The 72089-nt window shown below is 35.3% G+C and overlaps 1 protein-coding gene across 1 annotated transcript; it reads right to left on the minus strand.

Annotated features, from left to right (window-relative positions):
• Nucleotides 1–8863: 8863 nt before the first annotated feature.
• On the minus strand, nucleotides 8864–49761 carry PCDH10 (protocadherin 10). The gene is made up of 5 exons (XM_035023219.1): nucleotides 47056–49761; nucleotides 45427–45485; nucleotides 44779–44885; nucleotides 36535–36840; nucleotides 8864–9482 (listed from the first exon to the last, which is right to left on the minus strand). The coding sequence occupies exons 1-5, from the start codon at nucleotides 49684–49686 to the stop codon at nucleotides 9463–9465; spliced, it is 3123 nt and encodes a 1040-aa protein (XP_034879110.1). The 5' UTR covers nucleotides 49687–49761; the 3' UTR covers nucleotides 8864–9462.
• Nucleotides 49762–72089: the final 22328 nt, after the last annotated feature.

Below are 72089 nucleotides of genomic sequence, written 5' to 3' on the forward strand. Positions count from 1 at the left end.
TCTTGTAACATAGCAATTGCCTGCTCCTGAATCAGAAGAAAATAAGATGGTCAAATAATGGCTGTAAATTAAATAAACAGTTGGTGCTATGGAAAACCCAAGAGAATGTTTTTTCCTGGCTCTCTAGTAAACGTCAATGCTCAGTTTTTGCATTCCTTTATCCACCATGGTGCCTTTAAGGTGACTCAAATTATGAATAGACATTGGTGTAGCAACTTCTATAAAATTGTGCAGTTTACTACCAACATGGAACCTGTCAGGTCTATAATCCTGCAGAAACTAGTTTTGTCCCAAGGGACCTCAGACTTACTCCTTCTCGTTCTTTTGAGCACCTGGAGCTGGACTTCATTTAGTTGCCACTTAGTGGGGGTTATCGATATGTACTTACTACTTTCTGTATGTTTTCTGGATGGTTTGAAGCTTTCCCCTGGCACAAAGCTGACGCTCTCACAGTGACAAAGAAATTATTAGAGAATGTGTTTCCCACTTGAGGATGACCTTCTGCAATCTCCAGTGATCAAGGCACCCACTTCACTGGACAAATCATATGAGCCTTAATGAAAACCTTGTAAACTTCTTGGAATGATTACTTGGCCCCATCATTCTCAATCATCAGGAAAGGTCGAGAAAACTAATGGGATCGTCAAACTCAAAATCTCTACACTTGTTGAAACTACTGGACTCCCTTGACCTATAGTATTGCCTCTGGCCTCGCTGACTGTTCTCAGACCCCCTTTGGGAAACATAGACTAGGTCTACATGAGCTAGTCACTGTACACCAATTTCTGTTGGTATACATCTTTCTGCCGCTCCCTTGTTGTCATGCTAGTATGGCTAGCTACTGTAAGTATTTAATGTCTTATGCTAAAGAGTATCAATAGGTTAAAGAAGCCTTCCCAGATCCCAATTTAAAGGATCCCTGTTTGTTGGCCATTGTCTGAAGACTGGTGACTGGATATTCTGGAAACATCATCATCAGAGGACTCCTCTTGAGTGCCAGTGGAAGGGACATTACCAGCATTCTCAAGCACCAACACTGCTGCAAAACTGGAAGACATTGAGCCTGTAGTACACAGCTCACAAGAAGGCTGTACCTGGCATCTGTAGACTACTTCCACCCAAGACACCAGATCAAAACTGCATCCTTTAACAGAACATGAAAGTTTTTCGCCTTCTCTTTCTTTTCTTTATTCCAGCATTGGCCTGGAAAGCTAATACCCTCATCCATATTTCCTAGACCATTGCTAATGGGGGTGACCTTCAGTCAGTCCCTCTTAGAAGTCTTTTACTACGTTCAACTTTTGTGACAGAACATCAAGTGCCTTGTTTTTTCCCTTCTCCAATTATAACTGTACTTATGCAATTAAACTCGTATGCCTATGTAAATCTTTGTACAATCACACTCTCACATTCCCATGAATATCTAGATCATATCTGCTGCCCGATCACTAAGAGATCTCTCCAGCATCAGCCATCTTTGCAAGGTACTCAGAACAACTCTTTATTTTAGGCTATGAGATCTACTTTCTGAATGTGCTGAAAACCTAATTGATCCCTGGGTTGTAGGGGCAAATGCATTAATCTCTATGAATGAATCCATTAATAGCACCTCCTTAATGAGAATGGTTTGTGCCCTAGCTGGGTTTGTCTTTGTCTATGGTATTTATCATTCTCTTTGGACCTGAATACCTAGATGACTGGTGCATAACTGAGCAATGCCTCTTAGGTTATCCAACTGTGCCCCAAATTTTTCACAAACTAACTAAGACATCTCATTAGTCGGCTCCCCTGAATTTACACCATCTAGTTAGAAAAGACCTCCCAGGAGGCATTCATGACTCAGGATTTCCTTCCTTTGGCAGGGCCATACTTCCCTGGTTAGGGATAAAATGTAAATGAGAATATGATCAGAAACCTCTCCTAATTTTTGAAGGTAGCATAGAATCTATTGCTAAGACAATAGCTACCCAACAATGATCCTTAGACTTTCTGACCAAGGTTGTTCTTGACAACAAGATGGCCCTCGATTTTCTTTTAGCTGAGTGAGATGTCTGTGCTGTGGCCAACACCACCTGCTGCACTTGAATTAACACTTCTGTGGAAGTTGAAACTCAGGCATATAAGATCACTGAGCAAACCACTTGGCTTAAAAAGGTTACTCCTTTAGTGGGGTCTTTCTTTGACTTATTTGATTTTGATTGGTTTGGGTTTTGGGGGACCATGGCTCCAAAGTGCACTCCAAACATTAAAAATACCCTGCCTATTATAATCGTAATAATCTCCCTAGTGCATTGTATTCTCTCAAAAGCCTTAAATGTATGTTCACAGCTGCTAACCACCAAGAAAATGATCTCCCTAAGACTAGAATTCCAGAAAAGAAGCAAAGAGAATGACAAATTTAAGGACTATGACCCTGGAACTGTGACCTATGGATACCACAAAAAGAAACAACGGAAGCTGCCAAGTGGTAGCTGAGAGTGGTGCTAATGCCTTAAATTTTGATCACATCTCTCAGTCAAGCTGACAGTCTGATCAAAAGGAAGGAATTGTTAAAAAAGGAAACCACAGGTCCAAAATGGAGTCACTTCTGCTAAGCCCACATCACCAAATGGGGGCTTTATTCCTAACCTAATTGCAGTTTCAACCTTCCCCAGGAATGCAATCTTAATCAGTCAGTCTGGAATTTTCTGCTCAGTGCCAGTGAAGTAACCCACATAATAAGACCCTTTTATTCCCCAAAGGGAAGTGACCTTGCCTGAAATAATCCTTTATTTTGTTTATGACTCCCTTGTCTGGCTTTAAAAACCTTTCCCTTTCGGTAGCCCTTTGGAGCTCTCTTCTACTTGCTAGGTGGGATGTTGCCTGATTTATGAATTGTTCAGTGAAGCCAGTTAGATCTTTAAAATTTACTCTGTTGAATTTTTGTTATTTCACACTGCCCAAATTCATTTTATAAGTCACATGCAAAAAATATCATTCTGTCAATTATTCAGTTACTCCAACAAACATTTATTTGCATGGAAATAGAAAGTTATTCAAAAAGCACATTGGGGGTTGGGGGAAAAAACAGGTAAATATATCCTAGTGCAATCATACATATATATTTTTCAATAGTAGGGATAGAGGGCTATTTGAGAGTTGCAAAGGGAAATGACTGGAACTCAGCAGCTGTGAGTTTTATTTCCTGGACTCCAAACCACCAATAAATAGAGAGGCAAAGGTGAACTGAGCTGATGAGTGGAAACCAAAGGCAAGTCAACTTGCATCTTGAGATTGTGCAATAAGCCCTGTTTAAATACAACTCGAAAGCAGTCTGGAGTGTTGAGAAAGGAATGATTTCCATTTGGATACTGTATTCCATACTTTTGGTAATCAAGAATAGGGGTAAAGAGTTGAAAGTGATATTAATAATAAAATACACCACCTAATGTGCATTAGCATTGTTGCTACGCATTTCACATTTGTCAGTTTACTGAATTCTCATAAGACTTTTTACAGCTAAGTGTACTTCATATTTTACAAAGGTAAAGATCAAGACTCAGATGCGAAAGAACTTTTTGAAAAGATCTTCCCTGACTTTCTACAGCATTAAATAAATTTAAATTTGAAATAGTGATCATATGGTGCAGTGCTTTTCAAACACTTGGGCAATGATTCACAGCAAGAAATATATTTCACATTGGGACCTATATCACACATGTATTGGAAGAAATGTTTCACAAAGAACTGTTTGTTTTTATCATGAGTGATGTGTTTTCATATTCTTCTACTCTACATTTTTTCTATTCTATTTACTTATAGTTTTGTTTTTATGTTCTCATCTTAATACATTGACTTACTCTCGTGACCCACAGTTGGGTTTTGACCACAAATTTGATTATTTCATTATCTGACCATTTAATTATTTAGTATTTTCCTATAATTTCTTTGGTTCTCAAGGCAAACTAGAATTTTCATGAAGGCAGATATTACTACCATGCATCCTTACCTCCCCTCATTGTTGGACCTTACTATAAGTGTGTAATTCAATAAAATTTAATTTTTATGTCTGAAAATTGATAATCTTGGTTAAATGGAAGAGTCTGTGATATGATTCCCAGAAAGGGTAAAAGTAAGGGATAGGAGGCACAGGTCTAGGGGAACAAAGTAACTTGTAGTTATAGCTGTCAACATTTCATTGAGAATCATCATTCCTGGGTATTCAATGTCCAAATAGAGGAAATACCTAGTCCCATCCCTTGTTGCTTCATAAAATGAATTTCTGTCCAGATATGCGTAGTCTGAACTCAAGAAAATCAGTTACATAAACCACACATGAGATTACAAAGCACATTTCTTCTATATTACCTTTTAGCTGTTTCAGACTGTAATTTCTGAAAGATTCATTCAGATTATTTTTACATTATAAAAAAATCTATACCTTAATTTATATTTTCTTCTTGAATAATGATACCCATCTGTATTTTATTTTTTCTTATGATTCCATTGACTTTAAATATGAAATAATTTCTTTCTAAAATTTTAGATAAAATGTTTTCCTCTTATTGCTTGAAGGCATTCATATCCTGTGTACAACTTCTCAATATCATTCCTTGTGGACCCTTGGTATTACTACAAATCAAAAAAATTAAAAAGAAAATATAACATTATGTGGAAAAATATATATATTTAAAATATTCATTGTGGGTACCATGAGAATCATATGGAACTAAATGCCTACTTTCAAAAGTATAAATATCGTGAAATCCTTTAAACCTAGCATATGTTTCTTCGAATGAGACTCAGTTTTGAACAGATGTCCCCTTAGACCTGTTATATTAAGACTAAAATTACTAAATCAGCATTAGTTGTTTTTAAATTTAGGGCCATATTTTGCCACTGATTTTTATTCAAAGCTCCCACGGGCGTCAGTGGAAGATCCATGCATGGAGAAATGGCATAATATGTATCCTAGTTTTATTCATTTCATATGTATACAGCAGTATAAAATAATATATTACATTTACACTCATTTTACTTATGTATTATTATAGCATTCACAGTAACAAACACTATAGTTAAGATTTAAACTCATCTTTTGTTATAATACCCTGTTTTCACTCACAGATAACTGTCTCAAAAATGTGTTTAGAAGTGAAATTCCCTGCTTACTTTCAGCTCTATGATGTACGGCTATATTGGAAGTCTGAGTTCTGTCATTCAGATATTTTTGAGTCTCATGTGAAATTTTAATATTTGCATTGTTAATGCAAAATTTTCATGCAACTCAAAAACATCTGGAGTGTAAAACTTCAAACTAAGCATGTGACAGATTTTCAAGAAATAAAAGTCATTTTTCTAATTTTACAAATACTTAAAAAATAACAGTGTTTAGAAATACATGCATGCACACTAAAGGTATTAGAATTTTAGTCATATTATTGCCTGCAATACTCTGGCGGCACCCATCTACCAGCATCCTCATAGAATGCTATAATCTAAAACCTATGCCAAGTTTTAGAAGAAAAAAAATACTCTATTGAACAGTAGTTTCACAAATTACTGTATAAGGATTTTGTTCGACCTAGCAGAGGGAAATTCCTGGAAGAGCTAACAATATATAAAATAATTTTACTACTCCATGGCATAAAAAATATGGAATTTTGTCATTTTCTGTTTTTCCTTGTTAAAAAGGAACATAAAAAGGATGTTAAGTGCAAAGCCTTTACCACTACAAAATTGGAGTTGAAAAAGATAAAGAACCCAAGAAACTGTAATATGAAAAATACAGGATTTTCAGAAAAAGTATCAAGTATACCAATGTTTTAAATATTTTTGACTTCCTCGGGTATTAAAAGCACACATAGAAATATGACGGTGGAGAAAGAAAACCACATGAAATGACAATTAACAGTGCTCTTATCAGTCAGTACCGTAATTTTCTTTATCCTGCCTAACATTTGCAACATTCTGAGTAATTGTATTAAATATTACATTTACTCCAGCAAATAATTTTTGTAAGGTGAAATGGTACAATGCCTATACAATTATTAAAGTTTTTGTTGAGAATTGTGAGGATTTTTGTTCCTCCTCTTGTTGGAGAAGTAGGAGAGTTTCTACATTACAAATCTGATGGCAAATGATAACACTATTAAGAAATGAAGCAAGAGGATGAGTAATTAAAATATTTAAATCTTCTACTGTAGTACTTAATTTGCAATGTTTGATAAAGGCATTGCATTTAATATCTTCAAAAAACAGAGTATACATGTTTCCTTTATATTTCCCAAGAAAGATGATACACTTATAGTGACACCATTATATCTGTTAAGTAATTCTGATGTGATATTTAAATATTAGATTTAAAATGATTTCACAGAATTATGTTCACAAGGTAAAAATTAGAATTTTACATGTGGATAAAATATCTCTAAAAATTGTCTTTTGACATACCTTTGAAACATTAAGACACTGTTTCCACAGGAAATTATTTTGACATTTTTACTACTCTAAAACTAACCATATTATCAAGGAGTAAATATCATGATTATTCATTTTGGAAATAATTAATTGATGAAATATTGTCTAATAATTTAGATATTATTTTCCTCTGATAAGTATAAATGATGTAAGATTGGATATTAGGATGACTAGATTAGACAAAAAATTAATCTAAAATTCCTTTCCGTGCTAATCTAATAAATGCTTACTTGGAAACCTTTGTTATTAGTGGATTGCATTTTTCTGTTTCATAGTCCCCCCATCGGGGGTAGAGCTCAGTGGTAGAGCATTTGACTGCATAGTCCCCCCATCAATTGGTAGATAACATTTTAGCCAATTTGCTAAAATTATATCCTTACTCTATTGTAACTTCTGATTTATTCTGGATGCAATAGATAATTGATTAATAACTAAACATTTAGTATTTTGTTTTGAATATTTTTCTCACAAATTAGGTAAAATTTCCTTGTTTTTTCTTGTTGTTTGTTTTTATAGATTAATGATATAATTTAAAAACTTAAATGCAAATTAGAAGAACTCTTACTATGACATAAAAAAACTAATGCATAAATATATGGCATAAGAAGTTTGTTCAAGGGAGATTATATACAATGACATAAAGGGCTAAATAAATAAAAAAAACTTTCTTAAGGTTGAATGAATGAATATAACCGTAATATATGAAGTGAGTATATCCTCATTTTTAATGCATGTGATAAGGGCAGATGGATGTGTGTTTTCCCCCCTAATTGTAAAAGAATGAAAGGTTTTAATTAAAGCAGAGTGATTCAACAAGAAAATCATTTTCTTGTTCAAAAAGCAATTACAACAAATAGACGCTTTTCCAGCTAAATTATATAGAAACATATCCTTACTAAAATAGTCTATCATTCAAAATATTAATGTAGTAGTGCCCAAAGTTTGAGAAAATGTTACTGCTGCACTGACGTGAATGCGTGTGCTTTTTGTGTCATATGTGATGGATTAGGTTTATATATTTTTCAAGGGTCCCCAAAAGGCTGGAACATTATACATATTATTTCAATAGATAAAATGATTGGGATTATGACATATTAATATCTATAATTTGATAACAGTCAAATGAGTGATGCCGGAAGCCACTCAAATATATACATATCAAGGACATATAAATATGTGTATGCATTTTAATGTTAAATCGAAGGAAAATAATTCCTATTTAAATGACCATAAAATTGGATGGGGAACATTTGTTATGTGTTAAATTTTAGTCTGTTCTTTAATAATACAGCACAGCTCAAACTATTGCTGAATTCATAAGATCAGTTGACAATTAAGGTAAATATTGCCAAATTGATCTGTAATTTGGATTGGGCAAACATTCAGATATGTTGAAGGCTTTTTTAGAGGGGAGCTATGAGAATTCTGTTTTTTGCTAAGAAGATTATCTCACATTCTCCAATTTGTCTCTCTTAATTTCTCTCTTAGTTAAGCAATAAACAACAGCAGGAAAAAAAAGAAAAACATGTACAAGAAAGGAAAATACACCTTAATGAATTTAATAATTAACTTCATTGACCTGAAAATAAGAGTCAAGCTTAATCTTTCAAGGCTGACTCAGGAAGAATTTTTCTCATTAATAAAACACTGACTATATTTAAGCTATAAAACTCTCGCATGTGAGATAATACTAAAACAATAACATACCATGTTTCTATCTCCAAATTTATTTAATTTATTTTAAATTTAGAGATCCCTTATATCTTACAGTTACTCTTTACCAGTTCAGATATTGATATATCTCTATATATTCATATAGAGTTATAAATAGATTTTATATTCATGTGTTATTAGGAGTCACAAAACTATGTAAAACTATGTAAAATAAAATTCTGTGTGAGTTCTATGGTTGAGGACTTCTTAAAATAGTATTCTCAATGACGTATTTTACATCACAAAATGTACAGACACCCAGTGTTTTTGTTTTTTTCTAACAACAAATACAGGTGAATTTATAGATTCCTTATAAAAGCTTTAAATGATTCTAAATTCAAAGCCATAGAAATAGAATCGAAAGAATGTAGATTGTTAGAGATTTTGATATTACATGTTCAGTGCTCTTCTGATAAAATCGACAGCTATATCTTTGGCATTGAAAATTCAGTACGAGTTCTTGACAAAATTTTGTAGCTTAGAGCTTCGTTTTCTTTTCAACAAGGAAAAACAGGGTTGAATAAGATATGAAAATTGGGAGGAAGTTATTAATGATTTTTTTTTTCTTAGTAAGTTTATCTTTGGGACCCTGAATTACCTTTTACTTTACTGTATAATGTGGACTGTATGAATCCATTTAAAAACCAACTGAGTTGTACCACATTTTAGGAAAATTATATAATATAATATATATATTTTATATTTATTTAGAAGCTTTGAAATAGTACAGTAAACACTTTGCAACACGGTGTATAAACTACAGAATGTCTTTGATATTTTGTGGGTCTTCAGAATACAACATTTTTTAGAACCCACAGGTGAAAAGAACATAATCACAATCTCTCTTGTAAAGTTGGAATAGTTTGGGGAACACTTGATCACACAAAAATAATATAAAACAGTCAAGTTTAAAACAGTGATATTGCATTTATAATGCACAAATTTCCTTTATCTTTATGACTGGCTTCTCGTGGTGAATATAAACATCTAAAGGGCTCAGTGACATTTGGAGAGAGAAAGATATATAGTGCTGTAAACAGGCACACACTGATCGGAGAGGCAAAATCAGTTGCCTCTAAAGTTTCTACAGTTCTGCACATTTCAACTCATTTCTCAGGCCTGCTGAGAGCAATTAGGTCCTATAATTGGCCACGACGACTCCGCCGGCAATCTAAAACTCAGTTACACACAACTAACTGGATGGCCAAGATAATGAAGTTGAAAAGTTGATGCTTTTGTTGGTCGACTTTGTGCAAATCATGCTGCTTCAGGTAAATCCTGTAGAATTGACTAGCATATCCTTTTCCGTGCTGTGAAAAAGAAAGAAAAATACTCTAAGAAAAGGAGCCTGGGTTTTGGAGTTTAGAATTGCATGTCATTTTAAAAAGAAACAAATACAGTTGGAAATAAGTTGTGTCCCTATACCAGACCCATGTAGTGTCAAAATATTTCAGTGATGACCTTGGTTTCTGATAGTTATAGAGAAAAGTTGCTCTGGTGCTTGGCTTCCTAAAAATTACAATTTTGATATTTTGAAAAATCAGTTTCACGTGGGAGATGTATACATATGTACCAACCACGAGTAATGTGGAGACTAACCTTTTAAAGGGACATAGAAAACAATCCCTACTTCACTACTTATGCAGGATCAGAGTATAGGAAAAAATGTGTGGTCCTTAAACATTCTAGAACAATCCTTTATAATATCTATGAGCAACTGGTTATACGTCTAGTTTAATAAATTCTAAATTATATATATATATATATATATAAAATCAATATATAATACAGAAAACTGTACCAGAAAATATTTATGTAATTAAAAAGTTAAAGGGTGCTTCACATTTTCTAGGTTTACTTTATCTCATCTTTGAAATTACGCAAAAACCAAATCTTTTTATGTCTACAAAATAAAAAAAAAATCTAAATGTATCCCCTAAAAGGAATCAGTTTTCTTATAAGGAAGGTAAAGGTGAAAAGAGAAAAAGATATTGAATTTGGCCCAGTGTTATACAATGTATTGAATTATGAAGTAGAATTTCTAAATTCAATCATTTAGGTTTTATGATTTTAAGTATTTTATTTATTTATAATGATAATGGTTATTTCTTCCCACCTATCGATAATCTTTATATTTGGCAATGAGCACAATCAGAACAGAAACTGTACCCCTAGGTCAGTATCTGACACATAATAGATATATGATAAAAAGGTACTGAAAATTGTGCACAATTGTGATAAAAGGCAATTTGGTTGTGTAAAATCAACTATAACAAAATTAGAGAGAGAGAGAGAGAGAGAGAGAATTAAAAATTAAGAACTACTCTAAATAGCATAACTGAATTGTTTCAATCTGTGAATAGTTGGATTTTTTTTGTTTGTTTTCGGGCTTTCTTTACACAAATAGAACATACTGGTCAGTTCAATTCCTCGTCTATGGTATTTTTCCATTAATTTCAAGTAGATTATCTGGTTATATATTTTTCTTAATTTATTTCCCTGATTCTCTCATTTATTTCTACTCACAAGCTCAGTTTGTGACCAACCAACCTAAGATTTCTTCCTTAGGCCACGGTTTAACAGACACATCAATTAAGATTGTAAAAGTCAGGCACCGCCATTGACAGAAATAAAGTTGAAAAGGAATATATACATGTACTGTGTAGTAACTAGTATTGAAAACAATCAAAACATATTTTGTTTTGTAATAATATATAACAACATGAATTATAAAATGAGTTAACTCTAACGCAGGACTACATGGTAGTTATTATAACTTACCTGGTCATAATGCTACAGAGAATATTCTATAAAAGCAAATAGAAATTTGGTCTTTTTAAATAATCAAATCCTATTTTCCTATATTGTTGAATTCAAATTCCCTGTTTCATGAGAAACTTCAGTATATCTGATTTAAATATATTTGGTTTATACCAATCGGAATTTAAAATTCTTCAGTAAATTCAAATAATTAAGCACCGTAGTAATTCAGGTTCATAAAATGAATTGGACAAATAATTACAGTGACCAAATAATTTATTGTTCAACCTGAAAAATTGTATGAGTAAGAGGGAACACTATCAGTAATTACATAAGACGTAATCTTGTGCTTTCTTGGACAGGAAATATGAACACCCCATAAACAATACCACTTTTCTCAAATTAAGTTAGAGATATTACTTACAGGATGAAGTTTCTTTCTTAAAATACTCATTTAGAGGAAACTAATTTATAGGAAACATCTCGAACACTTATAGTTCGAGGACAAAAGAAACTCAAGAGTGACCTATCCTCAACCTATAATTTATTATGTGCAAAAATTAATATGCTGAAAAGCTACATCTTAGTATAATGCAGAAATAAGTCAACCTGATACATATTTAAATCAGTAAAATATTGCTAATTAGGTTAAAAGATTACTTATGGGAAAAGCTATTAGCATGGATAGGATATGTTCCTTTGATTCAGTCAAAATACAAAAAGAAATTGTATTATTAAAATAGTTCAGAGTTTTAAGAACACAGAAGTTTAGCACACCTTATACTTGATATCTTAAAATCTAAACACAAGCTTAAATGCATATTTTAATTACCGCCTAGAGTTACGGGTGTGCTGCTTTTATTTAAAGTGCACCTCTTCCAGCAGTTGTATGAATAAAATAATCGCCTTTTATTAAATTATCTTTGCAAATCTGAATGGGACAGGTGTTAAGGGCTCAGGTTGAAGGTCAGAACAAAGTAGGACGAGGAGGAAAGATTTCCTCCATTTCCAAAGCAAATTCACAAATGTGAAGTACGACCAGATAAACTAGAGGAAATGAAATATTACTACTAAGTCAGAGTCACAAACATTTTGTTTCAAGGCTTTTTAGAGATAGTTTGAATACTGAATACTCATTATCTTTGGGGGCTGTTTGGGTTAATGTTGGACAAGTAGCACACAAATATATATATATATATAGATAGATATATATGAAAAAGCAATGTTACTACATTTTAGAGTCAGTGCCAAGGTGCACAGTGTTAACTGTTAAGTCTATGCATTTGCTGAAGCATTTCAGGCTCGAGAGAATGGGTCAAATACATTGAATCTCTATGCTTTACGATGTATTCTACATATGTTTCAGAATTATGAAAGCATACTTGAAAATTTTCTGCTTTTTCTTTTCAATTCACAAATGCATTTTTCCCCCTAGCTATTCATCAGCATAGGTAGGGAATTGGTCACTTGATAGAGATGAAAGATTTTCTTTTCAGTCAAATCTAAATAATAGGAAAAGGACTGTTAGTATTTCTTTTTACTTCTACTTATTCATTCACTGCCTTTATTCTTCATAGTGAATCACAGAAATCTCACATTTAAGACTTTCATCTCATTGTCTGAACTATGGATGAAAAAATCACTCTTAAGGGAAAAGAGATATTCAAATATTTACTTTTTATAGTTTAACACATATATGTGTGTATATATTTAACACATATGTATGCATACATTTAACATATTTTTTGATGGAAGTTCCAGGATGCGTATTTTTCCTCATATTGTGGAATCATGTAATTGCCTTTGATAATTTGTAAAGTATGATATTAAACTTTGGGACATTTACAAATTCTGTTTGATGACTATAAGCATGTATGTTGCAAAAATAATTGTATAAATATCAGTACTGATATCCTATTTATACCATGTATAATAGTATAATTAGCTTGGTGAAAAATAATTTGGTATAATATATTAAAATGACATTGTAATAATTTGACTATTCACATTTCTATACTTGCATTACAGGAAGCAAAATACCCTTCATACTTTATGACAGTATGAACCACAGGAGCTAAAGAAATATATAAACATATGAAGTGACCTAACCTTATTTCTGTGACTGAAAGAAAGTACAGCCTTCAAATATCCCAGATGACTGAGACTCCATAGCAGTGAAACACTTCCAGAGGCTGAGATCAGTAACCTACTCCAGAGCACACTCAAATGTTTAAGGAGCCTCCCAATCAGGACACTTCTTTATATGTAAAGTGAATTTAGCAGACAAGAGTTAAAGCCCATTACCCTTTACAGAAGTCAGAAACACCTGCCCTCTGTTCCCTGAGTAAAAACGTATCAGAAACTGAAAGATCGTTTAAAAGCAAGCCTCCATTAGAGATCTGTCCAGTTGAATAATCAATTCTTTTAACTTTCCTCTATCTTATTCTTCAGCCATTTTTGAGGATTCTCTTTCAAAATCTTGCTATTTTTTTTTCTGTTTAACTGTAAAGTCCAGCAATGAGTATAGTAGTGGTAACTATTAAATATGGGTTGCTGCTTGATTTGTCTTTTATCTTCCCCCCCCTTGAACAGTATTAGATTTGTTTTTATATTTTAAAATATAATTGTACATGGTTCATATTGTAAATGTTTTCCTTTTCACAAAAAAATGACAGGTTTTAAATTTTAAGTTATATATAATGAAAAAACCGATTGAGCACTGTAATTTATTATGAATTATAAAAAGACTGAAAGCCTATTAATATATATTGTCTTTTGTCCAATAATACTAGCTTAGTACAGCATGAACTTGAATTCTTACATTTATTTCATAATATGCACAGCATCCTCATGCTAAATTTTGTTTTTTCCTCTCATCAAACAAAATGTTTTTTATCCTATCTTGACAGAGTTAAGGGATTATAGAATATATCTAGAAAACAAGAGTTCATCTGGAGAAAGTGGCTCTCATATATAAACTTGATTAGTCTTTTAGAAAGAAAACTTTGTGAAATAAATGACTCAAACAATCCTTTAGAACATTCATGCCAGAAATATATAATAAAGCCAAGGGTTCAGTTTATATGTGTATGTAATGATTACAATGTAATTTGCAATTAATAAATATTTGTAAAAAAAGATAAATTCATGTGCTCGCTTCGGCAGCACATATACTAAAAAAAGATAAATTCATGGGTATTTGAAGAGGTAAGAAATTGGTGAGCGTAGTTTTGTGGTAGAGAAATTGACATCAATGAATGAGTAAAATGGATCTTTTCTAAGAGAGGAATATGTTGAACATATTCTTTTCATAGACATTCAAGCTCTTGCAATTCCAGCACCCTTAACTACTATTAAGAAGAAAACCACTGCCTGTCATTTCCATCGTTTAAATTGACATCACTTAGACCAAATTCCTAAACTGGAGCCTCATACCTAATCTAAATGCAGTTTCAACCTCCCCCAGAGATGTAGTGTTAACCTGTCAGTCAGAAGAAACTTTTCGATTAGCGATTAGCACCAGTGAGTCAGACACAAGTGCCCTCTCCCTTCCCCAAAGGATGAGGTAATCTGCATGTTAAGACCCCTTTCTTATCCTCCTAAGGGAAAGCAGCCTTGCCTGGAACAATCCTTTCCTTTTGCTAATAACTCTTGCCCCACCTTCCGTCTATAAAAACCTTCCATTTTATAAACTTCCTCAGAGGGCCCCTGTATTTGCTAGATGGGATGCCGCCCAACTGGTGAATCATGTAATAAAGCCAATTAGATCTTTAAAATGTACTCGGTTGCAAATGGCAAGATTTCGTTTTTTTTTGATGGCTGCATAATATAATGTATGGTGATTAACATAACATAATAAAATAAAATTTTTAAAAAATGTACTCTGTTGAATTTTTGTTACTTAACAATAGTGACCGTCTCCCCTAAGAATCCAGTGTAACCAATACCACTCTATTTTAGTTGTGATAAAGACCGTATACTAATTTGAGGCTATGGATTAAAAATAAATTAGGACTCATTTTCTCACTAAGAATGGTATGTGCAAAGAAGGAATTTATTTTGTAAGCTGGAATATGCCCCCCAAGATCAAGTAGAGTTGACGCACTGTGCAAAGCCCTGAATTTACTATCATCGAAAATTTCAGAACTTATTGCTCAAAGTTTGTTTTCAAGCTAAACTTCATTCTTAATTAAAAGACTTAACAACCTTCAAAAGAGGAGCTTCTATTTGTCCAGAAGCACATTCCACAACCGTGACACTGTTCCATGGCTCTCACATAGCTTTGTATGAGCAAACGAATCCCCTGAAACATCCCGGGCTCCTTCTAGATAGAGGATCCATACGTTTCTAGAGATTTCTATATACTTGCATGTGTTTGTGTGTATGTGGGATGTGCAATTTAAAATCACCTTCACACAAAGGTGATGGTACATTTACAACTGGTTCACTGGGAAGTTTCTAGTCTGTGGGCTACTGCAACCATGTCAATTACCACTAATATCACTTAGATATTACTTAGACCAAATTGACATCACTTAGACCAAATTGACAGGGTAGATGTACAATAATAGTAACTCAATTTTGTTTGGTGTAAAAATCTTTACCTCTAATTAAGTAGATTGATTAAGAGTGCTTTCAACTCTACAGCAAAAACCATTGACAGTGTATCAGCTACTTTAATTAGACAATGCACTTTGATTATTATCATTATCTAAATTGATTTAAGCAAGATAGCTAAAAACACAGTAATCATGCATAATTTTTCCATCTAAACACAAGAATTGTCAATATTCTAAATATCTGTTTTTAAATGCTAAAAACATTACACTTTTAAGTTAAAGTATTTGGGAAAAAGTAAAAACCTACTATGACAAGGTATTGCATAAAATTTTATAGATTGAAGGGATCTATTCCAAACTCATCTAGAAATGCGGAAAATTATGCCTCAGAAGCTTTACGAATTTTCCCTGAAGGGGGAAAATAATAGGACATGACCCAACTCAGCACACTCTGGCCACTCTTATCAGGCTCTCTTTGATGAACGAAACCACCTTGCCTCACTGGTGTCTTAAAATCAAGTTTGGAGACGGAATTAGTTTTTAAATGCTTCCACCCGACATCGGTATATAGTTAGGCAACGGAACTCTAACATACGTGGTCCTCTATGTTTATGATACCATTGAAAATTTTCCTGGAATCCTTTACATTAATCCACTAAAATATGAACACTGATTTGTTCCAGAACTATTTGAAAATCACATTTTTTACACTGGCAATAAAGAAATACCATTGAAATTTCTTTTGAAGACAATCCACTCAATTATCTGACTTTAATAATGACAAAGAAACTTTCATTCAAATTAGACAAATACTATCATTTTGTGTATCTAAAATTCTAACATGATATCCATATGTTCCTTTAAAGAATAAATGGTTCTCCTTTTTTCTTTGAGAATTATGAATGATAACATTTACTGACATTTAGACACTTGTATTTCAACTAGTTTCCTTCAAAACAACATTATAAGGAGATCAAATTAGTTATTTCCCTGTAAGGTTGAAATTAGCATTAATTTTCAAAGCAGAAGACATGAAAAAATGCCTGAACGGGATTGGTCATTCCTACAGGTATAGGGGTCTTATGCGTATAGATCTATCTGCAACACACATCATTGTACCGTGATATTAGATCAACTATTAGTGATGTGCTCAACTTTGTCTTTTATATGAAAACCAAGCATAATATCCAGCAAAGATAGGAAAAACTTAAAAAATAAATACATAAGAACTTCATTTAAAAAATACATAGCCATGTATCTATTTATTAACCACTAATAACCTACTAAACAGGGATACAGTTTCAAAATAACTTAAACAAAGCCTTAGATAATTAAGCCATGAAAATAAGTGGAAAATCTTCTGGGTTGGTAAATAAAATACTTATAACACAATTTATACAAGTTTATTTTCAAGAAAGACACACACAATACACATGACTTAGAAACTGTGTGTAAAAATATGGCTGTTTATTTAATATTCTTAACGATCTGATTTCCCCTAATATAATTCAGTTGCTTCTATGTCAAAACAAATAGCATATTAAAAACAGGAATTGCAGCCTCAGAGAGGGGTTGGAAGGCTGACACACTGAAAAGGGAAACCTGACCACTCACACTAAAACAGGTTAGGAACCCCAAGACTATGTATATAGACTTCCAAAACCCCTTGAGCGAGATTGGCAGAGGAAATACACAGTGCCCAGTTACATTTGAATTTCAAATCAGTAATGAATAATTGGCTAGGATACATATGCCCCACGCAGTATTTAGGTGTCATGACTTTTATTTGCTAAAATTGGCAACCCTATCTTAAGGCATCTGCTTCATGACACTGGTTACCACTGAGACAAATATTAACCGTATTCCCTAGAAAAATGTTGCATTCTATTTTCTAATTATTTTATAACACTGTAATTCATATATTTTCTATGTATTTCCATCTAAAATCATTTAAAATTAAGATATTGATTTTTTAATTTAAATTAAAATTTAAAATTCAAAAGAAGAAAATATATAAATATATAAATAAAATTCAAAAGATAGAGAAATGAAGCTCAATTATCTACAATATAATTTCATATTTAATGAATTAAATATCATACATGGATGCAATCTTAATTGTCATTTATTTCTTTGTATCAGGATTAAATTTTAACCTTGTTTTGAATGAAATTTTTGTTTTTGTGAAATAGATATAGCATATTAGATAAAATGTTCTTTCTTCTTTTGCATAGTAAACATAATTTTAAATCATTCACTCTAAATTCTAAGCCTATGTATACATTTTCATTTTAGTTATCCCCTAGAAACTCATTAAACCACCTCCCCCTTGCCCTTTCAATTTAACCTATCATCAGATAATTAAAGATTTGAAAACTGATATGCAGGGCACCTGGGTGGCTCAGTCAGTTAAGCATCTGCCTTGGGCTCAGGTCAGGATCTCATCCTATGCATTGGGCTCCCCGTTCAGCCGGCAGCCTGCTTCTCCCTCTCCCTCTCTTCCTCGCTTCCCCGCCCCCCGCTCCTGCTCTCTTGCTCTTTCTCTCAAATAAATAAATACAGTCTTTGAAAACTGATAGGCAGTGAGCTGAACTCATCTTAAAAAAATCACAAAAATGCTAAATTGTTGAAATAAGATTATATCATGCTTGTTAAAGTTTAGTTACGTACTAATTAAATGACAAGATTTGGATCCTTAAATAGTTATATTACATCTCATGACTTTACACTTTGTGTTTACATAGGGTTCATCTTAATTACTGTAAATATTTAACCATGTAATAAATAAAAGTCATGCTATACACTTACAATTTATGAAAAATATCACAATAAATCTAGGAAAAAAATCAAATTTTAAATAGTCAACCTTTGCTGAGGCCAGTAACAGATTCTGGTTAAATAGTATTGACAATGTATGTATATATATAAGATACCTATAACATTATTAAAACATGATAAATGTACAAACCTACCTGCATATTTAATAAAGTTCTCACACACAAAAAATCAAAATTTGGTCTTATTAAAAAAAAAGTATTTGAGATATTCAGTTGCCAAAGGCCATAGAAAAATAACTAAGAAAACAATCTGAAAATAACTTAAGCAATAATGATGATGAGTAAAAATACCAAACACTTAAAAATTGTTACACTGGAACCCCCAAAACCTAAAGGAAAGTCAGATAAATTGCCTATAGCCATAGTTATCCTGTACTATGAATAATCTCCTGTCCCTGCCTATAAGCGTGTGTTACAATGGATCTCCATTTATGCTCATGTTTAATTACCTTATATTTACTTAATTTTTTACATATATGTTTGTAAATGACACGCAACAGACCATTAAAAAAAGATAGACCCTGATATTATGACCTGAGCCAAAATCAAGAGTTGGATGCTTAACCAACTGAGCCACCCAGGCACCCTGAGGCTTAAGTAGTTTTTAAAGAAAAAGTGATCAGTCAGAAAAAAAAAGAATAAAAGGACTAATATAGTTAAGGCTAGAATAAAAAGGACATGGAAATTATGGAATGTTGAAAGATGATGAAATCAGGGAAGAGTATGTTAGGAGCGGAAATGGTTAGGTTTGGAGGGTTTTTTATTTGTTTTGGCATTAAGAAATTATTATAATTATATTAATTTGTGTGAGTTGGGAAGATGCCTACCTAGATAACTAAAGAGAAAAGAAATAGCACTTGCTTTCTTATCTTTAAGATGTTTCATTTGTTGATTCATTGATGTAGTCTACAAGCATTTATGCCTGTTTACTTTGCTTGAGACTCTAAAATGAATACACATGGATTCTGCTTTAAAAGATTTAACAATCCAATGGTAAAAACAATTGTTTTACAAGATATTTTAAAAATAGCAATCATGTATAAAAATCTAGAAGTTACAAGAAGAATGTGTATCTGTCTTTGTCTGGAAAGGCTTCTTATTAAAGGTAAAATGAGTTGAATCTTGATTGATGAGTAAGAGATGGCCACACTGATGTGGTGAGGAGTGGTTTTGGAGATGAGAGAGACGCCAGAGGGAGAAGAGAATGTGTCAAAGCACAAGGACCTGGGGAAAATGGTGTATTGAGAAGCTGACAATCACTGAATGACATGAAGCAAAAAGTGTAGACAGGGTTTAAACAAAATAAACTTCTAAAGCTAGCGAACATTATTGTGGCCACAACAGGGAACCTCTCAAATTTTTTAAAGGAGACTATTGGAGTCAAATGCCTATAAATATAATTAATACTCTACTTGACAGTAGAAGCCAGATGGAAAAACAGAGGGGTCTTCATTAATTTTGGTGAGTTGGGCAGAAAGGACTGGAATTGGGGAATGCAAAAGAAAGTACACCTGTGTCTCTTCACAGAGCCCAGCAAAGACTCCAGGGTTTATACTTTACATATCTAGAAATAGTTTGCATTCCATCACCCTAAATCTCCCAAATGTAACAAAATATTTTGCAATCAAATGATTACCTGGGTGTTTTGGAGCTGATAGCTCAATACTAAGGATAACTGTGAAAGAAAAAGTGGTAAAAGGAGCTGTTCAAAGAAGAGATTCTGTCCCAAATCTCAAGCCTCGAGTAGTATCAGCAGCATTATGAACTAGGTACCTATAGAAAAGCATGGAACATTTTTTCCCACACGTTTTAACAAAGGAAAAAACAAGGCAGATAATGATCATAGACTAACATTACATTTACTTTATAACTGTGAAACTATTTTTTTTATTAAAATATAGCTTCTGGTTTATTCTTTCATAGAGAGACACAAGTAAATCTCATCCTGGGAACATCTGGTCGGCAATTCACAGAAATAGTGAAGACACAGGGACAATTTTAATTATGGCATTTAAAATAACATATTTTAAGTGATTAAAGGTCACATGCATTTGATCAGATCTTTCCTATCTAAAAATAACCCCAGCCTACAAGTACTTTCAGTTATCACCGTTCCTTGTATCTACTTTTCACTTCCAAAAATATTAAATGTTAATTTAATAAAGTACACATATTTCATCTTTCTCCATTTTACTGAAATGTACTTTCAAGGGTGTTCCTAGTTAGTTATTAGTTTTCCAATCAAAATGCATTCCCCTCTGGGGCGCCTGTGTGGCTCAGTCAGTTGAGCTACCCACTCTTGGTTTTGGCTCAGGTCATGATCTCAGGGTTGTGAGATGGAGCCCTGTGTAGGGCTCAGCGCTCAGCACGGAGTTTGATTGTCCCTCCCTCTCTGCTCCTCCCCTTGCTCACGCTCTCTCTCTCTCTCTCAAATAAATAAAATCTTAAAAACAAAAACAAAAACAAAAACACATATTCCCTTTCAACACAAGAACTGCAGTAGTACTATAGTGGTGGAGCAACCATTTCCCAATCATTTAGTCTGAAGATTTCAGAACCATCCTGGATGACTACTTTATCTTTTATTGCTACATCGAGAATTCTAATACTTTCCATTTGTTTTTTTTTCAAAATTTCTCTAATAGTAATCTTTTCATTGTCATTCTCCACCAGGCTCTTATTGCCACAAAGCCTGAAAACTGCAATAACATTCTGCTGATAAAAAAAAAAAAAACAAAAAAAACACAAAAAAAAAAACACCACACAACACATCCTTTCTGACTCCCCTCAGAATAGTGTCTAGTTTCTTAAGCCTGGGATTCAGATAGGGAATGGGTTACAAATAAATGCTCCCTCTAGAATCAGGTAATCTCAAATAAAAAGTCTAGCTCCCCCTCACTAGCCATCAGACCACAGACAAGTTACTGGACATCTTTTTTTCTTAATTTTATAATCTGTAATTCGGCCAGAATAATTATTTCATTTGGTTATTGTAGGGCTTATATGTATTAATATCTGAAAAGTTCTTAGAATCACTAGTGCTAGGCTGATAATAAATTCTTAACAATTGTTAGCTACTATTACTATTGGTATTATTGTTTAAAATGAGTCTTGATCTATCCAAAACATAACTTTCAAACTTTAACTTCCACTATTCCCCCTGGATTTATGTTATAGATTTGGCAACCTTTATTATTCACTTCGTATGCATTTGCTCCCTAGTTCCACACTCTTGTTCATTCAATTCTGTACTCCTAGAACGCCTTTTTTTTCTCTATCAGTTAAAATCATTCAGATAGTGCTCCAATATTGGCCCCAAAGTAGAGTTCTATAAATCCTTCCTTGGTTACACTCTAAGAGATCTTTTGCAAACATAGCCAAAGCCATTTATTATAAAAAGTAAATATCTTCTGTATCTGTTAATGAGATGAGAAGCTTAAAGTGGAATCATTGAAAAACAGTGCATTTTGAGAAGAGAGAAAATGCTTAATTGAAGTTGACATTGCGATTTCATTCACAGATATGTAAGTGAAAAAACAATTAAATCTGTTTTAAAATCTCATTTTTTTCCCCCTAGTTGGGCAACAGTACCCTTTAGCGCAGGAATTCTCACCATTTTATAAAAAAAAAATGAGAGATTTTTGTTTTCATATGAGACATGCACATAAAAAGAAGAATATATAATGCTGAGTTATAATCGGACACTAAAACGTAGTTGTTAGGGCTATTATTATTCGGGCAAAATAGTGATATACATGCAAAACGGACCTGGCACGCGGGAGATAAAAAACACACGGACTCATAAAATCATGAGCAGTACACAGAAAGCCCAATGAATAAATCATAAACAGAAAGTAAAGTTTGGATAGTTTTAGGCATTTCTCCAATAAACTTGTGACACCATTTGCTAGTTCTACGTGACTTTTAAAGACAAAGTTACAAAAACATAAATATACAATGCTGAGAGAATTAGATTTATCAGATAGTAGGATTTTAGTGAAGAAAAAGAGGCAACAAAATTTTTCAGCTTCTGCATGTTCAAATACTGATTTATGGCAGACAGATATCTTTCATATATCTTATAGAAAGACTCAATTTTCACATAGTAACAGACTTTTTTTATTACTCTATGTGATGATCTTTGGGTATCTGTGTCTCCCACACAAGGATGTCAGAACTGTTTGGAGTAACAATGTCCTGTCTAAGGCCAGAATTTACTCTAATGTGCTTGTACAATCGACGAAATGCAGCCTATGTCAAACTAGATATGGGCATCTATTTGTATCACTTAAAAATTCTTTGGCCTGAAGAAATTTAAATAAAATAAAGAAAATTCTTTATTTTCAAATATAATATGCTGCTTCTTTTACTGAAATAAGAATCTGTCAACTCAAAAGTTTATTCTTTGTCAGATTATTTTTACTGTTTGTTGTACATGATCAAGTATCTTTACCCATTGTAAATACACAAGTTAAGTAAAATAATGAGAACATGACATTTTAAAAATTATAATTGTGCTTTGTGACTAACATCACCATAAAATGAATACAACCCAGTCTTTGCTGGGAATCATACCTTTGGTTCTATTCAATTGGTTTCATTGGTTTCACAGATGAAAAAGGGATACTGTACTTTTAAAACATATGTATTATGTGAAAGAATATATACTGCAGATGTAAAATAGTGATATATCGTGAAAAGAACATTTGGAGTCTGATTTTTCTCTGGGAGTAAAAGAAAGCATAATTAGTTCTATTTAAGCCAGGATTTTAATTTTCTCTATACTCAGGCTGATGTCATTGTTCCAATTTTAACTGAATGTATGGTTGCCTTGAACACTTAATGAGTGCTTCCTTTGGGCCCAGGCACTCATTGCTTCAGATATGTTAAATAATTTAATCTCTACAATGAGCTTTTGAGGATCTACGTCACAGATGAGGTAAATGAGTTACAGGAAGGTTAAAGAAATTACAGAGGTCACAAGCTAGTAACTGGCTGGGTCAGTATCGGAACCCTGGCAGATCGGCCCTGTGAAAGGACATCACATCTCTGATATGAGGACAGATATAAAGTCCCACTCTTGTAATTATGTAGTGGGCTACAAGTCCAAAGGAAGTACACACATACCGTAAGAACAAAATCAGAAAGTGATATTTGCTGAAATTGAAAATTTCAAGTTATCATAAGGTCAAAATGGATAAAATTAGTGATGCTTAGAAAAACTTACCCTGAAAATAAGACTAGAGTATTTTTCAAGTATTTGCCAAGACCACAGTCCAACTAGGTTAAGTAGGTTGTGCTTCATGTACATCTTAAAAAGGGAGTTGAGAACTTTTCACTAGTGTGGTAATATGCCTACGGTCAGTTTACTTTTTTTTTTTTTTTTCAAAATTATCTCAAAAGAGGGCTGGTAGTTAGCATGACATATAGGGTGGGAAGATATCAATAATTAAAAATCCTTTTGCATATTTCTAGAATGGCACAGAGCAGGTGACACTGAGATGACCTGATTTGAGTATGTTGATCTATGCAGAAGATACTGTATCCTTCTACTGCATGAGGATGCATGAAGCTATGTATGCTCACTAATAATGAACCTGATCTGATGCCCTTTACGTTTTCAACCAAAGTTCTCATAATATTTCTATTTTCCCCCTGGATATCTCTCAAGAGTATTTCAATTCATTCCATTATTACATACGTATTTAAATTAAGATATGATCTTATTTTCACATCTATCTGTGATGAGTTCATGAGCCATAATCATTTTCCTATATAGTTGGCTTAGAGAACATTTATATAATCTAGCTTTAGGGTGAACAAAGCCGAAAGTCACCACGGCTGGACTATAGTAGGTGCTCAACAGTAAGTGGGTCACCCTGTTTTTGTCAGTAGCTTGGGAAGAGTTTTTCTTATAGTTCTAAACTGCCAGGGCACTATTTTCTAATAAATAATAGTATTACAAATAATAGGACCTATCGACAGCCTTCTGAAATTAGAAATTAATTGAAATATGAAAACCTTTAAAAGATTAATAAAGGGCATAGAATTAAAATTAAGCTCAAAGCAATATAATGTATCTTTTATAAACTACATTCAATGTTTTAAGGGGAAGATAATATTTCCCCATATTAGATATATTAGCACACCCTCTCTATAACCATTATGAAAACATAATTTCTATGAAGAATTCCTACAAAGCAGGCAATTTAAGTTCTCAAGGATTATGTCCCTAGATCCCAAGCTCAATATTAAATGCGAGAGATGAAAATTAAATTATTTAATGTCAAGTATTTCCCAAAAATAATTCTAAGTAAGCCTGCATTAAAAAAAAATACCTTTCTCAGTAATTTCAATGAGTTAATATTTTGTTCTTATAATTTGAGAAATAATTATCTTCACACCATCCCATATATAATTAAAAAATATTGATTTCCGGGAGCCTGGGTGGCTCAGTTGGTTAAGCGACTGCCTTCGGCTCAGGTCATGATCCTGGAGTCCCGGCATCGAGTCCCGCATTGGGCTCCCTGCTCAGCAGGGAGTCTGCTTCTCCCTCTGACCCTCCCCTCTCTCATGCTCTCTCTATCTCATTCTCTCTCTCAAATAAATAAATAAAATCTTAAAAAATATATATTGATTTCCCAAATCCTTAGCTTAATTCAAGTTCAAGGGAGTTAGAATTCATTCCAATCTATCAATAAAAGGCATTTCTACATGGTCTAACACCAAAAAACCCCTTTGCCTCTATATAATTAAGTATATTTAAATAATCACAAAATACTCCTGTATCTAATTCAAAGATTATTTCATCACCATTGATTGATAAAAATAACTATCACCTTATAACATTGGTTGTGTATTTATGAAATCAGTGCCTTGACTGTGTCTTATTTCATCTTTTCATGACTATAAAATGGGCACTCAGTAGTAGCTACTAAAGTTATTAAATTTAGACTTAATGCTTAGCTAATACAATTTCCCATTTATTTTTCTTTTCATTTTATTTTTCTTAAGTGTGTAATTAATTCATGCTTTCATGTTATCAAGCTAATGCTACATTTTAACTTACTCTCCAAAGTAACAAACCGAAATGTAATGATCATGTACAGTGTGCTTGCTATATCTTCCAAAATAATTAAGAAAGCACCTATTACTATGAGGTTTAAGGAGTAGCCAACTTGGGGCGCCTGGGTGGCTCAGTCAGTTAAGGATCTGCCTTCAACTCAGGTCATGATCTCAGGGTCCTGGAACTGTGCTTCCTGCTTGCAGAGAGCCTGCTTCTCCCTCTCCTCCCTCCTTGTGCTCTCTCTCTCTCTCTCTCTCGCTATCTCTCTCTTTCTAAAATAAATAAATAAAATATTTTAAAAATAAAAGGAGTAGGCAACCTGACCTTGAATCATTATTAATCTTGGTTTCATTTTTTATTTAATTGTGAGCCATTTCACAGTAACTGACACCAAGGATTTTCCTTAAAATTCAGCAGAAGATAAAATGATACCACAAGTGGAAAATTCTTATTAAAAGAGAAATAAGCCAGCTCAATGAAGATTCAATATTTGACAAAGTCAGATATTTAAAATCTATAGTCATCTCTCTTCCTTTTATAAATTATTATTATATATAATATGGAGCCTTACACTTTTAAGTTGTAATGCATACTTTTAATAGACATGATCTATGTTATATATTGCATATCTATATCTCTATGTATATTTATAAATTTAATAGACAAATTTTATACTCAGCTTTTGCCCTCTACACATGTCCCCACATTTCCTTCTAAAACTATGATTTCTTAATTTCTGGTACTGGATATTTAATCATCCGTTGCAATTCAATGTGTGAGGGGGACAAAAAAGGCTTTACAAAACCAATTTTTTTCCTTTAAAAATCCCTAAGAAATATAAGAAGTCATCTACCACAGAAACAGGAAGGGAATGAAATTGATAAAAACCTAGGCTTTCTCACTTCCCTTTCCTTCGTCCTCCAGTAAAACTGAGCCTCATCCCCTTCACTCCTTCAGCAGCCCCAGTGCTGGGAAACGCATTCTGCAGGAAATACATCTCAGGGCTAGAAAGTGCCATTCCACCAAATCACAGCTGACATCTGCCTATGTTTGTAGTTTGTAAAGCTCTCTAGGTAAAGCGTTTCCATATCTCTTGGGAGCAAATACCAGTGTCAGGGTCAGGATATTTCCCATAATGTGTAATTTACATCTCTCATGATGCAATATAGATCCATTTTCTCTTTTCTGCTCTCAATAAAGACAGGTTAACTGATCCCTATCTTATCTGTGCAGTATTTGTTTAAACACTTAACATTTGTTAATATTCATATATATATAATATATAAATATACATTTATTTTATTTATATTAATATATATATATATATACACACTCCCCTTTTCTTCTCAATTCACAGTCCCTCAATCCTTTTAAACTCTCTTCAGATATGCCATTTTCCAAAATGTTATTCTCTTTATTTTAGTTAAGTCTCCCCTTAGCATCATGAATGCCAATTTGCCACAGTCCTCTAACTTAGACTCAAAGAAATGTGAAATACAGATATTTCAATTTTTCTACTCTCTCATTATAATCTGGAATTCAAATGAACATATTTAAATATTTGCTTCTATAAAACACCACTAAGTTAACAGATAATGTTTCCATCAATAAGAAAGATATAAAGACAGGCATTTATGAAAGGCAAGACATAAGAATTCCAAAAATAGTAAGAACAATCATGTTCAAGGAGAATACATGCTAACTAACTAGTTTTTTTAGTTCACACATTGGTGTATTTTAGGCTCTGCTGATTGCTTTCCCTATATTCTCAGAGAGAATATCTGGCTATTACATTTTAGTGAAACAAATACATTATCCCATTTCACTTATTCAAATTGTATAAAATTTAAAACCCAGAAAAATTCATTTTTGGTTAGAGGCCGGGACAGTGGCACCTCATGGGTTGGTAGTAGTTGGAAGAGGACAGAATACAGGACTTTTTGAGGTACTTTTTGAAGTACTAGGACTTTTTTACTACTGGACATGGTACCCAGTTAATGTTGTGGTCACTGATTGCACAAGTGAGCTCACTTTGTGAAAACTTGGGTTATACTTTTGTGATTTTTGTACCTTTCTACATGTATTTTATACTTTAATAAAACATTTAAAAATAAAAAAACTAAATATGGGTTGCTATGTATGGAGCTTATTTTAATCATGAATCAAATTAATTAAATATAAATAATATTAATAATATTTATGAGAAAATTATAAATAATAAATGTAAAAGTAAATAATATTTATGAGAAAATTATGGAATTTGAACAACAACTAGACAACCAATGATAGTAAGAACTTTCTTTAAAGAGGAATACTATTCTTGTGATAATGTTAAAAATAAACTTTATCTTTAATAAACATATGCTGAAATTTTAATGGATTAAGCAGTAGGATCTCTGGAATTGCTTTAAAAATCTGAGTGAAAACACAGTGTTTTAATGTTGGATGAAACAAGTATGGCTAAGAATTGATCATTGTTTAGGCTGGAGAACATGGAGAGTTTAGAACTACTCACTGTATTTTTGTATATGCTTGAAATTATCCACCATTTTTATGTTTAAAATTATAATTTAGTAGAACTCTGTAAGCTCTATGTAATATTGTTTTCTAGTACCATTGTTCTTATCAAAAAGATTGAGATGACTCAAGAATCAAGATATATCTACCAAAACATACCTTGATTTCATGACCTTCAGTGTAATCATCTGATGAGTATTTTTCTGGCAAATAAACCTTAAACCCACACCATCGGTGACTAGCAAGGGGACTAGTTCTGGCATCGGATTTATTAACAGTGGGGCAGAAAGCGCACAATAAATTTATATTAATTTTTTTACAGGTCAGCCTCCAGATTTTCTATACATTTTCTAAGAATGCATCAATAACAACAGTTAAACTGTAACATTCACCTTCATACCTATGGACCTATTCCTAACACTATTTTGATTAAAACTACATGGGAAATATTGTATCTTATATACACCAGGAAGTACATCCCATCAAGATAACTTATTATGTACACTTCATATACTGATGCCGTTGTTGACTCAGAACTTTCTACCATGTGTTGCACTTTGAGACAAAACCAATGATGTTTAGTGAGATCGAAAAGAATCCCTTCACCATGGCTATTTCTTTATCCAGGGTGATTCAAAATTTAACTCAAGAAATATACATTTGATACTGATTTTATTTATGTATTTCTCCTGGGCTTGGGTCTTTTTTCCTTCCTAAGAAACTTTTTTTGAAAATTAAAAAAAAAAATATTTACAACTATGCTTTTTATGAATAATGCAGTCTTTATCCAACTTTCAGTTGAAATATCGTTATTGGTATAAATATGAACCTTAGACCACTTGATGACAAACTAACTCACTTTTCTAGTACGTGTAAAATATACCATTAAATATCCAAAACAGGTAATACTGGAAAATCTAGGGTAGGATTCTGTCTAATAGCAACATGAAAAGAGGAAAAAAGTCTTACTTAACTACATTTTTACAAACAGTAACAATAATGTTTTCCTCAGAATACAGACATCTATTTCCTCTACAGTGTCACGATTAATTTTGCTATAATACGCAGTGTGAACTGGTCCTAAAAAAGTACAATCAGTACCTTAAAAAATAAAGAAACAGACCAAAATTGATTACGTCACTTATCTGTTTCTCAAAAAACACTATATTCTCAGGTTTAATAGCTTCTGATGATGAAGTAGCCATTAGTTAAATAATCACGCTGTTTCTCCTCTGGTAATTGACAGATATAATTAAAAATTAAATTAAATTAAAAATATAATGCTTCTATATGGGATATGTATATGCACAAATGTATCCATACAACAGAATCATGAAATAGAACACAGAAAATATGTTTACAATCACTTGTTGAATTCAATGACTTAAAAGCTGTCATTGATATTTTTTTTTGTCCCTGATAATTTAATAACACTCGACTGTACAGATTATGGAAATTTTGTTGAAATTAAGTTCACATATAGTCTTTTCAATCTTCACAGTTTAAAGAAAGGTGTCTCTAAGAGAAGAAAAATTGTATGTGCCTAAGTAGTACAAACATATTGTCATAAATGTATCGATGAAAGATTCAGAAATAAAACCCTGATTTTCATCTGTGAAAATTTCTAGCTTATAATTTGTCCTTATCCATATCCTTTTGTGTGTAATTACATTTGGGATTCAATGTTTTTTTTTTTTAAGATTTATTTATTTATTTGAGAGAGCGAGAATGAGAAAGAGAGTACATGAAGGGGGGGGGGTCAGAGGGAGAAGCAGACCCCCTGCTGAGCAGGGAGCCCGATGCGGGACTCGATCCCGGGACTCCAGGATCATGACCTGAGCCGAAGGCAGTCGCTCAACCGACTGAGCCACCCAGGCGCCCCTGGGACTCAATGTTTTCAAATCCTCCATACTCTCCTCATTTAAATTGATGGAGGTGATTAGGGGCCACTAATGCAGTAATTAGGAAGTCTTATTGGATCTTGATATAGAACTTCCAAGATTTTTATTATACTTTGGGAAACATTAAATTGACTCCCATTATGCTGAGCTTAGTCCTAATTTGATAGTATTTCTTAATCTTGAACAATGAACTTCATAGTCCAAAACAGTTTCCAAGCTATAGTGTCTAAATGTTGCTATCTAATTCCTATTAAAAGGACTTTAAAAGACGCAGACTCACCCAAAAAACGTCTGGCACATTGAGTATTGGATAATGTTTAATGATATTTATAAGCAATTGAATTTGTATGTTCCAGACTTCTTTACAATATCTTTATAACTTAATGCATTTAAATTTTGACCCACGCATCTTCAGTATGATGAGGCAGGAAAAAAATCCCAAGTAGATAATCCTTTTCATTGAATAATCCTATTATATTTTAATAGATAATCTTCCTTTGTCAGGCTCACATGACGGACAAGTGTTTATATGGATTTACTTTCAATGTACAAAATAAGAAAGAGGATGGAAATGATCTGTAATATAAAATGAGGTATATAAATAATATTAATATGCTAAATGATAGCTCAATAAAATGCAAAGTAAGCACAAAATAAACAGCTTTTATAGGGTAGATGGAGACTCATATACTAAGGAGTGCAAAATATTGAATAAAGATATAAATTACTTTTATCAATTAAGTCTTCTCTATATACCCTTAAATATATATTTTTATTTAGCTATGTATCTGCCAGTTCAAAAATATAATTAGTAACATGCAAATAAATAATTCCTACATGGGAATTATATAAGAAAAATAAGTGACTATACTAGGTGAATATTTATACCTATTAGCTTTACAAAGAAGTGAAAGATAAGACCTAAACTATGAAAGCTGCTAGTAAATAAAATATGTCAAGCAAAGATTATCTCAAAGATCTGGTAAGAAAGAGGAGTATTTAAAATTCTAGGAGAGTTAACAAGTATGAAACAAATTTAACACCTTTTTAGAATATAATTTCTTAGAATGAATCAAAAGGCGTTTAAAGTCTCAAAGTATTGAAAAATGCCATCATATTTTACAAAGCACCTTGTTTATGGGCATATCAATATTTTGAATGAGTTCACAATCTCCTTCCCCTTATAAAAACTTTGTAGGTAATAGCACGAGAGAAGTATAACTAATTTAAAATATATTTTTAAAATTATGAAGAAAAGAAAGTTTGCCTAGGGATTAAAAAAAAAAAAACTGTGTGCAGACGCGTGTGTAAATGAAAGAATAATGACTGCACTAAAGATTATTTGGGTACTTTAAAAACACTCATTCAGCCATTCATTCATTTTTTATCATATAATTTTTTAGCATTTATAATATGCATAGCTGGGTAATGAGTCTAAATACGCCAAGAGAGTACTGTATACAAACCAGTTCCAATGCACCCAAGGGCACAAATTTTAAATGACATGTCATAAGTCACTGAGAAGCACTGATGTCTGAATAAGTGAAAAACAAATTGCCTACAGAAATTGCCAGATGTATAGATGTAAAATGAATGTCCACCTCGGAAGGATTTTTATAGCTTTCACTTGAAGTCATTAATTGAGGTAGACCATTACTGAATAACTAGAGAAGAAATAAGATAATATGATTATATCTCAGTTATCTGGAGTTACGGAAGTTTCCAGGCAGCTGCTGCATCAGCTAACTGGAGTAATGATACAAATTGTGAATAGATTATCATTTTTCAAAGAAGTAAAATATCATAAAATTCAGTGAACATTAAATCAAACAGTAGATATACAGAGAATATGACCTGGGATTGGTTGGGGTTTTTTCTGGCCCTGAGTTATCATTTATTTCCTGCTCACAGAGCTGAGGTGAGTAAACTATTTTGATTATGAGAGATCAATTCTTAATTACTAAACAAAGGAATTTAATGAAAAACAGAAGGACTGGTGTTATTCAAAGACCAGAGATTTGTCACAAAAGTTTAAACTAAAAAAGTGAGAAAGTTAGGTTCACAAATCTAGAGCTATTCTTATAAAGAAGAGGGAGAGAAGCAAAAGTCTCAGAAATAGGATATTATAAAAAAGTAACACAACTTGGAGAAAAAGGGAACAGAAATTAACATATGTACTTGGAAGAAAATATCCTGAAAAAAAATGTCCATTCATTTAGTGGTGTATGGACCTTTGAGAGAAATGTTTAAAAGGCCATGTATAATAATGCTTATTTATGGACTTTATTATTTGATAAATGGATGTTATGTTTATGACATTACAGGAATATAGAAATCCCAGAGAAATCATATACAAGGATTCATAAATATGAGAGTAATGTGTACCAATAGGAAAAGTGGTTTTATTTTGAATCTTATGTATGTTCTTACCACACTACTGAGTTCAACAAATTACGAAAACTCACAGAAGGCAGATTGAGATAATGAAGGGATGGAGAGATGTGTCTAAACAAAACATGCTCTACAATTTTAATCAACTGAAAACTTGAAGTGCACCATAGAAATAACATAGATGCCCAAAAGAATTTTCTCAAAATGAGGTTTACTGAAAAAAGTCTAGGTAAAGTGTCAGCAACTTTTCAAATGGAATGTTTCAAAGTTCTGACATCTTTTCTTGTGTTAAGATTGAGTTAAATTGAAGTTTCAAAATGACTCAAAAAGTAGGCAAAATAAAATTAGTTAAGGAGAAAACTAGCAATTTTTGCACACATGGACTAGTCTAAATGTTGTGTAATGTGAAAGAAGGATAGACTGTGACACTTCAATAAATGGTTCCCTACAGTCCTATGAGTCTAGAAAATTTCATGGATTTAGGGTTTAAAAAATTCTAATGTCAATGTATTTTTTTCATTTCATTCAATATAATTTATTATTGTATGACCCTTTAAATAAATGAAAGAAAGATTTTCACAAATATATTTTAGATGAAATTTCATTGGTTATTTGTTTTTTGACTATTATCAGTTTTTAGGCACTGATTATGTTTATTGACAAGAAAGCAGTGATGGGGGTGGGAGGGATGGGGTGGCTGGGTGATAGACGTTGGGGAAGGTATATGCTACGGTTAGCACTGTGAGTTGTGTAAGACTGATGAATCACAGGCCTGTACCTCTGAAACAAATAATACATTATATGTTAAAAAAAAAAAATAGTAGGAAGGGAAAAATGAAGGGGGGAGGAATCGGAGGGGGAGATGAACCATGAGAGACTATGGACTCTGAGAAACAAACTGAGGGTTCTAGAGGGGAGGGGCGTGGGAGGATGGGTTAGCCTGGTGATGGGTATTAAAGAGGGCACGTATTGAATGGAGCACTGGGTGCTATATGCAAACAATGAATCATGGAACACTACATCAAAAACTAATGACGTAATGTATGGTGATTAACATAACATAATAAAATAAAGTTTTAAAAAAAAGAAAAAAAAAAGAAATCAATGAGTTTCCAAAGAATGAATCCTTACATCTTTACTACTGTACTGCTTATGCTGATTCGAACCAAAAAATATGCTTATTTGCTGACAAAAGTCACAAGCGATGATACTTAAAATGTGAAGCCGAAATCATAAGTAAGTATGACTGCAAAAGTAATATTTAAGATATTGTTTTAAATATTGGGTTTTTCTAAATTATCTTAATAATATAGCTTTTATCAATTATATTCTTAAACATAAATTATTTTTATGCTACTTAGTTGCTGAGACTATCCAGATTGTTTTCTGTAAAACGTTTTGTCATTTGAAAGACTATTATTTTAAATAAGAGGTCTATAATACTAAAGAAATTCTTGAATTCTTCACGATAAAATGTGGTATTATTTTTAAACTCCAGGTAATAATTTTTTCAGGTTTCATTTTAATAAGTGTCAAAAACAGTGATTAATTTTTATTAAAAGTTAAGGTGATATTTTCTTTATTTCTCTGAAAAAGGTAAATTTATTTATGCTAAAAATTCATTAGTATTTTAAGATAAATCTAAACATTGAGTTTTGAACACGACCACATTCTGCATGTTTACATTTATTTCTTCAATCTTTCAGTGTATTCCTTTGGTATTTATCAGGGCATTAACAAACTACAGTATTATAACAAAAATAAGAACAAGCATGCTCATAAAGTACTCATGACTAATGAGTTTGAATAGATGTTTTCAAAATTATTACCAACTTAAAAAATAACTTCCATTTCACTAAATACATCATCCATACTCTTCATGGATCTTTTCTTACACATTAAAAAAAAAGGAAATATGGTTGTATTTGGGCATACAAAAAGAAACACAAACTACTTGTTTTTTAACATGTGCATACAAGTACTTTTGTGTAGAAGTTGGTTTCTTGCGATTTTTAATTTTAAATTTAGCAACCAGAAGTATAGAAATGGGAAGTTCTTGGGTATAGGCAATGATTTCATCTGTATTATTAAGCATATTACCATTTCCTGATCATTTTATAAATGACAATGGTAGCTTCATTAGGCCTTATTTTTAGAGCTCTACAAAAATAAATATACAACTACTTTCTTAACATTAAATAAACATTATGTTCACCAAAGAACTAAATGCATGTTCAGCAAAAGAAAATTACTGCCCCAATAATTATTTAAACATTCTGATTAAAAACAAGTTATAGGTGCCAAGTTTTTAGTTTAACTATGTAAGTGACATGCTTTTCAATTTAGAAGATGAGAATATTTCCATTCCTGAAGTTAAATATTACAAGTATTAACAACCATCATCAGGTGAATTTGGAGGGCAAAATGGTCAGTGGTGTTTTTTTATTTGTAGTTTATGCTATCAAATTAACTGTAAAATTGCCTATGTCTATTAAATCAGAACCATGATGTAATTTTAAAGATAATTGTGTGAGTCTAAGATAACATTAAACACTAAAAGTTGAAGTTCTATGAAGAGCTAAGGATGGTATAAGTAAAAACAACAAAATACTTATATTTGGGCTTATTTTTCAACCAGGTCACACTTCATCCCAAACCCTAAAGTTTGAGTGGTGTGAGCTGGCTAACACAGGAAAAAAAAAATAGTTTTTAAAAACTAATTTATTGTACCATATCTGAGTAATAAACAAACAAATCTTAATTTTCTTAATTAAATAACATATGCATTCTTTGACTTCTAGCAACACACATAATTATTTTAGGCTATTTTAAATCACTCATATGTGCAGATGTGTGAGCTAAACTTTAGGACTTTAGCATCCAAATTTCATCATAGTTATTATGTTAGACATTTCAATACTTCCCTTAAGTATATGTGCTCTCCTTGTATTTATTAACTTCAAAAGATAAAGCAAAACAAATATCAATAGCTAATAGGCAGGAGCAATTATTTGGTCTGAAAAGCTAAAATACTACATCATGCGTGGGGTAATGGTATTTCCAAGTAATTTGAAAAGTTGAAGGCAATCCTTCATAAAACAGTTTAATCACTGTTGCCATCACAATGTATTTAGCCAATGGCAGATCCATTCCTTTATTCATAGGACACTTTTGACTCGTATTATCAATGTCTAGAGTAGTAGTCTTGTCCTCAATGTATTCAATCCATGGCTTTCATATTTACATTCATAAGAGCTAAAAAAATATGTTCTTCTAGCTTTTTTTCTTTCCTTTCAGTACTTTTTCCTATTTCCCTCCTATTCCATAAATTGTAAAAGAAATGATACATCTGCATTCTGCTCATTTTTGTTCCTAGCTTATGATTCCATGATTTTTTAATACTAGAAAACGAAAGAAAGAAAACACCATATATGCTGGATTTCCTATACAAGATAAAAGTCATCTTTTGACTGAGTTTTTAATGAGTTTCCTTCTCATCAAATATTAGTTTATATAGTTTGACCAAACTATTGAATTGTCAGCGGTATTTACCCATTAACTAAAAGGAAAAGATAACTATGTAGCAGAGAATATAATTTCATCACCGAGATCCTCAAAGGAAATACACTACAGAATCTCTAAGCATTTTTATTTTCACAGTGGTTGTATAAAATAATCTACTTACAGAATGTGGTTCCAATATTGAAAGAGCTGAGTACAATTTTCAATGTCTCCACGATAGAAGAACATACTATTTTAAGTAAATGAAGAATATTGCTTTATTTATATGTTTCCATCACATAGTTCCTCTGATTCCGGTCAGAGACTTACTCCATATGAACATATTACTAAATTGCATTGAATGGTCAAAGTAATGGCTGCACTGATTTCCTAATTTAGCCTAAAATGTTTAATGTCACTATGGAAAAAGGATGATTATGCGATAATGCTGGCATCGATAAAAAAAATGAAATCTCCCAGTGACTCAAGTGTCAAGAGATGTTTTTCCATCTTAATTAAGCCCTTCAAAACACATGGAAATCAAGTCAGCAAGAGATCAATATTCAAAGGAAATATGAAGCACATTTGAAAAATGTTTTCAGCATCAAAAGTTACGTTTGATTGTTGTCAACAACCACGTCCTAACACAGGAACTGTCTTCCTGTTGAGTATATTCATTTTTCCATAGTAAAGTACTGCCTGCATCCAAGAGTCACTTTTATCTTGGTTTCTGAAAACAACTTGAACTCTATTTTTACTAAGAAGAATGGCATGTTGAACTTATTCCCTCAAAGGGAATACTCTGATAAAGCCTTTTATGTAATACTTACTCAAATATGGTGGTTTGTAAGGCGCTCGTGTATTAGACAGCAGTCCATCCAGCTCCTTCCTCTCCAGAGTGTTGTGAAGGGCCTTCTCTTTGCCAAAGGTGGAGAAAGACCTCTCCGCCCCAGGCTGCGCTTCTGGAGTTTCAAACACCTCAGTGTCTGGAACAGAGTCCATGCCAGGAACATGCAGATTGCTGCGATAATCAGCAGCTTGGCGTCCATCAGCAGGGACAAAAGAAGGCATCCAGCACCGGTCTGAGTGGCCCAGGGCTTTGCATTCCTCAGTGCAGTTGGAGAAGAGATCCATGCCTGTAAGCAGAAAAAAAAGAGAAACTACAGGTTCAGGTTTCGCTAATGTGAGATTACAGGTGGCATAAAGGGTGCTGGGTGAATGTGCTTTGCCAAAGTTTTCCTGCCTTAACCTCACAGGAACCAAAAATGTCTTTGTACTATTTTCCAAAGGGTTAGACTTCTAGCAAAGAGGACCCTGAGGAAGATGTTTCTAATATTCTCAGAGTACTGGGAAAAAATTCTGGGTCTAAATTATTTAAATAACTAGGGAATGGTGAGTAGAAAAAGAATGAATATTTTAAAAAATCTCTGGTGAAATTCATAATAGAGACAAATGCAAAGTGTAAAGCCTTTATAATTCGTAATCTCTAATGATGATAAGGCATCCAACACTTTTTTTTTTCCTTAGAGACAAAAACATTAGAACTATGTGTAGCACAAATGATGGTATTTAGATTATGAAATCTGGACATGAAACAAAAAGTGAAATTCAACAGAAATACGGCACACATATTGATAAACCAATAAACAACAAGAATGAAACATTTCTTGAGTGGTCAGGAGCATGCTTTCTCGGGTTCTCAGAAAATGACCCTAAAATGTATATGTCAATGGCATTCTGGTAGCCCATATTACTACAAACCACTTATCATTTACCACTGCAGACAAACCAAAAACAAATGACTGTAATTAGTGAAACCAAGGTAATCAAGTGTAATGTGAGTCAGCTGCAGATACTATTGACAAATACCTTATTACTTGTTCCATATTGGAAAACACTTGTCCTAGTCAACACAGAACTGTTTCCCTATTAATCCGAGAATACGAAGATTTCAAATGACATCTTCAAGTTACGTTGTCTCCCACAGATTGACAAGACTATTCAACATTATCTGATTATGACTCAAGAAAGTTTAGTTCTTAAGCAAAGCATAACAATTTTTGAGCATTATAAAAGACTTTTTGATATTCATTTTGATAACTACCCCTACTCAGAAAAACAAGCACATAAACCCAAATCACATTTTAATATTTTTCTAAACATACTAACACATTTATTGTGCATGTTTTTAAACAGGATTAATTGAAAGTAATTTGAGTATGATTACTCTTATAAAAGAAACTCTCAAATGCATGAGTATGAATTTCTTTTTTTTTAACCGACAGACTAATATTTATTTAATGAACCCATCTGATTGTTTCTTCTTATAAATACCATTCGTGATTTGAACTCCTGAGTCAGGTTTAGTTTATAAATTCCTGATGGCATTGTGTCACAAACTGCTTTACCTGTTTATGTGTATATGTTAATATCTGCATATATAAAATACAGAAAAGATTTTTTTCAGAGTATTAATCTTCTAGATTATCCACAAGTATTTTGGAGTTCAGAACAGTTAATTATGTAAATTATGTTTAAAGAAATGAAATGAAGCTTCTTATCATATATTAATCTCACTTTATGACTTTTTTATTTTAAATTAAACTATGTATAATGCCAAGTCTGACTTCGATTATAATGTTCCATTGATAATTGTCATGCATAAGCCTGGAAATAAATTACTGATCAGTGAACTGTTGAGGAACCTAAACGTGAGCTGAAACCAGGATAAGGAACCAGACTAAGAAAGCATGTAAAACACGTCAGTGTTTTTCTAGACACCAGAATAGCTCAGTTTTTTTATCCTATTTCTTCAAGGAGATAAGTAGAAAGAAAAAGAGTAAGGGAAGGAAAATGTCCCTGATACACAGTGACATACCAGGTAGGTAGAAGCTATAGAACCAGAGAGATTTATAGTTTTGTTTTGTTTTGTTTTTAGATTTTATTAATTTATTTGACAGAGAGAGACACATTGAGAGAGGAAACACAAGCAGGGGGAGTGGGAGAGGGAGAAGCAGGCTTCCCGCAGAGCAGGGAGCCCGATGCGGGGCTTGCTCCCAGGACCCTGGGATCATGACCTGAGCCTAAGGCAGACACTTAATGACTGAGCCACCCTGATGCCCCTGTATTTTGAATACTGTACTAGAAATGCTCCCTATTTGCAGCGTGATAGAGAAAAAAAAAGACTTGATAAATAAAACTACTGTTAAAAGTCAAATTATGATGACCAATCATTTGTTTGAAAATTAAATTCAAGGCATAAAATTTAAAGTTGGTGGAATTAATTCAAATATTAAGATTGAACTGCATTATTATACCCTAACAAAGATGGGTATATAATGCAAAATTTGGAATAAATGCAATTTTCCTCACATGACTGATAAATATCATTTTAAACACTACATGGGACCATTAATAATCTTTCACATCTTTTCGAGCACCTGTACCCAAGGACTCTCATATTTTTAAATATGATCCTCTATCTCATAGAAAAATTTTAATAAACTAGTCTTTCAACATTATTAAGATGCTGTTTGATTATGTTAGAAGGTACTTTCAATAGAACTTGTTTTTATATATAGTACATATTCATTTGTGCCCATTTTCTTCTCTTGAAGTTAATGGTTTTCTGGTTTTCGGCTTCTGTAGTTATTAGAGGTGATTTAAAATTCCCTTAGATGATGTAATCAAGTTCTCATGAGTTGAGAACCTGTGCAGAAAATATGTCATGTGCATAACAAGAAAAATGAGAAATACGATAAAGTTTTTGTTGGAAGAACAATTTTACTTGACAGAAGGAAGAAAACACTTAGAAATAATGTTCTTAATAAATTTATGAACTAGTCCTTTTAAAGTGTGATTCTCATAGTAATAACACACAGCTTTATATAACCAGAATGAGAGTCATGGTGTCACAAATTGTGCATGAATATAATTCACCAGTTTTACTGATAATGCAAGTGTACTGATTTCTCATGAGGAAAAAAATATCAGACATAGAAACAAAATTAGAAGAAAAATAAAAAATAGTACATCAATAAATTTCGAATCATTTGCCTTTTAGATATATAGTTTGAGAACCAGATAAATGATCCTATTATCATTCCTCATGTCAGGGAGTCACTAAAAGACTAACAGTATTTTACCTTTTTTCAATTATCTCCAGTCCCATTAAATATATTATTTAATCTCCAAATAAGCAGAAGTATATTGAAGTTTTGTTATGATAAATGACTACATGATATACAGGAATGCCAGGTATTATAGGGCAGGTGACATATTAAAATTCATGCCTTTCACATTGCTCTTGGAAATTTTTAATAGCTCAAATTGAAAGCCGAAGAGAAAATAAATTTAACTTGATTTTTAGTTTTTCTTATTCAAATGTCCTTACTATAGAACCTGTGATATTTGTACAGCAGAAAAATATAGGCCAAACCTCAGTTTTGAAGTTTTGGTATTTTCTAAGAAATATCTGAACATATATAAATATATATAATTTGAAATTTCTTCTCCTAGTTATTTATTTTTCCAACTTCTCAGAAATAATCTGTTCTACAAGGCATGACAGCTGACGTGATAGACTGCCTGTTATGCAAGGATATATTTAGAGAAGTTTTAAAATACATATTTTTAACCAGCAAGTAACTTGTTCCTTAGAGTCAGAGGCAGTGATATTACCACTGAGAACAAATTGTGATTTCAAAAATATTATAATTGTATTCAAGTTGTGTTGTTTTCTGATAAATGTAATAATATAAAATTACAGGTACATTTCTTCCTCATGCACCTTCATAAAAAATGCTTCACTTTTTATTCAGCCTTCATAAAAAATGTTTAATTTTTCATAATTTGATAAATTAATTTTAAAGAAAATCAATACTTAATTTTTGAAGAAATTTCCAATCCTCCTTTAACCACTTAGCACCAAAAAATGGAGAAAGATCAATTACAAACACAAAAGTTGTTGTAATTTTTAGGAAAATATAGCTCATCGGCAGATATTTATCAACATGATTCACTCATGAAAAAATCAAAACATGTACATCAAAATTTCTCCCTACTTATTCAAAATGTTCTTTTTTCTCCAATTTCTCTAATATTTTGTCATATATTTTCCAATTATAAATCTTTCTGTAACATCAATTTGTAGTTCAGATTTTCACCAGAAACCTGAATAAGCTTTTGCAAACCATCATGAAAATTCAATTTATAAGTCCAGATGCTAATCTGCCAGTATCTAAATTCTTACTGGAGTTGGGAAAGGGAAATTTGTACTTAACGATAAATCAAAAATTGTCTTGCTGATATTGTAGTAGTTGTGCAATGGCTGAACACATTTCATGATATACTTTATCTACTAGTTTGAAGATACTGACAATTCAAATCACTTTTTTTTTATGTATAGCCAAATTTTGACCACGTATCATGTATCAATCTCAATAATTAGTTAAAAAATAAGCACACTTAGAAGCTAAGTTTCCTTGTAACTGAAAGAAAAATTTACAAGAAGGAGCAACTTAACAATTTTCAGGTAAACTATAACAAGTAACATTAACAGAATCACTTATTAGGGTTATCTTCTTCAGTATGTTTTTTACGAAGGCACAATTATTAAAAATGAACTGATAATTCCAGGAGTATGCATATTGCAAATATTTAATAAACGAGGCAAAAAAATTCTTACAACTAAATATATCTCCTTAGACTACCTACAATAATGTTAAAATGTTTAAGAATACAAAACTAAAATTTTTGTATCAGTATGGCAAATCAGAAAAAAAAAAGATCTTTTAATCTAACGATATACTAAACAAAATTGAAACTATTTTTTTTTAAGTTCATTTTGACTCTTTTTTTGGCTATTTAAGCTGTGATTAATCGGATCTTCCTCCTGTGATGGTTTATGCATATATTTACCACATCTCCCTGGACTTCTGCCATATCTAACCAATACATCAATAGTGCACTGAAAAAAACGGAAAGCACCTTGACAAGGCTATGGAAAGAAAATGCCACAGAGCAGTGGTCAAGCCGAAGAATTTCACACATGGAGCCAGGTGCAGTAGAAAACTGAAAAAGCTTATGTGATTCTCTGTGCAGCTGCCTCCGTGTTTAAAGCCCTTCTATGAGCAAGACTGGTGATGGCAAATGACTTAGAAAGGAGAAATGCAAGGGGGGTAGCGGAGAAAGAACAAAAAAGAAAACTATTCACAGAAGAATAAATAGAAGGCATATCTAAATAAATGAATACAAAGTAATGCTAACATAGAAAAAGAAATTGAGAATAAATAAAAAGTTAGGAAGTTTAAACAGGTGAAACACTAAGCTCAATATTGTATATAATGTAATATGGAATGAGGTACAGACTGAAGGACAGAATTCAGGGTCTATGTGTTTCTAGTATTATTTTTCCTTGATAACCTGCTGTTCTCCCCCTAAAAATTGGCTGAGTAAGATTTGCTTATTGGTATGATTTTTTTCCCCATATCGTAAACCTGGAAATAGATGTGCTGTGAATAATATTTCCTAAATATTACAAAATTGGAAAGTCATTAATACCTGGCTTTACAAGAAAATAAAACAGATGTACTTATTCACCTGAAATGGGTTTAACTTTTAGGAAATACTATAGCTACTTGCTATGAAGTTTACAGTACACAACATCAGTATGAACTGGAGAAAGTCATTAAGTAAATGCATTTCAATTCTCTGTATTTAGGGCTTTATACCTAAAGAAGAAAACACTTCAAAATCATTCTTACAATAAAATTAGACATATTAAATCTGATTGCAATTCAGCACACAAAGGTGAGATTACTTCTTAATACAAGTGTGTCATTACAATTCTCAAACAGCAATTACTGTGCTCAGTATGTTTCAGCTGCCCTAGAACTGCCAACGAAATACAAAAATAAATTCATTCTGTAATACTTTTCACATGTAAGAATGTAAAGACAGGGAAAAATTTTTGCCATTGATAAAGAAAAATACAAACCGCCTTGCTTTTTAAAAATGTTTTCCAGAACACAGTTTGGCATTTTAACTTTCCTTTTAATGCTTTGACATCTCAAATAATTTGAAAGAAACATTACCAAAAATGGCAACATTGAGTCCCTGAGAAATAAAATAGCTACTGGGAAGGCGCATTGATAAGAATCTATCCCCATCCATCTTCCAAATATAGCACTTTTTGCAGATGTTTATTCGTTTCTTTTTCTTTGGTTAGGTTATTATAGCTCATTATGTCTGAGGGACTAAACTAATTGAAATGTTCATTGAGACTGGAGTGCTACAGAAAAAAACAAAGCAGGGGGTGGGGGAGTGGGAAATGAATAAAATGCACCCAAGGATACATGCAGCAGATACTATTTTAATATTAAACATTTTGTTTTAAAAGTTTTAAAAGGCTAACTTAAATTAGAAACCCTGAAAAATGAATAGGAATGAGCAATTCTAAACATACAGCTTTTAAAAGATAGCGATAAATCATATGCCATATATAGGCCAAAAATGAAAGGGACTTTGTACTCAAATATAAACTTCTGGCAAGATCTGGTTTGTTGTCAGGTTCCCAGACACTAAATAGATGCTCTGTTCACTTAGCGTGAAGGCCCGCAAGGGGCAGGGACCTCCGGGGATTCTTGGCAGTTCTCAAGTCTCATTAGGTCTGCATATTAATGACTTGCAGCAATATAAAGAGACCCTTGAGCAGCCTCTTTCTCCCCTCCTCCTGCCTGTGTTTCCCAAGGCTAAGGCAGCCTCAGACACAGCACACATTAGCCAAGTGAGAGGCTTGAGGTAACCACTGCTGCCAGGCGACCATGGGGCGGGTACTGCCCTTTGACACGCTGCCTCGGCACCATTCAGAGGTCCACCAAGTGTGTTCAGGAATGTGTGCTCTCTAGGACCAAGGTTACCTTGAAAATGAGGACTCTGTCACTCTGTGGTTACATCATTAACCAAAATAAAGCTTAAAATCAAGTGAACAGAGTTGAATCTAGAGATGGCCCAATCATGGACATTTTTATAAGTTACGAAGGTTAATTTGCCTTTCCATTTATTTACATGTCAGAAAAACACAAAACTCAATCAAAAAAGGAAAAGTAAAAAAAACAAAAAAACAAAAAAACAAGCACCCTTCTTAGTTGAATTGCAAATGAAGTAGTAAGAAAATCCAACCATTGTGGAAATCATTTTCATTATTATAAGGTATATATTTCATTTTTAATAGTGTTTTCTTTAAGGATTAGTAAACAGAGTTATCAGCATCCTATAAAACTTAACAGTTAAATTTATATAGAAAAAAGTAAAATAAACAATGTAAAATATATGTATCACACTGCAACCCCATCAGTGTCTATTGCTAACCTCATATACAAATACACATGGGGTTCAACTTTTGACAGGTCATGGACCCTATTGAAAATATGAGGAAACCTAAGGTGCTTGAGAAAATACACACTATCAAATGTTTATTAATGACTTGAAGCCTAAGAGCCCAGCATTGGAAATCCTGCTTTCAGACTATTCATGACTTTTAATCACCTTTCTTTCTCCCATTCAATACTCAGTGGCTTGCAAAACCCATTGCTCTCGAAAGGAAGAAATTTGGATTCTAGTTCCCAATCATCCACTTATTCTCTGTGACTTTGGGCAGGTCAATCAATTTCATTCATCTTCAGTTACCTCATCCATAAACAAGTCTAATAATACCTTAATTGACTGAAGAGTAAGACTGAGGCCTGGACCAGGTGAGAAAGCTATAGGTTTTTGTATGTAATATAATTGCACTAAAGAACATTATGTAAGGAAGATATAGCTCATATTCTATCATATTTCCCAATAAATCTCTAACCTTACCCAAAGGAACATTAGATTTTTATAATCATCTTTGAATATACAATTATCAACATAGGATGACACACCATTTTCCTGTGGACTTACTACCATTAAACCTACAGAAAATTCCCCAGGATATCATTCTTTCTAGAATGACTTTTAACAACAACAACAACAACAACAACAACAACAAGAAACTATAAAAGTCAGCATTGCCCTTTGAACACACTTACCAGCTGACTGGCCGCGATTGGTGGCATCATGATCACTATCTCCCTGTTCACTGTCTCCATGACCACTGTCCTTAGAGCTTACTATGTCGGCTTCTTGGAAGGCAGAACTAGAAGTACAAAAACGTGAATATTAGAATAAAAAAGGCAAAGAAACACAGAAAACATTCTTCTGCCACCACATGGTCACCAATGGTGCTGCAGATTCATAGACCTCTGGGCTTTATTTCTGCAGAAAGCTAGTTTCATCACCTTAAGCCTAATTCTTTAAAACTGAGCAGAGCAGTCATTTTGAGCCTTTAAGGTATGTCACTTTAGTCATTATTCTATGATTAGTGTTTTGTTTATGTGTATATCATTTTCATAAAAGAGAGTATTTATTCACTGGGAATAGGTAGACTATCAAAGCAGTGTGAGTATAAATTGACAAAATATTCAAATATATTCAGTAAGTTGTATATAGATCGAATATATCCATATTTTTAATATATTGTCTAGGAACCCCAGCATAATCAGTATTTATGTTTTGACCTAGCTGGAGATCTTATATTTTAATATTGGATAATACACCTAATTCCTAATTTTAGTAGGTAGGAAATTGTCCACACATCAAGCTAGGGGAAAAAAAAAAAAAAAAAAAAGAGTCCATACCTGTTAACTCGGCGAGGTCTGTCAACTAGATAGCTGAGCTCTGCTCGCTGGTGTTTAGTCTAGAAAAAAGATAAATAAATCAAGAGCATTTGAATGCTGAGGGCTTAACTAGTAGTCTTCTTTTGGGGTTAGGAATTGAGTTTCATTTAAGGACTGTGTACAGTTTTATGAATTTTCAAGCTATTCTAAGGCCTCACCCTAGTGATTGCTGGGTAAGGGGAGGGCAATATGCAGAGACACTTCAGTCTAGATTTTCAGTAAAGGTTAAAAAGCATTGCAAAAATAAAAAAGCCAATTTTAAACGTGTGTGTGTGTGTGTGTGTGCTTAAGGAGAGATTGCAAATGACCTCATAGCTAGGGCTCATAAACTATTGTCCCTAATAGAGTCAACCTAGGTATACTCTGCAGTCTTTCAGTGGCCTAAAAAAGTGTTTAGGTGCATACTGGTTGACACAAGAAAAACAGCACGCTCAATAAGCAAAAAGTTTGGATATTTTATGGAATTATTTTGTTGTTTATTTTCAAAATGTGCTTAAGATACAAATGAGCTGTACAAATATTCATGAAAGTCAATTAATATCTAAGACTCAAATAAATAAAATAACCTGCCAAGAAAAGAATTCATAACACCCCCCCCCCCCCAGACTTTTCTCCCTCCAAATACCCTCTGCATTCTCCTCCCCAACTCCACCATCCACACACCTTTTCTGGTCCAAACTTTCTTGTACATAAATCAACTCTGTTCTCCCCCTCCCTCCCTCCTTCCAACTTTGCCACTTCGCCATCTTTTAAAAAGAAATCGGAATTAACAAGCCAAATTCTTTGAGGAAGAAAGCCAGCAGTAGTGATTTATCAAGAACAGTGGCAAAAGGTGATTATTAGCTAAAAGATATATTTAAGGTAACAATTGTTTAAGCCTTCCGTTAGTTTACTCTTACAGGGGTTTGTGCCAAAGCAACTTCATTCAAATTCACACTGTGTGGGCATTGGGCTTCAAGAGCGTCTGTAAATGCTGTCCAGAGCAGAACTGAAGGTTTTTCTGCAACCCGAGTTCAGAGGAAAAGATCTGATAACTTATTCACTAAAACATGCATTCGAGTTTAGACAACTGTGCGAAGTTAAACAATCTATAGCTTACTTTTACACGCGACTGAAAGCATCGATAAACAAAGCAAACAGAATTAACTTTATTAATGCCTGGGACAAACGCAAAGAGAAAAAGACCTTTGCCAGTACCAGAAAGTCCCTCCATCGCAATTCCCTCGCTCCCCCCGCGCACTTTTCCCTTTACCCTCAGATTTCTGAGAAGGGAAAGGACTGAGAAGGGGTTAGGATTTTAAAGGAAGGATGCCAGAGGGAAGAAGGAGGGTCCAAGGTGGCAAAGCACCAAGGGGAGGAAATGAAAGTAAATGTGGAGGGGTGGAGCGCAGAAAATTAGGGACAACACGAAGTTTAGGTTACATACGAAGGGGTGGGATAGCCTCCCCCCAATTCCTGCCCCCACAGAGATACAAATAAGTTAATATCCTAAATATAAATACACAGTGCACCAGAGATACAAGGGCCGGGCTAGAGGAGGCTTTCAGATGGAGGAGATGAGAGATGGTGGTCCTTTCGCTTCAGCCTTACCTCGTTGGACAAAATGCTTCCGTTGGAGATGATGTCGGGCTGCTGGTCTGTGTAGCCGGTGACGATGGCCCCACAGGGGTTGTGCTCAGTGTCCGTACTCCGTGAAGGGCTGCAGGGCTTAAGGAACATCAGGTCGGTCTTGGCGGACTCAGGGGTCAGGCAGACCTGGTAGCAGTAATTCTGGTTGTGGTGGTGGGAGCCGAAGCCCCCGGACTCCTCCACCGGCACTTGGGCCGGGTTACTGGGTACATTGGAGCTTTGCACCAGCATGATGTCCGACTTGCTGAGTTTCTTCTTGCGCGCCCGGGCTTGGCGGCCACAGCAGGTCGAGCCCCCGCTGCCACAGCAGCAGCAGCAGAGGCAGCAGTCGCTGGCTAGACACGTGTAGATGTTGAGCTTCTTCTCTTTTTGGCAACGCACGGCAAGCACGATCATGGCTAGCAGGAATATGAAGGACACCGAGCCCAGCGCAATGATGAGAATGAGGGTGAGGTCCAGCGAGGTCTCCCCGCCGCCCGAGCGGCTGGGGCGCTGATGCTCCCCTGGCCCCCCGCTACCGCCCCCGCCCCCACCCTGGGGCTCCACAGCTCCATCCACCAGCTGCACCACCAGTGTGGCAGTGGAGGACAGGGGCGGCTGCCCGTGGTCGCGCACCTCGATCACCAGCTCGTAAGGCCGCTGGGGGTCGCGCTTGGCCGGCACCCGACGCGCGGTGCGGAGTTCCCCGGTGCGCCAGTCCATGCGGAAGAGGTTCATTTCGTTGCCCCGCACAATGCTGTAGGTGAGCCGGGCGTTCTCGCCGTCGTCTGCGTCCACTGCCGCCACGCGCGTCAGCAGGTAACCCGGCTCCGCCGACCGGGGCAGCACCTCGCGCGCTGGAGTCCCGTTGCGCCCAGGCAGGGGCGCCACGATGGCAGGGGCATTGTCGTTCTGATCCACGATGAGGATGTTGACGGTGGCGTTACCAGCCAGAGCCTGGGGGCTGCCGGCGTCCCGAGCTTCCACTTGGAAGCTGAAGTCCTTGAGCTGCTCGTAGTCGAAGGAACGCAGGGCGTACAAGTAGCCGTTCTCAGAGTTGATGGACACGTAAGTGAAGACACTCATGCCCTGGATCTGGCACTCGAGGATAGAGTAGGCTAGCTGGGCGTTGGCGCCCTCATCGCGGTCTGTGGCGCTCACCGCGTAGATGTACGCGCCCGGCACGTTGTTCTCGGTCACATACACGTCGTAGACGGGCTGGCTAAACCGCGGTGCGTTGTCGTTCACATCTGACACTTGTACCTGGATCGACTTACTGGTGGAGAGCGCCGGCTCACCCCTGTCCCGAGCCACCACTGTTAGGGTGTAGGAGTCTCCAGCCTCTCGGTCCAGGGGGGCCTCGGTCACGATGGTATAGTAGTTCTTGAAGGAAGACTTGAGGCGGAACGGCACATCCCCCAACAGCTCGCACTGCACCTGCCCATTTTCCTCTGAGTCGCGGTCGGTCACGCTAAACAGGGCCACCACCGTACCCGGCGCCGCGCCCTCGCTCACCGCCTCCTTCACCGTGCTGAAGCTTATCTCTGGCGCGTTGTCGTTAGCATCCAGTACTCGCACTAGCACCTTGCAGTGCGCGGGCACCGCGTTGGGGCCCAAGTCCTTGGCTTGTACGTATACTTGGTACACTGGGCTCTCTTCATAGTCTAGCTCGCCGCTCACCTCCAGTCGGCCGGTGCGCGGGGAGAGTCCAAAGAGCTCCCGCGCCCTGGGCGAAATGTGGCTGCTGAAGGAATACACGACTTCGCCATTCTGTCCCTCATCTGGGTCTGTGGCGTTGAGCTGGATTACAAGCGTGCCCGGTGGCGAGTTCTCTGGTAGGGACACAGTGTAGACGGGTTGGTCGAAGGCGGGGACATTGTCGTTGGAGTCCAGCACTCGGATGGTGAGTAGGGCAGTGCCGGTGCGCTGCTGTTGGGGCGGTAGGCCCCCTCCCCCGCCGCCTCCCCCTCCTTCGCCGCCTCCTCCCCCTCCTCCCCCGTCCACCGCGGTCAGCACGTAGCGGTGCACCGCTTGCTGCTCTCGGTCCAGGGGCTTCTCCAGCACCAGCTCGGCGAATCGGTTGCCATCCCCCTGGGTCTGCACGTCCAGGGAGAAGTAGCTGTTGGGGGTTATCTCGTAGTCGCGCAAGGAGTTGGTGCCCACGTCTGGGTCGAAAGCGCTCTCCAGGGGGAAGCGGGTGCCCGGCGTAGCGCTCTCAGAGATCTCCACCGTCAGGTCCGGCTCTGGGAAGGAGGGGGGGTTGTCATTGATGTCCAGCACTTCGATCTCCACCCGGAACAGCTCTAGGGGGTTCTCCAAGAAGACCTCCAGGTGCAGGACGCAGGAGGGGCTCTGCTTGCAGATTTGCTCGCGGTCGATCTTCTCATTCACGTACAGCACCCCGGTCTCCAGGTTGAGGTCCAAGTAAGGGGTCCGCGAGTTGGGCACCGTTTGAAACCTGCGAGCTGAAAGTTTTGTAATGTCCAAGCCCAGATCTTCAGCGATATTCCCCACGAAAGTGCCATGTTCCTGCTCCTCCTGCACTGTGTAGTGAAGCTGGGAAAAGACTCCTTCCACCATCCAGAGCAAGGCAAAGAATAATAGCACAATCATCTCCAAAGGGAAAGGAAGCAGCTTCCCGCAGCCAGCCAGCCACCCAATCTTCTCCCCCACCACTACGAAAAAAAAAAAAAATCTTAAAAAAAAATACAAATAAAAGTGCGCTATGTGGGGGGCTCCTGTGGCTTTCTGTCCTTAAAAATCTATTCCTTTTGCTTCATTTTAGGGCTTCCCCCAATTCAGCCTCATTTTTCAATCTTAGCTCAGGAAGGGTGACAGGCGTCCCCTTTCCTCATCTGTAATCTTCCCACTGACCAATTAATAAAATAATAATACAATAGTCAGCGTCCTTTATTCCGACAGTCTTGGCGCAACGCGGCGCTGGCAAATCCCAAGGAGGAAATTTCGATATTTCAAGACTGTCCTCGGTTTGTCTTCTTGATGATGGGAGGAGAAGGAGGAGGAGGAAAAGGAGGAGGAGGAGGGGGTGGATGAGGAGGAGGAAGATGAAGAGGAAGAGGAGAAGGAAGAGGAGACGCTGCTGGCACCGTTGAACATGCCTCAATGTCAACGGCTGGCAAATGCAAAAGGGCTTAAAAACAGCAAGAGAATTTTGTGCCGGAAAAACATAGAACGGCTCTGCAGCATAAAACTTTCATTCTCTTCATTTCTCCGGATGGATGTTCTTGGCATTTTCTCCTCTTTCGCTCTATTTGTATTTTTTGGCTTTCATAGTTTTGTCTCTCTCTGTCCTCATCTCCACCATCATTTGCCTCTCTATAAGTGTGATGAGCAGTTTCTTTCCTGCTGTTTTCTTCCCAAGCCTCTTTCCCTCTAACCTGTCTCTCTTCCTTCCAGTCTTTCCCTCCTCCTGCTTCAGCCCTAGAGCCTGTGATCTCGGCTGGCAGTTTCTGAGCTCCGAGCGCTCCGCTTTTCCGTTTTTGCGCAGCGCCCTCATTCTGCCAACCAGTAACTGAAGAGCACCACCCACCGAGCCACCGCTAATTGGCCAATCTGGCTGTCAAGCATGAGCGTCACTCGGCAGCCGGGAGGGGCGGGATGGAACTCGCGACCGGGCGGGCGGCCGGGGTGAGTGTGAGTGTGAGAGTGAGAACAGCCCGGCAGGTCCCGAGGCGCTAGCTGGGGACTCTGCTGCGGAAAGTTCCCAGTCCCCAACCGCAGGTAATGGAGAGGGAATAGAGAGGTTCCCCTGTTTGCATCAGCAAATGCGAAAACATAATAGCAACAGCAGCGGTATCCTCTCTCCGGAGCGGGGTTTCCAATGACGCCTAACATTCTTTTTTCTTTAAGGTATTTTCCTTTACTACTGATCGTGGAAATAAATCACCAGGAAGGGGAAAAGTTGCAGAGGGGCCACTAACTGCAGGGGTTACCTAATTAAGGGGCTCTGGCAGAGACTGGCTGGACATTTTTTTTTTTTTTTTTTAAGAGATATAATATGGATTGGGTAAAACTAAGCGTGAGGGTCTGAAGGGGCTGTGTGGAAAGGAGTGAAGCAGTTGGAGTGTGGGGCGGAGGTAGGTCCTGAAAAGCCGAGGGATCCACGCCAAGAGACGTGGGCTGGCAGCTACTATAGATGTGCAGACGCGTTAGACTTGTCTCTTCCCTTCCTCGGTGTATATCCACGACATTCTTACCAAATAGATTAATTCCCTTGGGGACCTAGTTCGAACTGCGAGCGCTTTGATCAATGACTGGAGTTTCATTTGAGCACTGCCTTCAAGCACGCCAGCCTAACGCCCGACTCGCTGGCATCCGAGCATCGCTGGGCGCTGCAAGGCGCCCCGGATATCCCTGCGCCTCACCCGGCCAAGTGCTACGCTGCGGCGGCGCGCTCAGGCTGTTTTCTGCTTTTCCTGACATTTGGAGATCCCCCTCCCCGCCCCCATGCTAAACCGAGGCACCGATTGTTGCCCAGTTTGAGGCAAGACCGCTGGATGAGAACAGCAGGGCGGCTGAGAACACGGGCAGGGGTGAGGATGAGTCGGTGGGCAGGGGCCGAGCACATACGGCGCCCGAGTGTGTGCCGCTGCGGGTATCAGCGAACGTGCTTGCACACTTACTGTGCTCACACCCATCCTCCTTGGCCCGGCGCACAGGGCTGTGCAAGCCCCAACGGAGCCTCGAACCACACACCCCGATATCGAAGGATGCGCTTGAGGAGCGTTGAGTGCCCACTGCCGTGACGTGGGGGCAAAGCAGCGCATCCATGCATCCAGTTCTTGTGAAGTTAAAATACAGCGCGAACTCTTCAATGTTAGAGAGTGGAATGAATGCCAATTCTCCAAGAAACATTTTTAAAAGCGTATTTTTTTTATATTAATTAATGGGCTGTAGGGGGTTGTTTATTCACTAAAACTGCCCCTGTTCAGTCTTCTTCTTATGCCACAGTATAGAATGGTCCCCTGCGGCTTCCTGGTAATGAATGACCCGAGAGTAACACCGCCACGACCTGCGAGAAAAGGAGAGCCCTTTGCCCATCCCGAGGTACGTTGAGATTTCTTCGTGGCAGGGAATTAAGGAGAGCGAGTGTCCACGGGCGTGATTAGAGACTGAGGCATGGCTCTGTGAGTCCCGCGAGTGCGTGTCTAGTGCCCTGGTGCCCCCACCCTTGGCTCTTTCATGGATGGGTCCTGCCTTTGAGCGGTTAGAAGGAAAGAATGCCAGCAAAAATGGCTAATCCTTTTTCAGCTGCAGTAAATTGACTACTGGCCATAGCCAAGAGAAAACCGCTGCAGTTAAAATGATTTTAGCCTCGCGTCTACTGCTGAGAATGGAGTGGCAGTTTATAAAAAGGACCTGTGGATCAATGAAAGGGAGATTATAGTGTATCTGAATATTAATAACGGCATTGCGTCTGTACTTTCTACCCCTTCCCCCCCCCCCCTTTTTCTTTAGATCTGCAAGATTGAAATGAAATATTTTGAGTTCTTCCAGCTGACTCATCAGAACCCTGGAGCATTTTTTAAATGACGGTAATTTTCTAATGTTTTCATTTATACGTTTGGAAACACTTGTGTGTGCGTGCGTGTGCACGCGTGTTTGCGTGTGAGAGACATGTGGCTGAATGACAATGCAGATCCAGAAATTGTTTGGGGGAGAGGGTTTGTGTTTTCAAAATGTAGATGAAGTTTGAGCAGACTTGGGGCGTTCGCTGAGAGCCACAGAGCTTCCAAGAGGTGGAGATGAGAACGTGGAGAGATGGCCGGATTTGCCTCTAAATAATCACTGCATCCCCTGTAACACTTGAGCTGCCTTTTTTTTTTTTTTTTTTTTGGTAGCAGTTGTGTTTGAGCCGGGAACTCTCTCTGCAAACGTGGGTTACAGGCGTCTCCTAGCGGCGAAAGCAGCATAGGGCAAGCCAGAGAATTTTGCTTTGGAGCTCTCTCTTTCCGCAGGGTTCGCCTGTTGGGGGCTCTGCAGGATTTCTTGGGTCGAAAAGGCCTGTGTCCGCTCGGGCGACACAGGCCCAGGTCCCCTAGAGGTCTCGCCTTTGACTTCTGGTCTCTGAAGCTGCCCAGGACCTTTGGGGTGACGACGGGGTCTTCTGCCAGGGGGAACAGACCCGAGCCCGGCTGTACACCTCCTTCTAGGTAGCTCCAGCCAAGGGCAACTGAGAGAGCATTTTGTTCAGGGCAAGAATCATATACTGGCATTAATAGCCTTTCCTGCCTCCTTACCCTGGAAACATTATACACCCCCACCCCGTCACCCACAAAACAAAAGCCTTTTAAAAATGCCTCTTAATTCCTTTTCCTTTTACATTCCCTTCGGTGAACCCGGAATTTAGTGAGGCCATGATTACGTAAATAAGAGCCTCGGTAGTGGGGTTCACGACCTCTTTGAAGTGGAGAATATCCTGTGATACTGCATCCCTCTCTCCCCCCTACCCCCATTACTGGACCCAGAAGGGAGCAGCAACACCTAGGGAACACAACCTTACCCCCTACCCCCAACATCCCCTACAGGGGAGCCAACTATCTGGGCCAAAACAAATTAAATCCTAAATCAGAAGGGGAAAGTAGTTATATTTCGAGGGATGTATCAAAATCAATTTTTATAAAAGTCCTGGTTGGTGTATGAGAATGATAATGCACACTCATGTATTTCATTGGCCTCTAAGTACAGCAGAAATTGGGGGGGGGGGCGCTAAGGATCCCACAAATGCGTTTTATATACATAGTTACAAACTTTGAAACTAGGTAACAGGGTTGTTTTCTTCCCTACCCTTTTTTGGAAAAGGCGGGAGGGAAACAAGTTTGTTAGCCAGCGTTTGGATAAATGAGTGTTTGCAGTGATTTAACTTGACTTGAAAGCAATTTGTTTCTAAATCCTCTTATTATTGCAGTGTGCCCAGAGCTTTGAGAGGAGATTTTTTTTTTTTTTTTTTTTTAAGAAATGGAAGAAAAAAATTTAAATTATCAATAAGAAGTCTTTTAAACACCAGACCCGGCTAAGATTGAGCTGGATGATTCCTGGCATTTGTCATTCCCAGCAAGGACAGTGCAGAGAGCAAACTCAGAGCACCTGGACCATGCTGCATCTCTTACGGGTATCCATGAAATAGGTTTATTTGCAGTAGTGTAACCTAACTTAAGAGGTGGGAAGGCAAGGCTTTGGAGACACAGACACTGTAATTTTTTGTTCATCTACTTTAGAGAGAGAATGTTGACTAGAGTTTCTAGAAAGATTTATAGCATAAACTATTATAAGCCTTTAGGTTACTCTTTAGATACTATGTTGTAATGTTCTGAAATCAACAGAGAACAAACCAATGTGTGTTTTGGGGACTGGGAATACTAGATTTTCCATTAAAGCATTGCTTATATTCAAAGTAAAAAATGTTCTTCTCCATTTTGTTTAACCTAGTTAATATTGGTGCGGCTTCACATTTCAGTGTCTTTTCAGTTATCAGACAGGGCCAGCATTTTGTTAAACTCAAAACAGTGAATTAAAAGCACTGATGAGCTGAAACAGCCCTCTAATGCAAAATGACAAATTGCACTTAAGCAATACATGAAGAAGAAAATGATTTATGGATTTTTACAATGGTCTGAGCAAATGAAAGCAACATGAATTATACATCCTAATGCTCACGATATCATTTTCTAATAATACGGTTTCAGTTCAGATGCTACACTCTCATCCTTTCTATAAGAGATATTGATCAATAAGAGGTCCAGGGATATTTTTAAATTAGGCAATGGTGTCTGATGTGGGTTCCAAATATATATATTTTTCCTGAGTATGGGGGGGAGGGTGAACATGGAACATACTAACATTCTAGTCAGCTCCTTCACATTTTTTGTCTTTGGGTGATAAATAGTCCTTCTGAAACTTACGTTTTGTTCCACACTTTCTTTCAGAATGCAAATAAATAGATCTAATTTAGAATGACGATCTTTGTTACATCATGACCTCTTACTCTGAAAATCAAAATGCATAATCTCATCTTAGCTTTTTCTTTCATTGCTTTTGATATTGAAAAATCTGATTTCTCCAAAATGTCTCTTACCTTCTTCATATTTGCTTTATCCTATTTTTCCAAAACATTGTTTAATTCCTTAGTGTGTTGAAGACACACCTGAGTTAGTAAAAAGGTCATACACCTTAGTTTTATTTTGGTCTTAGTAGAGAGAATAGATCTTATGGCTGTCTTAAATTATAGAAAAAAAATCAGATAAAATTTTATGTGATGCTTGCTTTTTGAGTCTGGGGAAAAATCTAGTTACCTCACCTCTGTGTTATGATGAGTGACTACACCTAGCACTTTTATTTAACCATCTGTGGCTTATATAAGTATTTTAGGGCATGGTAGAATTTTAAGTGAAGACAGTTTCTTTGCTGTCTCACATACTCAACCACAGGAAACTTCTAATTACCCAGAGGCCTCCAGAGCCACATTATTAGGCCTAATTTTAATTATCCAGGTTTATAAAAAAAGAAAAGGAAAAAAAAATTGAATCACAGTTTCTGCTTTTGACAGCATTAATAATCACTCTTACTGAAAGTTTACTGAAATCAATGATGTGATTAGGATTGTAAATAAGAACTACAAGACATCACATTTAAAAAGCAAGCTGCTTTGCTAACATAAGTGATGTGTGGGTTTTACTGATGGGGCCCAATGGTAGAAATGAAGGTTTAAACATTAAGATCGATTCAGAACAATATCCAAAATTAATTGCAAGCCCTGATTAAGTTTATATAAGTAAGAAAAAAGGTGTCTAGAATTCTGTGTTTTTTCTTCCCCAGTGTGTTTTGCTTCTTATTTGACAATGATACAGTCAGCATAATGCCAGTGTTTGTCTGGTAAGTATAAATTGTTTTCTTAAGGGGAAGCCCCTTGAGTTTATAAATACAAAATGAGATTATCCAAATTGTGATTAGGGTTAAAAGGCATAGCATTATTTTCTGAAGAGTTTGAAAATTTTATTGGAGACAGACACCATGCAAAGAATGTCAAACATAACTTGAGAATTACATTAGTAATTAGTAATTGGAATTACAATAGTAAACAGTCAATAGATACTTCAATAAAAAATTATCTATTTCAGTTTGACTGCCTGCCTACTTAGTGTAACTCTTTATATTAGAAACTTGATTTTCGTGATGTCTTATTTCAATGGGCCTGACAATGCTACACTGTAAAATGCTTTATTTTATTACAGTTTTGGGGGGCTTTTTAGGTGAAACAGAGTAATGACTTTTAAACAGCCAATGTATTCCAAGCATCCTTACATAAGTTATCATATCCCTCCCCATGTCTGTTAAGTATTATCACTTCAACATTATAGGTAAAGATACTAAAGATGTTCAGCATTTAAGTTACTCTTCAAATTAATACAAAATTCACATCCAGGCCTTTTGATGCTCATGTTGAGGCTCACTTTCCTACACCATGATGTTTTTCTAGTGTGAATTAGATTTATTTAAGAGGTAAAACAAACCAAATAAATGAGCTAATTTAGAGGTGGGGTTCATCCAGATTTTGTACAGACAACAGTACTGGTTTTATCCTAGTCAAAATGGATAAGACATTGAGTTGAGCCATGGAGAAATTCATAAATGAATTTAAGGAGGCGGTGTGTGTGTGTGTGTGTGTGTGTGTGTGTGTGTGGATGAGGGAGTATTGTCAGGAAACCCAAGCTTGAATATGTTTTCTTACAAGAGTGAATGGTTCATAGCAGCCATCTTTTTCACATGCAGAAGTGCCTGACATGGGAATTGTAGGTTTTAATGATTGAAAATAGAAATTGATAAAACATATGTGTCCAAAAGGAAGGCATCTCTGCTTCATCCAGTCCTGAAAAATACAATGTTGATCAATGGTCCCAAAAGTATTGCCTTAGTTTATTAGAGTTTGTTGAAAGCTAGGGAAAAAAAAGAAGTATATCAATTATTTTACAATGCAAATATTAGTGTTTATTTTGTATACATTTCTGAACTGGTCCTTAATTTAAAAGGAAACCTGTTTCTTTAAGCAAAATTTCTACTATCACTTTATACTAATTTCTTCAGTGTTGCTCAGAAAAGATTGTTTTAACTTGAAATTTCAAAGTTAAATAAATTTGTCTGACAATTTTATGCCAGCAGAAAATGGAAGAAAACAACTTTAAAACAATTTTAATATGGAAAGAAATAATCAAAGGAAGATGATTATGGAATCTTATTTACCTACTGTAAGTAAAACACATTATTATTTTGATAATAAGTATGGACAGAGGAAAATATCATATTTCTTTTAGAAGTATACCCAGTCACTCAGAGTATGTGCAATGTAGGCTCTACAGGGTAGTTCTATATCTTACTCATTTCTCAAGGTACACAACTGTGGAAGGCAATGGTACAGTAAAGTACGAAGAACATAAACTTGACAATCAAGCCAAATTGGGCTCAAATCCCTGCTTCTCAAAATATTTGAACTTGGACACATTACTTAACTCCTTTGAAACTCTGTCAAAGTGTATCAAACATGCTGAACATCTGTTAAAATATGATGATATATAATGATTTTATTTCCTTTATGAAATGCAAACTAAAGTATTTACTTTGAGGTGCAAAAACAGTTTCACATTGTTTCTATTTACAGGAAATTATAATTTTGAAGATTGGATGCAAATAATAAATGAAGAAGACTAAACTAACAACATTTTAACTAGGCACCAAGACATAAAAATCAGTAATGACCTTTTCTCATAGTTGCGTTTTATTTTAAAACTTTTGTTTTCTTCCAGATAAGTTTAAATTTTCTACTTAATTTAAAAATTATCAGAAAATATCTAATTTCTATTTAATTTGTATGATAATACTAATACTGATATGTAAATAGATTTTAAAAATCATTTTGATAAGAACATGCTCTTTCATTGTAGAAATTTGTTTTTCTTACTTCTGTATTTATCAAAATTTTAGGATTAAAGTACACTAATTTGATAGATTCACTTATTTTTCTTCCAGTTCCTTGATATAAAGCCTTAATACCTACTACTCTATTCATGCTAATGAGTACTAAAATTCTCAAAATTAAAAACAAATTAGTGAAAATCAATTATTTAAAATAGAATGAGTTTATTAGAATGACCAATTCTGAGTCTCAAGCCTCAATTGTATTTGACTTTCTCCCCAGCATCCTTCTCCTTGCAATTTTTCTGCCTAATTATTAGTATTCTCTTCAGCAGCTTCTTATAATTTTAGAAGCAAAAACATGCATGGGTGCTGGTGTGATAAGAGCACAGTCATAGGAATACTGAAAGAATAGAAAAAAATGTAAATCATGGATATTTTTTTAAGGATTCATACTCAATTTGATATATAAAGAATATACATTAAAAAAGTTTGAATAACTTTATTGAACAGTATGAAAAATCCTGTTAAAACATATAATGACTATGACCACCAAATGCATAAGGAATAAAGAAAAGACTAGAATAAAACCAATTAGTTAAGCAAAGATTTCCAGAAAAGGGCAGTTTTTGTTATGATTGATTGATTTATTTTTGAGTGAGAGAGAGATAGAGAGAGCATGCATGAATAGGCAGGGGAGGGGCATAGGGAGAGAGAGAATTTCAAGCAGACACAGAGTCTCACCCATGGTTTGATTTCAGGACCCTGAGATCATGACCTGAGCCGAAATCAAGAGTCGGTCACTCTGACCCACCCAAGCACCCCTTGTTATGATTTAAAACTATCTGAAGCAGGTTAGAGGGATTTGCACAGTGAAGAAGTGAAGGCAGTGATAGCAAAAAGCTTTTCTATAGAGATCATAAAAACAGCAAATTAATCTTTTCAATTGTGGGGCAATATCCTGACTCTGGACTCATTTCCTTAAATCTACAATGTCCGAGGACCTTAATTTTGTTTCATTGGATTTTTTTCCTCCCCATCACCACCTGCAAGAACTTGGCCAGATTTAAGGTCAGCAGACAAGGGTGAGATCCTCATTTAGCGTATATACCTGAGTAATGTTTTTGGTATGGTTTGGGCTAATAGCCAATGTTCAGCCTTAGAATTATGATAAGACATAATATTATTGCTTGTTCATTAGCATACATATTTGAGGACCTTGGCTGTTGCTAATCTAATGATGAAGTGCTGATTGCTGATTTTCTCAAACCATTTTTTAACCTTTCCTACTCAGACTAAGTTAATTAGATACTAAGTATCTAACTTAACAAGAACATATTTTCATTCTGCTGGACAGATAAGAGAGAGAACTATTACTTAAGTCTAAGGAACATAACAAACATTCAGCTAAATGGTCACATTTTTGATGGATTTTTTGGCTGCATAACCAGTACTTCATAAAAATGTGCTGACTAAATAAATGAATGATTGATCTTTTAACTTTCTATTATTATTCATCTTAAAAGATATTTCTAAGATATTTTGCTCAATTCCACAATCTATGTTTTTAATAATCCATATTCCAGAAAGGTCTTTTGAAGTCGGTTATTGCAAAGGAAACTAAGATGGAAAGTTCACTGTTTAAGTGCTTACAAATAATGAAATGCATTTCTTCTCCAACTACTACTCAAAAGTGATATATCATTATGATTTTGTTTTCTAATTTTCACCCTATTTCATATATACCATGTTGACCTTGCATACAAATATGAATAGAGTAAGTAAAATGGCCAATATTCTGAAGTGTTTTATGCCTTTTATAAGGTCATGACAAGCTAAGGAGTCCTCTGTGATTAGAATGTTAGAGGTTAAGGGTAAACATAGACGAGATGGGAGGACATTTGCTGCTTCAGAGAGAATCAGGAGATACTACAATTTAGAAGAGTACTTCAGGGTTCAGTTAAAAAGAAATGTTGATTAACTTCGTAGACTCAAAGAGATATACTGAATTTCAAGCCAGTGGAGACACTGTCTTGCTTCTAGCTTCTCTATTCCTCAATCACCTGAAGTGGAATTATGTCTCTTCAAGAAAAGGCTATTGGTTGCCTTAGTGTATATAGATACATTTTTTTTTTTTTCTTTCAGATCCCCCAGCTTCCTTATTCCATAACTGCCAGACCTATATTGTGGTTTAGATGTTATGGAGTTTGGAAATAATTCTGTAATAGTCTGACAACTATTTTACATATGCAAGAGATTAAGAGTAATCCTGTGAGCTTTTTCACAGACTAGTAAAGTCAGGATTAGTTGACCAGAATGAAAGGATTTCAGTGTAAAGGTAAAGTACACACTTTAGGAAGAAAAAAGGCATAGTAGTTAAAACTATGTTTTTGGTATAGGAAAATTAAAAAAAAAAAGTATCAATGAAACAGGATAGACCACACAACATCAGGTGATGCTATATGTTGACGTTTGCTTGGTTTAAAATGGAGAAGTTTCATGTCTGTTGTGAAAAGGTTTAGTTTTTCATCTTTCATGATATATGAAAATGAATTCCCCGCTGGGTTTGAGCATTTATTAAAAGATATAAAACCATGGGATAATTAGATTTATGATAGCATCTGTCAACTGAAAAAAAAAAAAAAGGTAAACTTGAATTACCAGACTTGAGTTTATTCAGGAATAGCGAAAGAATTGCATATCAGAAGCAAAATATACCAAGCTTTTGCGAGCCTGAGGGCCTCAGCAGGCTGCAATGGGCAAGGAGCGCAAAGAATGGGAAGTCCAGCCGGCATCCGAGCAGTAAGTTTACTGGGCTTGAGGAGAGGAGGAGATTCTTCGTGGATGTCCCTTTGCCCAGGGAGAAGTTTCCCTCTTTTTTAAATGGAGACATTCCAAGTGGAGAGTATTTTTTTTTCTTATTTATTCATTTGAGACAGAGAGAGAGCGAGCGAGCACAATTTTTTAACGGGCATTCACGGGAAATCAGGCCTAGGTTTTCCTAAGAGCGCATGCGTGAGATACTCCATTTCGGAACCTCAGAAGCTTGGTTTCGGTTTTATACTGAAATCCTTCCGCACGTGGCGCCTTTACATCATTCCAGATGCTTTTTTTTTAGATTTTATTTATTTATTTGAGAGAGAGCATGAGAGGGAAGAGGGTCAGAGGGAGAAGCAGACCCCCCGCCGAGCAGGGAGCCCGATGCGGGACTCGATCCCGGGACTCCAGGATCATGACCCGAGCCGAAGGCAGTCGCTTAACCGACTGAGCCACCCAGGCGCCCAGGCGCCCCTCCAGATGCTTTTCTTGCAACCGGGCTTGACGTTGTGCTCTTCGGGTTTACTCCTGAAGGCAAGTAAAAGGACTTCCCGAGCAAATATGTGAGAGACAGCAGACATTGTGCTCTTCCCACAACGTGAGGCCCTCAAGTGGAGAACAGCAGCCTTCTCCTGGGGGGCAATCCTGGGGTCCCCTGCGACTGAAACTGCTGATGGTGGCAACAGATGGAGACTCTGCAAGGGGAAATCGAAGCTTGCAACTTTTGGACCCTTATTGCAACGTGAGTTCCTTTTGACATTGACGTGGGGGGAGGGGGATTAATATTGTTAGCCTTTCAATATATTCCTCATTACCAGGGTTAGAAAAATTCCCAATTTTTGGTGTGGAGATCCCAGAAACTCTTAAGAGGTTTCTTTCAGTTAGAGAGTCTTTGAAATAATAACCTGTTTTTCAGATTCCAAGTGGAGAGTTTTTTTTTTTTTTTTTCTTATTCATTTGAGAGAGAGAGAGAGGGAGAGAGCGAGCACAAGCCAGGGGAGCGGCAGGCAGAGGGAGGGGGAGAGGCAGCCTCCCCGCTGAGCAGGGAGCCCAACGGGGAACTCCATCCAGGACCCCAGGATCATGACCTCAGCCAAAGACGCTTAACCGGCTGAGCCACCCAGGTGTGCCCCCAAGTGGGGAATATTTCTAACATGCTTAGATAGCTTTGACAATGTCTTCTTATTGGAAAGCTAAGTTACTGTTGTTTTTATGGCTATTTCTTACTGAAATTCACATTAAAATTTGTCTAAAGGGTTTTTGTTTTTTCAACCATGTTTTAGTATGTCATTTTTTATTTAACTGTTTTTGTAGAATTAAATATATAAGATTTACCTCTGAAAGGCAAAAAAAAAAAAAGGTAAATATCAACCTAGAGCACATGATTTATTTCAAAAATTTGTTGATCTTTGCCATGATTCTTTTTAATAGCACACCTGAATTAATCTAGGATGGGAAAATTCATTTATGATTTTAAAATGAATGCCCCTTTAAAAAGGTGCTCTTTTTTCTCACCCTTAAAGTTAATAGCTTGGATTTAGGTGGCTTTCTCATAACTTATGTAACATTTTTATGTTTAAAATAAGGACGTGCTTGGGAGCATGAGATCTGATTTATAGATTGGAGACTATAACAAGAACTCTGTTTCTGTGCTCTGAAATTTTACATATGAAGAATTTTAGATATAAAGACAAGTGTTATTGATTTTATAGTTTATTCTAACTTTAATAATTATGAATAAAATGGATTAAAAATTAAAGGTTATGGCATTTAAGAACATCATTTTAATATGGCACTGTTCTCTTAAATTGCTGATGGTCACAGAATCCCTGCTGATTTGTATTGTGTCCAGCAACATTTGCGAATTTTCTTTTTTTATCTGAGAAGAATGTGTTATATTTCAGTGAATTATAGGTGGCAGTATACACAGCTAAATTCTATGTTTTATTGCAGGTAGATAGAAAATATCTCAGTTGGTTAACAATTTCATATTTAAGCTTATTGTAATTCTAACTCCTGTTCTAACTCCCAATTCTAACTCCCCTCTCCTTTTTGTTTTTAATGTAAGAACATCAGATAAACTCTCTCAAATAAGAGCATGCTCTTGGGAAGTATTTTAAAGCTCAGGTTTATTCTGAAAGGTACAAAGTGGTTTTTTTTGTTTTTTTGTTTTTTTTTTTTTTGGTAATGTTGTTAAAGATACATTAGAAACAGTATAATATTCACTGACCAGTTGACTTAATATTAACATCAGAATTTTAAAGCTGAAAGTCTCCTTAGAATTACATATCAAACCAGTGACAAGAGACTTTTTATTCTGTCTCTACATCTTCTGTTTTAAAAGTTACAAGCAAATGTGTTTTGACTGCTAATTGTAAAACTTCAATACTTTCTTGATTTACTATCTTGAGGTGTGATATCTATCTTTGAGAATAAGTACAAAATTGCTGTTCTTTATGCCTCATATCCACTCTGAAAGCATTATATTCATGAGTATGATTATAAAATTATACATGATGTAGAGAAACAGAAAAACTTTAAATTGATTATCAATACTCATACCCACCTTACAGAGAATAAGAACATTAGGCATTAGAGTGGTTCATTGACACCATTCCTTCCAGAAATTTTCACAAAGTGCATCCAAAGGTTTTATGAAGGTTACTCAGAGACATAAGGGGGTTGAAAGATGGGGCAGAGTGGAGGTGAGAGCCAAGAGGCAAGCAGGTCAAACTCTGGTGCCCTGCAATTTTCCTCTTGCTTTGTTTTACATATTGAACTTTGTAAAATAATCTCTTTCCCTTTTAAACTAAAACCATTTTATCTAATCCAAAATCCTATGTATAAAGGAGAAAATTGAGAATGGAGTAGATTCAGCTACTTGCTGAGGGTCAAGTCAATAATTAGTAGTGTAGGGCTCACATTACCCAATACTGCTACTGTACTGCTAACCAAGTAAGTGGTATTTACTTTGTGTATGTGTTTCTCCATTGCAGGGAGTTTTTTATGTTTGTTTGCTTGCTTGCTTTGTTTATCCCTTTCCCCACCATAATTTGTTTATTCATTTTAATGCAGTTACTTTGCAATTTTTGGCCTCTATGTAGCTTATAATTTTCAAATAGATTTGCTTGCTTGCAAATGCTCACATTAATGCTGGGCAATTGTTTTAGGATCATTTGGTTCTCTCAAGCTGATATTGAAGCATTATTAATTCTAATAAGAAATAAGTAGACTTGGGGGGCGCCTGGGGGGCGCAGTTGGTTAAGCGACTGCCTTCGGCTCAGGTCATGATCCTGGAGTCCCGGGATCAAGTCCTGCATCGGGCTCCCTGCTCGGCGAGGAGCCTGCTCTTCCCTCTGCCCCTCCCCCCTCTCATGTGCTCTCTCTCGTTCTGTCTCTCAAATAAATAAATAAAATCTTTAAAAAAAAAAAAAGAAATAAGTAGACTTAGAGAAATTCAGGAACTGTTTTTCAGATTTTTTTCAAGGTCCAAAAGATAAGTTCTCAAAACTTGAATGTTTCTTAAGTACTTTCCAACAGGTTTTATTGTTTTTTGATAAGATGTGGTTCTCTAGCATTTGGAAGTCTGAATACCCTTAAGCGTTTGGAGTCTGAAGTAGGCATAGACCTGTAGAAATGTAAGAAGACATTAGCTAAGTGTATTGAGCTAAGTTCATTTGAAAAACAAATTGAAACCATGAAAATGTTAGGAGACCAACCCCAAACCTCCTCCTATTTGGGTTGGAGAAATGCAGTGGACCCCAGGATTTAGCCTCCCTGTTTTTGAATAATTTACTCTCTTAGATAGCTTTTGAGTCGAATAGTTATGTTAAGAATGAAATCTTTTCACCTGAAAGAAATACTATGCTTGGAGCTGTCATATTCCCACAGAATATGTCTTTCTAAGAATGTTTTATTATTATATTAGTTGAGATTTCAATCTGTCCCACTATGGATGCCTAGGTTTAATAAAAAAATAAATAAATAAAATCTTCAAGATGTCGATGGATATTGCAGTGTGAGTATGGTTGACTTATTTTGCATGTTTGGCTATAGCCTAGGAAAACATCATTTATTTAGGTTGTGCTTGCATGGACCTGTATGATAATCTAGATTTCAAGTTTATGAACTCAAGTTTATTAAATATAGGGCCTTCCCCAGAAGTTAATACATTGTTATGCTCCATGTAACTGCAATTTGAAATAAAAAATGGCAAGAAATTTTGGTTCATTCATTTATTCATTCCAAGAAATGCATATTCAGCACCTACCATGTGTCAAGGTGTTCAGGATATATTAGTGAATAAAACAGACAAATGTTCTTGCCTTCATTTTAGTGTGTGTGTGTACAGACAACAACAAATGAATGTATTAAATAAATAAATCACCTAGTATGTCAGAAGGTGAAAAGTGCTTTGGAGAATAGGAAAAGCTGAACAGGTTAAGGGGATCTTTTAATTTAAGAGTAAGTATCTCCCAAATTTGTGAGGGTTATAGAATTCAGAGATGAAATAGAGTGTGTTATTAGTAAGTGACTAGGGTTGTTTTGCCATGGGAAGAGAAAACAAACACAAATTTAGCTGTTCTTTTTTAAGATTTCCTTCAGGAGTTGCTTCAAAGTAGATTTCTCATTAGCCATTAAATTGAGTGTTTTCCCACTAGGCTATTTGCCCCAAACACTAAATTAGTGGGAGAACCACTAAAATAACTTTGTCATTCTAATGGCAAGAAGGCTTTTAAAGAAAAGGTAAAGGGATATTTGGATAGAGAGTAAGTTTCCTGGTTTTTTTTTTTTCTTTTTTTGGCAGAAACGTAAGGTAGTATTTAAGAATGTGTCAGTGGAGGGCACCTGGGTGGCTCAGTTGGTTAAGCGACTGCCTTCGGCTCAGGTCATGATCCTGGAGTCCCGGGATTGAGTCCCGCATCGGGCTCCCTGTTCGGCAGGGAGCCTGCTTCTCCCTCTGGCCCTCCCCCCTCTCATGTGCTCTCTGTCTCTCTCATTCTGTCTCAAATAAATAAATAAAATCTTTAAAAAAAAAAAAAAGAATGTGTCAGTGGAGGTAAAACTGTGGTTTAAGTTGTTGAGTTCCCAGAAGGAGACCTTGGAAGAATTTCTTGGTTACATTATCAAAACCCTTATTTTCCATGAGGAATGGCTAAAGAATAAAAAGATCAATTAAAAGTGAAAAAGAAAATGTAGTTATTGTCATTTGAACAAGTAAGTTTCATATGGAAACTGACGACAAAGAACTTTATCAAACTTAACTGGTCCAAGAGCCTGCCTCCATTGCCCTTTGCAAAAATACCATTCTTAATGCAAGCAATGGTCTTAGAACAACTCATGTCCTCTGTGAATGCGTACTCTGTGATTACAAAATGCTCACTCTTGTTTTAATGCTCGAAAGATTTTCTCCTGCCTGCCTCAATTTCCTAGTTTTATTTTAGCAAAATGCCTATCTCCCAAGCTTACTTATTTATTTGCTACTAACTTCATATACTTATTTACTCACTTATTTAAAAATGTGAAATGAAGTCCTGTATATTTGGGACATTGTGCTCGGTGCTTACAAAAACTTTTTCTAGTTAAAAAATTTCATATGAAAAGTGGTAAGGTGATATGACTAGTCTGAGTACCTGATTTGAGAGCCATTGTTTAGCTTATCGCTATATAGATTAGAAAAGAAGAGATGGATGACAGGCAGGATGTGGGTAGAAGTAACACCAGATTTGAAAGCAGAGAGACAGAAATCTGTATGAATTAAGTTGAGTGCTGTATGTACATAATGAAGACAAAGAGAAGAGGTTAAATGTTTTTGCCTATAGTCCTTTTAATAAGAAAGAGACATTTTTAATACGTATCAGAATGATTTCAACACAGTGGTCCACATTTATACAAAGTTAATAATAAATTACATTAATGGTAATCCTTTACATTTATGTATTTAAGATGTTTGTGAAGTCCTTGATTAGTTATTTTTAAGAAGTTCTTTTGTAAAGAAAATTATTTTGTGGATTATATTTTTAGACTTTGATGAATGAATTATACCATTATAGATTATATTTAATCTATTTTTTAAAAGATGCTCCATATATATTTAGCTTTCTGATTTGCCATACTTGATTTGCTGCAAACCTATTTTTTACAAAAAGAATTTCCTATTTTACAGATTTGCAATGCAGTTAATGAATATATTTTTAATCCTAAATGTTAAAACAATCATGTTTAAATCATTCTTGCATTTACATACACTGAGCTCAGTACAGTACATCATATATATAATTATCTTATACATGCTTGAGGATGTCTTGTTTCTAATAATTTCATCACATGCACTTGGAAATGTGTGTTTTAGTTTCTATAGAATGATTGTTAAATTTCATATAATATCTTTCTGGGAGAAATGTGAGTAATTAAGAAGCACAAAGCTACCTATTTAATTAGCCTACTTGTATCCACAGAAGAATCTTTAGTTGTAAAAAGTCAGAGAGAGCTTGCCTTTAGTTAATTGAATCAGGGGATTTTTCACCTTTTTACATTTCTCTGTACTCATTTGATTTAGTTTTATTCACTCTAAATGACTCACTAAAAAATTGCAGACTGCATACTTTTGTCTAAGTAATATTTTGTTGAAGCCTCTCTATGGTCAAATTTAGGGTCAGTATCAGTCATATTTTGTTACCGGAAAGGCATGAATATGTTTTTATGATAAAGAAGTATTCAAATATGGATTTCATTGATATTTAGGAGTAAGGGATTTAATATTTTGACATCTACTGAATAGTTGAAAATGCAGTTTGAGAGCTTCTTAATCTTTCATGTGGATATTGGTAAACCACAGGTGTGGAGAACTTGGCTTACATATAGATTCTTCCATCCGCAGTTCATTGTAGTGTTTACGAAGATGAACTTTATCTGTTTCAGCTTAATATTTCTTTGAAAGGGCAGTCCTGATTTAGAAGAATTGAATAAAAGTCATCATGCTTTTAATTACTTTATAAAAATAACCTGATCTTTCCCCCTTTGAATACTCTAAATTAGATTAAACTTTTCAGGGAGAAACAAAGCAGAGGGGAGTTGCTAGTGGAGAACGTTTTGAGGCCCAATACAAGTTACCAATCCTTTTATGGAATAAAGGAAACTAAGAAAACAGCTGCTGCCATTTCACCTCAATAACTCTAGTGGCTCCTAGTGAAATCATTTTGAGACTTCTGAGCAGAAATAGTTTAAAGGTCTATTGTAAAAGAAATAATAATTTTATTCATTAATTAGACTCATCAGAGACTACTTTGATTTTGCAAAAGTGAATAACCTTTTATTCCCTGGTTATAGTTAAATCCTTAAGCTCATTTGATTTCCTGTGCCCCATTCGATTTCACATTAAAGTTTCACCTTTACAAATGCGTTATACCAGGCCAGTCCAATTAATGTTTTCCTTTCCCTTTCACTTTAATAAAAAAGCAAATAATAACTTTTCTTAAAATGAACACAAGACAGGCTGCCTGGGTGGCTCAGTTGGTTAAGCGACTGCCTTCGGCTCAGGTCATGATCCTGGAGTCCCGGGATGGAGTCCCGTATTGGGCTCCCTGCTCAGCAGGGAGTCTGCTTCTCCCTCTGACCCTCCCCCCTCTCATGTGCTCTCTTTCTCTCAAATAAATAAATAAATTCTTAAAAAAAAAATGAACACAAGACAGGGGGAACATAAATTGTGGAATTGAATGCACAATAGAATGAGTAACATTTTGTTTATGTGTTTCCTACCTCAACTCAGATAGATGATGAAGACTGTCTTTTTTTTCCTTACCAGTGATTGTAATATTGGGTTTTTATGGAGATTATTTTCAGTTTTTTTTTTTTACTTTTATTTGAGGTTGATTCAAAGGCAGAATTTATGCCAACATTTGGGATTTTGCTGTCTGGCGTCTAATACATATTAATTCACCCTTGATTAATTTAGAATTCTGAAAATTTCGGTGTAGTATTGAACTTTTTTGACACAGTGGAAAAGAGTATACTAAACAAATAGCGTAAAAAATTATATAGGAGAAGTACACATACTTAGAGATCAAGCAGTTTTCAAAGTTTTAAAAATAGTTGAAAATGTTCAAAGCATTATTTTTCAATCACTGACATGACAGTTTCTACTTATTAATTATAGCATTTATGTTCCTAAGAAATATTGCTTTGTTTTAGATTTTAGCATATTTCAGGTTACAGTTGCTTAAAAGTAACTAATTTTTAATTTAATTTTTTAATGTAGTACATTTGCATAATTTTAACTAAACAGTTCAGTGTGCAAAAAACTGGGATTTTCTGCTCCCACCCTCCCCATCCAAGATACCCAGTCACCAAGGACAAGTATTTTGAACTTTATAAGCTTTTTCTTTTGACATTTCTAGCTATGTATTTAAATGCTTCGTGGATATTTTTATTTCTTGACCTCTAAGTCTTAGGCTGCATATAGCTGTTGATATCCCAGAGCAGAAGCTCTTTTAACAATCCACTCATATGGCGTGCCTGGGTGGCTCAGTCGTTGAGCTTCTGCCTTCAGCTAGGGTCATGGTCCCGGGGTCCTGGGATTGAGCCCCATGTCAGGCTCGCTGCTCGGCTGAAGCCTGCTTCTCCCTCCCCCACTCCCCCTGCTTGTGTCCCCTCTCTCTCGCTGTGTCTCTCTCTGTCAAATAAATAAAATCTTAAAAAAAAAAAAAATCCACTCATACATATAAAAACATGCTTCTACATTTGTCCCACTGGGGTCTTATAATTTTGGTTAAAACATTAGTTGGTATTTACATTATTATAAGTATGTAATTTGTTTATATCTAGATGAGTTAAATGCTATATACTATGAATGTTAATTGCTTTCTTTTGCAATGGATTTTATCTGGAGTGGATGATAAATTATGTCTTTAATTTGTATATACCTATCACTCCAAGTTCTCCAGAAACAGTATAAAATTCCCTCAATACATATGTATCAGATAATCTGTTAGATTCTTTTGTTGTTTTCCCTTTTCACTACCAGCGTCTTACTCTATTCTGCAGCAACTGAGCTGCAGGTCAGAGATACAGTTATCGATTCCTGGACTTCCTTTAACCATCATCCTATGTGTTCTCTTGTGTTCACTTTACATTTATCCTCCTTCTAGATTATTCCTTAATTTTAGGTGAATGTGTCCTCCAGAAACGTATGAGAAAGGGGTGTGTCTTGGGAGTCACATTTTTGAGATTGTACAATTCTGAAAAACATTGTTGAACATTGTATTTGACAGAAGATCTAATTCTAGTTCAGAAATGTTTATTTTTCCAAAAGTTGAAGATTCCATTTTTTCTAGCTTCCAGGGTTGCTCTTGAAAAATCTGACATTCTGATTCTAAACCTAGCTCTGTGTCATGTGACCTATTGTGCTAATTTATCTTTCCAAAAGATTTTAGGGTTATCTCTTTATCTTTGGCATTCTGAAATTTCAAGATGATACAACCTGTCTGCTATTCCACATAAAACAGAAAAACACATTTCATTGAGCTGAGTACTCACTGGACCATTTTGCATTCTAAAATATGTGTGTTTTTAAAATTACATACATTTAAATATATATATATATATGTATCTTTCAGTTTGGGGAAATATTTTGATACTATTTCTTAAACTTACTTTATTTTGCTGTTCTAATTTTTCTTGAAACTTAATTAACTTAGTGTCTTAATTTTATTATATTTTCCATGTCTTTGTGATTTTTTCCCTGCTGTCTAAATTTTTTCTCAGTTTGATCTTCCAAGTTTTCTACTGGGTATTATTATGTATAAGAGAGTTCATTGGATGCTCAGTGTATAAGGGTCACTTTGGGAATGATACCTGTCCCTCACAGTAGGGAGAATCATTTAATCAAGGATCCTTAAATATGAATGTTTGGGATCATTTATCCTGGACTAATTTTCATAGAGCAGGATCTTCTAATCTCTTGCAGATAAACATAACATGGGTCGGGAATGCCACTTCTGACTGCAGATTTTCGTTCTAAATCTTCTGTTTTTATTTGAGTACCTCGCCCGCACCTGTTACCTTTGTCTGGTGACCCAGAGATATAAAAGCCTCTTGTACTTACCATTTCCATAAAGTTAATGTGTGTTGAGGGGAGAGAGGGGTAGTTTTAGGACTGGGGGGAAGATTAAAAAGATCTGAGAAGTGATCTATACCATCTTTTAACAAATTTCCTTATTTTCAGTCGTATCCCATATGTTCTACTGGTAACTCCAATTCCTGAGTTATTCAGTGGTGTCTAAGGAGGGATATGGCTTGCTTCCTGTGAGGGAACTTTAGCATTGGCTTTGTTTGCAATGCTATGTCAGTTATCATGTATCCATCTACTTTTCTTTTACCAAAAAATTTCCTGACATCTCTCATCTGCTGTGGTTTCTTCTCTTTCTCTTCTGTGTATGTAACTTCTTAAAAATTAATTTACTTGTCATTTTAATACAGTTTTGAGAGGCATCAGAGGGAAGCCATGTTCAACTAGAAGTCATGTAGTATAATTTTAATTTGTAAAACTCACGATAATTCAAAATTGTTATTATTTTATTTTAGTGAATGCACATTAATAACTGTTTACGTTAGCTGAGATGGCAAAATGTTCTTGTGAGAAATTATTACTTGCTAACTACAGAATTCAAATCTGATCTTTCTTCCACTGGAATAAAATAGGTATGATTTAAAAATACGTATATTTATATACTGATTGAATTCCTTCATCAGTAAAAATGTATCACTAATCATACCAGAGTGTTCAATTTGATTTTCTATAGTATTCAGTTCCAAATTTTAAAAAATGTATGAATGAGACATCCTGTGAGTAATATTGGAATCTGTGTTTAGCCTATTGCTAGAAAAATTGCCACTGTTGTTGTCTATGTGTTTTAGACATTACTAATGCTTATAAAAATATTGATATCATTGGCCAATATCATAAAATATCCTGTTCAAATGTATAGAATTCAGTAAGCATATTGATATGTAGCATTAAATTTCTGTAATTGAGTTAGACAGAAGATTGTACTATTGAAATGGGGGTAAACTCAGGGTGGAGATGAATTCAAGTCAATTCAAAGTAATATCGTTGACTATTTCATATTACAAATGAGAGATGAAGTATCCGAGGGAATGTAGGTTTTGAATAAGTGGTCATATACTGATATGGTTAATTGAGACATGATACATGGGAAAGAAGTTTGGGGGAGACAACTGTTTTGGTTTCAGATGCATTGACCTTGAGGATCTTT

The sequence above is a fragment of the Mirounga leonina genome, unplaced genomic scaffold, assembly GCF_011800145.1.
Source record: "Mirounga leonina isolate KUSES-001 unplaced genomic scaffold, KU_Mleo_1.0 Mir_176, whole genome shotgun sequence".
NCBI classification, from domain to species: domain Eukaryota; kingdom Metazoa; phylum Chordata; class Mammalia; order Carnivora; family Phocidae; genus Mirounga; species Mirounga leonina.

Coding starts and splice junctions, on each gene's coding strand:
- PCDH10 (XM_035023219.1), bottom strand. CDS start 49,686: ATGATTGTGCTATTATTCTTTGCCTTGCTCTGGATGGTGGAAGGAGTC. Junction 45,486..47,055: donor GAAGCATTTTGTCCAACGAG/GTAAGGCTGAAG, acceptor TCTTTTTTCTAG/ACTAAACACCAGCGAGCAGA. Junction 44,886..45,426: donor AGACCTCGCCGAGTTAACAG/GTATGGACTCTT, acceptor TTGTACTTCTAG/TTCTGCCTTCCAAGAAGCCG.